We start from the raw sequence: 61,915 nt of genomic DNA, 5'->3' as shown, positions 1-61,915 counted from the left end.
GCTTTAATGCCATGCCATGGAACACTGTAGGAAAAACAATAATATAGAGAAGCAGGCTGCAGACTGGCTCAAGTTTCACACTGCACCTGTAACTATCACAGGGACTTTTGAGATCTTTAAAAAATCTGAAAACCTGCATTCTTACAAGAAGCTGGGTCACCTCTGCACAAACCTGACCTGTAACTAGGCCCAGCAACATTCTCAAAACATTCACGGCAAAGCAATAACATCTCCACTGAGGTAAATATGTTTATTTATATGGTTTCATTCATAAAATATAAAAAAAGACATAAACAGTGTCATAAAGTGAAACATACAAGAAATGAATGAAGAGAAGTGTCATTTTACGTTATCTATATACCCCGCTTTTCCATTAACACTAAGAGTTACTTTAAAACATTTCAATCACAAACACAAATCCACTGCAAACAGATATCTGCACTTTTATACTGATTTAATGAGCTGATTTTTAATTTATTTCCTAATTTTAAAATAGTTTTTTGTCTGTTCCTTTTAGACTTTGAATGTTTACAGGGAATACATTGCACTTTGAGGGTTATTAAAGGTTGTATGGAGATTTTTAGTTTTGTTTCAAATTGTCAATGAAAGTTCAAGATAGCATTATAGAGACGCAGCAGCCTTGTAATAATAATGACCAAAAAAAAAAAGAATGAAAATCCATCAGCTGTGGACATGATGGGGCCAAATAAACATCAGCCAATAGAGAAAGAGGCTACCTTGTTATCTATTGTTATCTGTTAGGTTGTCAATCAAGCTCTCTACGTTTCTAGCGTAACTGAGTCGCCAGTGCGCTGGGATGACGTGGTTTACATTCACTTCTCACACATTCCACACACACAAAACACCGTTTACTCGACCAACGCAGCGGTTCTTAGCGGGTTTTTCGAACTGTAGCTCCCTCGCACTTAGTACAAAGTTTGTCGCGGTGGCAGACAAGAGTCCACGACCAGTCCACCGTAAAAGAAAGTCAGTTTTTGAGGTTGCTGAAAGAAGAAGAGAAAGGGAAAAGGAGAGAAGCCAAACTGAGGTGATCCCTGGAGATTCCTTCCAGTGATGGCGTGACTGATGCAGACGAAGGCTCTAAAGACTGATGCGTCGGTCGATAAATGACTTCTGGACAGAAAACTTCAACGGCGATTCCGAACGTGCACCGGCTGTAAACAAACGTGATTTCTAGCGTAAGGAGGAGGCAGGAGGAGACGCTTCTATTTAGGGAGCTGCGGAGTCACTGTATTTCTCTTTCCTTGGAAGCGCCTCTATACAACCTTTAATAATGCAATATCATACATTTTCTGTACTCGAAGTTTGACAGAAAATAGATTAGATGTGATGGACCTCCCACCAGAAAAATGCCGTGGTGCTCCTTTATCTCGTACTTTGTTGACCTTCTGGAGAGTCTAGAGTCTGAGCCAGAGCCCTCAGGAGCTGGACCAATCTCCTGCATGTTACGGGTTAATTAAATCAGAAAGTGAATGGACCAGTCATTTTGTGGGTTTTGGGCGACATCTGGTGGTCAAATGGAGGATTGCAATAGACTTAAAAGTAGTTTAAGATGTTAATTTTTCAGATGGGGATTAAACAAAACACAACTCCAGGTATATTTTCATGAGTTAACATTGTAACAGGACTCATTTTCACATAACAGGACCTTTAAAAAACAATGAATTCAGCAAGAAATACTCCAAATGTAAATAAATGAAACTCCCAGAGACATAGTAGTTTTTAAGGGGTTTAATGTTTTGTACGGATTCATTAAAGGAAGTGATAAACACATAGAAAAATACCCTTTTGTTACAATTTAGAAACAAACGTCTAAATGACCATTTTTCTCTTTAAATGTTTTCGAACAGCAAAAACATGTGGTCAAAGATCTCATGTGGAAAAAAATATGAACCTACCTGCTATGAATGCTATTAAAAAAAGATCACATGGTACAAATATGCAAATATAAATAAAGAGATAAGAAAACCCCTTTGATGAATAATATGCCTTTTTTTCAAAAACTGCATCTGTACAAAGAAAGAAAAGAGTGTCACAAATTTTCAAATCATTTCAAATTTTGATGCACAATTTGTAAGGGATGGACAAGTATTGCATTCACATAAGCCAATTCGATTCTAGAGTTTCCCGTTCCCTACAGTACGTAACATCACAATTAACAAAGGTGCTTGGCGTAACTTTTCCGAAGGGATGTTTCACGGCTTCTTGTCACCGTGGAGATGGCCTTAAATGTCCCACAATACAATGAACTTATCTCCATGGAAACAAGAAGGTGACACCTCCAAGGAAAACATCAGATCTCTAGAGAAGTTAGGACATTCAGTTTTTAATAAGATATTTTTGAGGTCCAATTAAACACAATAGACAAGTTTAATGCCATACTGTGGAAGAACCCAGGCAACGCCACATCTCCATGGAGACATCAGAAAAGTTACAGTGTAGCTTTAAATAGTAAAGTCATATTACTATTTTAGCATCTAATAAATCCATCTTAAAATACTTCTCTATCCATTTAAATTGCACTAAAAATTCAGTCCTAATTGAAAAAACGTGACAAGAAACCTAAAGAAAAAAAAAAGAAAAAAAAAGTTGTCTCCGGACCCCCACCCATGGCCCCAAGAGGAGGAGATGCCCGAATGTGTTTAAGAACCTCCACGGGAGGCGCAGCGGTAACACCCAAACTACCGGGAATTTCAATCTTTCTCACGAAATCACAACCAACGCGATGCATGCACTCGAACACAGCCATTCGAAACCATTCCAAAATACTCCGATACACGTGCGTAACGACGAGGAACTGCACATTTTCACAAACGGATTCTGAAGCAGCCAAGACAAACGAACAAACGACGAACCAGGAGAAATGAGGTTAGGGTTAGGATGGGGGTTTGAAGAGAAGGTGTGAGAAAAGAATGGATTAAGGTGTTGAGAGAGCGTGAATTCAAGAAAAGAACTAGCAGCTAAGGCTCTGAGATTCTGAATTTAAGCTTTTTGGTTGGTGTTATACCCAAATGTCCAGTACAATTGTTAAATCGGGCGTCCAAACTTGTTCAAAAGCAAAAAAAAGACTTCAGTTCCTTTCTGTCGCGAGAGGATTTTCAATGTTGACAATCAAAAACATTAAGGCCACGAAAAGTTGAGTTTGAAAAGTCACTGATGCACATTCATGTATTTTTATTTAACTACTATTTTTGGTTTGTTTTAACTTGTTTTGAGATGCAATTTTGAAAACTCAACTCTTAAATTTCAGTCTCCAAAGAATGAACGACTGATACAAAATATGTTCTGACTGTAAACAAGATACGCGATAGTTTTGGTTATTAACTGTATTAAATGTGACTTTCTTGGACATTTTTGATAATAATAAGACTTTGAGATTGTTCTGCTCTTTGGACCAAGTTTGGACAAGCCTGTTTTTAAGATGTTTAAGTTAACAACAGCCTTTTATAGTTACATCCATTCATTTCTTTTAAGCTACTCACTGCAGTCCGATACCAACCTGAACGGTCTCTTCACGGTGGTCCACAAAATCCCTCCTTTAAACCTTAACATCCCAAAACTCAGATCAGGAGACAATTTTTTTCCAACAAGCGATAGAAGAAAAGATAATTACAATTTTTTAAACTTTTTTTTCTCGTTTTTAGATAAAACTACAATAGAGCGATCCAAAGACTTTTTAAACAGTGATTTTTAAGACAAAGTTATGTACATCAACATTTACTGTACAAAATCAAAAAAGAGCTGGGACTTCTTTTTTAAAACGTAAATGAACTAATCTTTTCCCCACTGCTTACAAACGCAATGGTTGAAGTAAAAAAAAAAAAAAAACTACGTGTGAAGATATTTGCAGAACTTTGAAAGAATTTGACAGTGAATTTCCATAATCAATCTGACTTTTTGAGCGGTAATGTCCGGTTGCCAGTCAAATCTTGTGTGAGTGTGTTTTAAAGTCTGTATGTTTGTACTGTGTTTTAGGCTATGTGGATTCGAGCCTTCTCTGTCTCCTTTAGTCGTTTGGCCTGCTCCTCCAGCGACGGGGAGTGGGGTCTTTTGGAGGAGGAGCCGTTCAAAGGGTCCGCGCCTCGGCTCACCAGCGTGGGGATGGAGCTGCCGACGGGGGGCGCTCCCAGCTTAGACACGTGTTCTGTGGGAGATAAAACAGTGTTAGGTTTGCACAAGTAATAAAAATCGTACTTTCAATAGACGCAAATAGTAAAAGCTGCAATTTTTGAAGTACCTACACTAATTTCCATCACAAAATATTATTTATTTATATGGAAAGCCCCTTGAGATGTAACATCTCTTTTGTGAGGAGGTCCTAAATACATTAACAAAAATAACATTTACAGAAAAAAAAAAAGAACAAATCAAAACAAAACAAAACAAAAGACAAACACACAGACAACATTCACACTACACAATACAGGAGGCTAATATACAGTACATACCGTATTTTTCCTTTAATTTTCTCAAAAATTGACAGTGCACCTTATGTATTAATTCTGGTTGTGTTTACTGACCGCAAACAGATTTTATGTGATTCACAGTGCTCAAAAATCTGTCAAAATGTTTTTGCACGACTTTGGAAAGTTACAAAGCCACACCGCTTGATGGATTGTCAGAGCATTATGTCTGCTGTAGTCAGGAGCCTCGTAGAGTAATCCACATTCACCAAGACAAGAGGCAACGTCGGGCGAGTTACGCCACGATCCGCCAATGGATCGTGGACGCCTGGGCTAATGATCAGTCTCAAGTGTCGTCTGAGCTTTCACCAAGGTCCGAATCATCACTGAACAGCAAAGTAACAGCGACGAGACTGACTCAGATAATGAAGAGAGGGATCCGGGCTCGATGCCGAAATCATTGAACTGTTAAACTCAGACACTGAACAATTTGATGGATTTGATGGAAGAGGAATGAACTAAAAAGTGAGTTTATTGTTTTGTATTTTATGTGTTACAACTGAACAATGTTGAACGTTATTGTGAATGAGTTGAATGAGTTTGACTTATCTGTTTTGTTTTGGTTAATGTTAAAAAATAGTTGTTCAGTGTGACGTAAATTATGCGCTGATCTAAATGGAATCAGAAACTCTTTTGTAAGGTGGGAACTTTGAGTAATAACCTTTAAACACAAACTGTAAAAAATGCAGCTGTGTTCTGGATGTAAGACAGAGCCAGTTGAGCGATGAAAACATTTGACAGTGGTGTGTTCTATAGGGACATCTTAATATAAACCTACATATACTGTTATAAATGACATCTAACAATCAAAGATCAGATGCTGAGGTGTTCTGATAAATTATGTCTGCGTAGTCAAATATTGGTAGAAGTCATTGTGAGGCAGGTAAAGGTAAAGCAGTTAATGTTTGAGTACAGGATCCTCAACTGGTTAGAAACTTTTATAACTGAGTCTTCTTATCCTCTACTAATCCCCCGTCTTTCACAGCCCATTTTATACTAATGAAAGAACTTCCAAACTCTAGCTCAGTGCTGAGGTAAAATCTGATTTTCTGAATGAATGCACAGGTCGTACTTGAGCCGATGACAGGAATGGACATGCCCTTCTCCTCTGTAACCGTGGCGACGGGAGCGGGAGGGGGAGGAGCTTCTACAGGCGGAGGTGCGTCGATCACAGGAGGCTTTGGAGGTGTGATGCTGAGGGAGACAAATTGACAAATGTGGAATTCATTTGGAAACATTTATACCAATATTAAGCAGTACAATTTTTGCACTTCTCAAACTGTAGTCCATGTACAAGTGGTGGTAGACAAACCAGTTCAAATACATGAATTTATTTACAGTTCATTTTAAGGCCGTGCAATTAATTGATTGAATTTTTATTGAAATTCCGAGTTGTGTGTCAAATTGAGTTGAAATGATATAACTTAACAAAGTTTAATTTGGAATATTCTTTTATGTAAATAAGTGTGTGTGTATATATATATATATTTTTAATACAGAGATTATAGATGAGCTGGATATATAGTTTATTTTGGATACATTTATGTTTTTCTATGTCTTATTTCATTCTCAAAGTATATTTTATTCATTTTATGTTTTATACATCACAAAATTGTTCCAAGGTTCATATTTGTAGCCTATATATTCAATCTGAAAGTAAATTATCGATACGTTTTTGTTTTTGTTTTTATGGAAAGAGAGAAATACTGAATAAATGCATTATGTAAATAAAAAAAAATATCTTTTGAATAATCGTGATTTCAATATTGACCAAAATTATTTTAATAATGATTTTTTTCCATAATCAAACAGCCCTAGTTAATTTATTGGCTGAATTTAGTGTATTTTAATTCATTTTTTTCCTTTATTGAGCTAGACATTATTTAGAAGAACTGGTTTTACCCAAATTTATCCTCATCAGGCCTGGTTTAGATCTGGTGATACTTGGAAGACCAAATTTAACTACTGCTCTAAAATAAACAACAAACATCATCCTTGTTTGAACTTCATTTAAATATTCATTATCTAAATCTCTTCAGTTTTTGTTGTTGTTTTAAGTATGTTTCTAGAATTGCTCGTTTACCCAATGCTCTAAAGCGACAATTTCAAAACTACTGATATTGTGTAACTCTAGAGAGTGTGTATGAAAGACTGACTTGTGGCGGTTGAGAGCAAGTTTGATGGAGTTCTTGACAACTCTGCAGCTGTTACTGGCCGGAAGAGGAGACGAGGCATCGGGCAGCTCCATGCTCGGAAGTCTCTGTGGAAAAAACGTAGTATAGTAAGAATGCTTTACTTGATTTATTTTTATGAAACCGAAAAAAACAAGCCCTAACAGTTTGATTGAGGCTGTGTTGTTTCATTTTGTATATTACAGAGATATAGAATTGTTTCCATTTCAGAAGTTTTATGTCCCTGATTAAATGATAAATTACCTGTGTTCTTGAGGTATCGAGGGTTGGAATGGGTTTTGCCTTTGATGCAGTACTCTGAAAATGAGAAAAATATTGAATATTTTTAAGCATTTCAAATCAAACTTCAGGCCAAACTCAATTATATGCTGTATATTTGTACTCACAACATTCGTTCCTTCTGCGCTGACGTCTGCAGGAGGGTAAGGCTCTTTGAAAGTAGCATCATCATTGGACACAGGCTGAAAGAAAAACAAATCTGTTAAACCAAAAACTTCACCACATAAATATACACTTGTAAATTTGAATGATGATAATAATAATAATACATGTGGGCTGTATTCTTGATCTAAATCGTAAATTGTTTAAAAAATATAAAATAACTGATTGCCAAACCTTGAGACCAACACTATGAATAGACTTTATTTTTTACAGATTAGGGCTGTAGGCCTTTAGTCGTTTAGTTGATTAATCAGTGATGGAGACTAAAGCCTTATTTGCACGAGATAAGTACAACCTGGAGATGTCTGGTAATTTGCAAATTACCGCCTCATCTCTGTGTTACTTGCAGTGCATTCACACAGGATAAGAAGTCCGTAAATGACTATTTTACTGACATTGATTGAGACTGAACAAGAAAAGGAAGAGATAGTGTTTGTTGTTGTAATTGCGCTTTTTCTGAGATGCAGATTCACATGGGACTAGTATTATCACCGGACGTCTGTTTGGTGAAATATGGTAGGTAATTTACAGTGGAATTCTTACTTTACAAATTACAGACATGACGCATTTGCACGGGATTAAGATCTCAGGCATCCTCCACAATTATTACAAGTCAACAAAGGTAAAACTTATCCCATGCAAATAGGGCTTTAGTCCACCAAAATGTATAATAGTCACTATAGTCATTATTTGTAAATAATAAGAATTTCTATGGGACAACAGCAAAAAGGAGAAGTGAGTGAGGTGAACATTTTATAATGTTGTCTCTATGTTTAAAAAAAAAAAAAAAAAAAAGAAAGATTAAACTCATGATTAACAAGTTTACTAGGAAACAATGTATTTATATAAATTACTTTTTTTTGGCATAAATAGTCGTTTTTCTGTTGTGAGCGCAGTTTGGGTGAGATACACAGAGACAGAAGAGTGTTGAGAGCTTCTGACATTCTCCTGTTTTAGTCAACTAATCGATCAGCAGCGCATGTCTTTAGTATTTAGACTGCCCCATCACAGAGAAATAAACTGCTTTTCCCTCTGTTTATTCTATATCTTATGTTGTACCTCGTCCTTGTGCCTCTTGCTGACCTCCTCTTGAGTCGGGGAGTGAGGTCGTTTTGCACCTGCTCCGTTCACAGAATCGTCTGCAGCGCCGTTCGACTCCTCTTTGGGGCTACTCGCTGCGTTTGGCGTCACCGCGGCGGCCGGAGGAGGGGAGGGCGGCTTGGAGGGTTTCACTGAGGGCTCTGAACAAACAGGGAAAAACGTTTATTCAAAGCAAATATGTGAACAGTTACAGCATCATTTAGAAGATGACCATAGTTTTATTTCACAAGAACGTTTAACTCATGATAGACTGACGCAAAGTGAATGATGTACAATATTTGAAGTTAATTTAGGACCCAATTGTGAATGTATTTTTCCACTTATGTGACTGGATGATGAATTTTAAGGGGGCAGTATCTTAATTTATTTAAGGAGATACTTTGTACTAATAAAAATGAATGAAGAGTGAGAGTGTGCGGAAGTCTGCTTAAAAACTTTTGGCTACACATCTGTATACTGGAAATATGCACTGTTAGTAGTACAAATATGCAATAGAAAAAAAGTGTTGATAAAATGCGTGTTGTGAACTCACTTGACCCGGGGACAGCTGGAGGAGCTTCGGACGCAGAGACAGGAGAGCTCTCCACAAACAGCTGTTTAGGAGGACTGACTCTGTAAACACAATGCCGTTTCAAATTTAGTAATTCACATTTAGCAGAAAAACAATTATAATGCATAAAAATCACAGTTGTATCCTTCTGTTGCTACTGTCTTTTAAATATTGTTGAGTCTTTGATGCCCCCAAGTGTTGTTAGTCAGGCATTGCACCATTTACAAACTAAACTCAATGGATAAGTAGAAATACATGTTGAAAAAAGTCCTATATTTTGTTGATTTTGGTTATGTGTTTTTGTGTTTACTTTAAATTTCATGTACAAAAGAATATAAAGCTAAGTTGTTGAAATTGAAACCCCAAAAATATAACACTTTGCCAAAAAAAAAAAAAACAACAAAAGTTTAGTGCTCTGACATTACGGGTTGGGGTCTTTTTGTACTTTCATAATTTGATAAATGTATTTTAACATAACCTTTTCTTCTTGGCTAAACAATAGATCCTAGTGTACTGTAATGTTTTGGTTCTAAAGGTAACCCAGATCTTATGTCTCCTCTCACCCGTCGTCTGTGTCGGAGGTGGGCTTGGGGGGCTTGGAGGCCGGGGAGCAGACGGGGGTCCCTGAGTCTGTGTTTGTGGAACTGTCCAAATGACTGCTGTCCAGAGAAATGCGCTTCGAGCTGCCGCCGTTTGAGCTGCGGTTCAGCTCTGCTATACTCTGCAGAGAGACACGGAGGGAAATTAGTGTTTATAAAGAAAAGAAATGATTACAGGATTCATTTTGCATTTCAAGCACTGGTCCTTACCCTCTTCTTTTTCTGTATAAGCTCTGGAGGCAAATACTGATGGAGCTGCTTCTTTTTGACGTGTGTGGCTTCGATCTTCATCCCGTCCTTTAACATGTTGATGTTGTTCGCCTGTCTGTAAACTACAGGGGAAGTAAACAAACTGTTGGTTAAAGTGGAATCAAATACAAGAGCCACTGGGACCCTGCTCAAAGCACAACATTATTTCTTCTGTCCAGATTTTGTTACCGATTAAAATCATACCCATTTATTTGCAGCACAGACTCAAATTTTGAAAGATATTTAGTCTCAAATAACATTTATTGGGGCAGTCTTTTCGAAATCTCTCAAAATTCTACACTGTCATTATTCATTCATTGCACACTCATAAGCTGCTACTGTAGCCACAACAGCCCTGGAGAAGACTGGCAGAAGCAAAGTTGCTCATCTGCACCATTCACCTCTCCCACCACCAGCACTCACTCTCACACACACAACTTTGTATAGAATAGGAAAAGCATATAGTCTTGGTAAGGCTACCTGAAATCTAATAGTATTTTAACACAACATGTGACACATCTCACCTGTGTCTGTAAAGGACTGGATGTCATAGGTCAAATCGATGTTGACACTTTCTGCATTTTCTACTTTCTTGAAGAGGATCCCAATGAACCACATGGACATGTAATCATTTCTGTAAAAGGGAAAAGGCATCTTAAAATCTGATTGTACAGATTACAGATGTGTATGTAAACATGTGACTGAAATAAAGTCATGTTCTATGTTCCTAGAAATGCCCTGCTGTACTCACTCGCGGTTCTCCTTGGACCCGGGGAAGGACTGTGGATTCACATGAGCCAGGTTAATGTACTCGTTTCTCTCCAGGTTTCCCACTAAAACTCGGATCTTTGACTCCACCAAACCGATCCTGAGGAGGAGGATTTTAACGTTACACTAAATGTTTCTGTCCCAGTTAAATCAAAGTCAAACACCACTTTGCTCTCACCATTCTAAGTGATTATCTTCTGTTGATGCACTGGCACTGAGAACTATGTAATGTCTGAAAAAGAAGATTTAAATACAGTTAGAATTTTGGGCCAGCCACTCTCAGATGGCTTGGAGCTTGCCTGCACAACGCAAAATAACACTAAGAGCATGGAACAAAATAAAAGCTTATGTAAAATACTTTGTACTATGTATGTAAAGTATGTAATTTATGTAGGAGAATCTGACACCTGGGTCAAGATACAAATCAGACCTATGCAGAGGTGACCTGCTCACATAACAAAATGAGAACAAGTGCTGGGTACATAAGTTTAAGGCCATAATGTGGAAGATTCCAGACAATTGACTGACACAAGCAGGTAGCAAACTATCAAATTTTTTTTCTTAATCTACTTTCACTTTTCTTAATTTGACTATTCTTAAAAGTGTAACAGCATATACAGCAGTCTTTCTATAAAATCTAAATAAGAATACACTACTAGTAAATTATAGATTTTTATGGACCAAATCAAGTAATGTAATGAAAAAACGCCTGAAGTAGAACTCACTTGTAGGGTTAAACACCAAGACGACGAAAACACATCACCAATTCTATAAAGATCAATTTCAACAACTAACTTGTGTAAATTTATTTAATTAAACTGCACTTACTTGTATTTTTGAAAAAAGTTTGGAGGTTCAAACAGTTTGGGCCATTCTGCTTTCCCTTGAAGAATCTCATCTGTGACGCTCAAACCTGCTCACAGCATAAACACAACACATTAGGCACAACATCACATTGTAAACACACTTAAGCTGCATTTGGACATGATTTCAAGATTACCGTATTTAAACTCTTCACTCATAATGGTCCGCGTGGATGTGGAGACGTTGTAGGTGGAGTTTTGTTGCGGGTAAGCGGGGGTAATGATGGGCATCAGGTGGTATCGGTCCGATGGATTAACCTAAAACACGACACAGCCACCACAAGGGAGTTTTCACAGTTTAATAAAGCCAACTAAATCACCTTAAAGCACCACTATGGAACTTATCTGGAGGAGGACCTGCCACCTGCTTGTCTCCTTAGAGATGTTACTGCTTTGCTTTACATGTTCAATAGAATGACTTTAAACTTCTCCATCTCCATGAATACAAGCAGGCAGCCTTCCCAGACCAAGTTAGAGTTACAGGTCAGATCTGTGGAGACGTGAACTCGCTCACAGTAAGAATGCATGCTTAAGCAAAAAAACAAACAAACAAAAAAAAACCCAGCTGCGATTGAATAAATGCAATATAGATAAGTTAATTGCCATACTGTGGAACATTCTAGGCAAAGCTTTAACATAAATATTGCAGACAACCACGCACCCTGTACCAGAAAAATTACACAATGGGGAAAAAATTCAATTTGTGAAGAGTTGCGATGTGTAAAAATACTTGCATGAGGACTTTAGGTGGACAAAAATATTAAAAAGTAGTAATAAAACAGTTCTATCCAAGTTCAAATGTAACAAACCTATTGGCAAAATCCACATTTCTTAATATAAGTAAGGGAAAACAGTGGACTAGTCTGATTAACAGCTGAGTGACTTCTGGTAAATACATTTATCAGAACACAACCTTCATCTCTTCACTAAAATGTACATGTTGTCCATAATTATAATATACAGACATTACCTACTGTACAAGGAATTGCAACTGAAAGATAATATAAGAACATAGGACTTCAAGAAAAGAAAAGGTTTTAAATATACACTATAAATACACTTAAACATACACCAGCTTTCCTGGTGGTGGTCTGCCACCTGCTTGTCTCCATGGAGATGTTATTGCTTTACCTGGAATGTTCCACAATACAGGATTAAACATATCTTGCATGAAATGTTCAGTGTACACCTTGAAGATGTGTTTTTTATTGAGAGTGGGCTTGCCTCTCTCTGCAGATACTACTTGGTCTGGTGACCTTGGCCACTTAGTCTCCGTGTAGACAGACAAGGTTAAAGCTATACTGTGGGACATTCCAAGCAAAGCATGAATATCTTCATACAGACAAGATGATAGCAGGCCCTCTCATAAATGCTACAAATGGTGCAACAGACCAAAAACACTTACTGCAAATTGTGAATAAGGACTGTCAAATGTTTAAACAATGAGTCTTTATTGAAGCCACAAATGTACTTTTTACTATATATTTTTACAGAAAAAGCTGTATCGAGTTTAACTTAAAAGCGTGACTGGAATAAAATTGTATTAAATTGATCTACTGACAATCCTGCAATCAAATCCAATGGACAAAAGTACAAGAGATCATATTTTTAATGCAAAAATAAAACGAGGGACATTTATTTCAATGTCTTTAATTTTTCACATGGACAACACTACAGTTTGAATATATTTTCAAATCTTTGGAAACTTTGCTTTAAATGGAAATGACCACAAGAGAGGACTTAAGTGTTTATTTCGTAGTGACACCAAGAATACAGCGGATGAAAAGGTTTGAAACAATACAGAAGGTTTATATAAAAATAATAAGTGGCTTGGTACATAAAAGTTAGCGATTATTAAAATACTCACTCGAGGGTCCCACACCGGTAAGTTCAGATTACTGTCCTCAGGCTGTTTCAAAAGCACAGGGTTTGGCCACTCCCTATAGAAAGCAGAGACAAAACACAAGATTAGAACATACTGAACAATGGAAAAGTTTAGGAAACTTCAGATGCACTTGTGTGTCTCTATGAACTGTTTTGAATGCTCCACAGTATGGCATTAAACATGTAACCGTGCACAGCAAGATGGATTGTAGTGATATTCATTCACAAACTCACAAGAATTCTTGACATACTCCCGCTGTAAGGTTCAAATTCAGACCAATCATGTCGCAGCACTGAGGTTTGTGAGGAAGGCAAAGGCAAAGTGCCCAAACACATCAAAACAAACACACCAACACCAACTGACGCACATCTGTCAATTTTAGCTAAAATATGTCTGTGCTTTTCTTTCAGCTGGATGTAACTAAGGTTTGAGTTTGACGTTCCACATTTTCCGAGAGCCATCACAGAGTGATAAATGTGTGGCGCTCACTTTAGAGAAATGCACATACAGTATCAAGCTGCTGTGAGCCAGGTTATTAAACATGACCATCACAGGTGACCTTGTTACAGATCATATCTTGGGAGAGGTGAGTCCACTCAACATAAGAATGTTTTTCAGTCACTTTTGGGCAATCAAAACACCTGAAATAAAATAAAGTATAATGCCATACAGTGGAACATTCAAGGCAAACACAGTAACATCTCCAGGGAGGCATGCAAGTGGCAGATCCCAACCACAAATGTTATAGTGCAGTTTTAATGTTCAAATGAAACTCTCACCATTTAGAGAAAACAAGGAAGAATTTATGCACGAGCGTGGCAGCCACAGCGTTGGGGTAAAGCTGACAGGTCCTGGCCACAAGCATCGCCCAAACTCCACCGAGGAAACCCAACATGTTCGAGTAGATCCCCCGGCCTTAGGGAGAGACATCATCAGTGATTTTGGTAATAAAGACAAAATCTGTTTTTACTGCAGGGCTAAATGTTAAGTGACGCTGCAAACAGAGGGATCCTCACTGGTCATGAATTTCACTTGGCTCTAGCCAATGCACTGTGTCTTACAGCTAATACCAACTTTTATTAAAACTTTCAAATGTAAAATAAACAGCCTATTAAAATGTAAATGGTACTTGATTGTTTTTCTGTGTAGATGACTTTAGTTTGCTTCATTGTTTTAAGATACAAAATGTTCCCTTTCTACACACAGAAGTGTGCTTCTGTGAAGTTCATGTCATTTGTTCAGTAATATGTCTGTGACATTTCCCTGTTCACTGTCTGATCTTTAAGGACCGATCAATTTTAGAGCATAAACCTCACAGAGATAAAATTGGACAGGAAGTAGCGATTCGAACAGTGAGATTATCTTGAAATGATGATGAATCCTGTGTTATTCTGCATTTGAGGCATCAGTCCTCAGAAAATGTGTAACTCACGTTTTGCCCAGAGTTTAATGGCTCTCAGTGTGAGCCTGAAGTTTTCTTTGTTTGGCACCAAATACAAGATTTCATCTGTGACTCTGCAGCCTGCAATGAAACAAAACAAGACAGGGTTAGATCTAGGACAACAACATGTTTAAATCTATGGAACAGCCACACAAAATATGAACACCCTCTACTGGACAATGAGGGAATTACTTAGACAGCCTGTGGCATAAAAAAGACTGAGACAGAAAAACAGTTATAATTGCCAACTGTGAACCGCAAAAGAATTGCAGAATTAGAACAGGAATATTGAGCAATTACAGCTGTGTCAAACTTTCTTTTTGTTTGTTTTCTAAGCATGTGAGATTGGATAGGACAGTATCATTCACATTGTGATAATCGCAAACACAGACATCCAGAACATTTTTTAAAAGTCACCTAATTATTGATATATTATGTCATTTTTTACCATTGAGACTGCGGATACATCTGATGTCGAGGTTTCTGAGGATGGAGTCTCCTCTGAGGTCCAGGTTATCAGGGATCGACTGAAGAGCCAGACGTGCAAACAACAGGTCAATCTGAACACATCAGACAAACACACACATTATTAATAAAGCATTATTAAATCATTCTTAAATATATAAAAGGTGTGTGAAGCAGAGGAGGTGAATGTCTCACCTCTATTCCATCAAATTTAAACTTTATCACAGGCACAAAAGCATCTTCAACAGCCTGAAAAACAAGAAATCAGTTATGAACACACTAGCAACAAAACTAATGCTTATTTTATATTTAAAGAAAACTTTCAAAATAAAATATAGAAATAGATTAAAGGTTGTATGGAGGATTTTTTTTTGTTTCAAGTTGTCAATGATAGCATTATAGAGGTGCAGTAGCCTTGTAATTATGATGACCAAAAAAAAGAGAATAAAAATTCATCAACTCTGGACGTGGTGGGGCTAAACATTTGCCAATAGATAACGACACTGCCTCATTATCTGTTAGCTGACAGGCTGTCAATCAATCTCCCTACGTTTCTAGCATAACTGACTTGCCTGCGCGCCGCCGGTACGTGGTTTACGTACGCCTGTCACGCAGTCCACAGACGCACAGACGCTGTTTACTCCACCAACGCAACAGTTCTTAGTGGCTTTTTTTTACCTATATCTTCCTCGCAGTTTGCACAAAGTTTGTTGCAATGGCAGACAAGAATCTAGGAGCAGTTAGCCGCAAAAGAAAGTCCGTTTTTGAGGTCGCTGAAAGAAGAAGACAAGGGGAAAAGCAGCGAAGCCAAACTAAGGTGATTCTTATAGATTCATTCCAGCGATGGCGCGACTGAAGCAGACGCAGGGTCTAAAGACTGACGCATTGGTCCACAAATTACTCCTGGACAGGTCACTTCTGCTTATTATGAAAACGTCCTTTATTTCCAAGAGCTAGTCAAACGTTTTTCAGGACACGAAAGCGATATCCTATGTCTGAAAACGTAATTTTCAAGGCAAAGAAAGAGTCCGCTTGCTGCTGCGTGTTGTAGCTAGTTCATTCGCACGGAATCTCCGCGCAACCTTCTCTGCACCCCTTTCCTGCTCCTGTCCCCGCTGCCCGATCCGCTCTTCCCCCTGCTCCTCACTTCTCCGGGCACGGAATCTCCGCGCACCGCTCCCCTCTCTCCTCTCCTCTCTCCCTCTCCTCTCCTCTCTCCCTGCTCCGCTCTTCCCCCTGCTCCTCACTTCTCCGGGCACGGAATCTCCACGCACCGCTCCCCTCTCCTCTCTCCTCTCCCTGCTCCACTCTTCTCCCTGCTCCTCACTTCTCCATCTTGCCTAACCAACACTGTAGTTAGTTGTTTACAAGTCATGTGCAGCGCACTGGCTGTAAACAAACCTGTTTCTGGCGTAAAGAGGAGGCGGGAGGAGGCGTTTCTACGTAGGGAGCTGTAGGGGAGGGAGGGTGGTTTCACGCATGCGCAACATTTGAAAAAGGACAAACAGTCGCTGGATTTCTCGTTCCTTGGAAAATCCTCTATACAACCTTTAAATGGTGTGATTTCCTGAACCAAAACTCTAATGTATATAATAGATGATCCCCAAAACAGAAAACACAGCTGAATAAAAGCTCAGATTTTTGCAGAATCAAAAAGCAAAGCACTAACTTTCTATGTATCTGATTTAAAAGTTCAACATTTGTTCTGAATGATACAAGGATTTGAGAGACGTTTTATGCATTTGAGACATGTGATACTAATAAGCAGCTGTGCTTATCGTTCTGTTTATGAAAGATGGAGATCAATATTTATCGTGGGTACGTTCTCTGTATAAGACAGGAATACTTTGTTATTTTCTTTTTCTACTAGATTAAAAGGTATAGAGGGATGAATAAATTACTTCTATTACTCAGTATGTTGATGCAAACCAACTACAAAAGGGTTTCATTCTGCCATTCATTTATTGCAGGTTAATGTTGCATTGTGTTGGAGACATTATTTGGTTTTAATATTACTGTCTCTTGTTTATATTTTCATACCAGAAATATATCACACTTCAGAATGTGTTATGGTGACAGACCTAAGCAGTGGTTGGACCGTCCTGGGTGTGAACAGAATGTAGGAGGGACCAGTGTGTCGGGCAACAAATATATTATGTCGTTCATTGACAAATCCCATTGGCCGTCCTCCGTGACTCACCCTCAGGTCTTTGATTTCCTCGAGCTGCTTCAGTTTCTCAAAGAACGACTGGAAAAAGTCTGTCCTCTCGACATGACGTGGAGCCACACACAGGGCGTCAATATCAGCCCCTGAAAAACAACACACATTATATTATTAGTACACACTCAAACACACGGTAAAAGAGACAAGATAATTATTAATACAGCACATTGACGGTAAAGCTGCAGTTTTAGTATTGACACAACCAAAGCTCCATTTCAGCAATAGGAGGCTTAAAGCCATACTGATTTTGATGCCACAAAGAAAATTGTTTCTGAACAAAAGTCAATGTCAGCACAAATTAAAACTACTTTCTCTCATATTACATATATCTATGTACTGTTCAAAAGCTAAACATAATATCACATATTTAACAATCACTAAACAGATTTTTCCAAATTTGTTCCAACTGTAAAAGACAAACACAAGAAAACCAAAAGTGCAACTTATGGGCCACCAGAAATATATTGGTCCTGAACAAATGTTGCTGTCACAATAGAGAAATGGCAATTCCTGCGCTGTGGAAAATGAAATTCTAGAATTTGACCATATTTCTTTAGGTTTCAAATTGACAAAGATGAAACAGAATTGTGCTATACTCTTGTTTGTTTTTTATCCCAGAGCAAATTAGTCTGTGTTTGTTTTGTTTTTGTATTTCACTGAAACATTTTTCAAACCTAAAAAGGTAACTCATAGGACAACAGCACAGTCAGCCTATCAGCGACCAGTAGGAAACTCATTTCTGGAAACTATGTGTCCTTGAAAACCTTTTGCTCCTTCACCCGAATACCAATGGCAAAAATACACACAGCAGCATTGAGCTAAATTTAACCAATCATATACATACATACATTTTCACTTTTGCTTTCATTAAAAGCTTTCACACTCAGTCCACCTGCTGTTTATGAATGTCACTTTCAAAAACAGTCCCTGACTGGCCTCACGCTTCAGTCCTGACAAACACTCACAAAACAATGACACTGTGCCACAGCTGAGAGCAACCACATGTTTACAACCTCTCAGCAGTCCACAGAGTTAGTTTAAGTAAGAATCGAATAGTGAGTATTGCATGACTGAAACAAAGGCTGTAATCCCCTATTTGTTTGGTATATTAATCTGACATTGAAGCTTAACGTAACATACATTTTAAAGACTTATTTAATTGTTATTATAAAGCATTTTTATACAAAGAACAACAGATAAGTTTTGAAACTTTTTGTTACTGTCATGTCCTCATTTGATAATTATTCCATGTCCAGGGCAAGCCTTTAGTTGACCAAGAACTTATTTTATCAATTACAACCTGAATACACACAGACCAGCAAAATTTACAAATGTTTCTCCAATCAAACACACAAATAGAATTAGAGCGGCAAATTAAGAATATCCGGCTTCCCAAAATAGCAAGAATTTTTCTCATAAAACCAGATTGGTTGAAATGTGCAAAGCATAAAATGTTAAAATTCACATACCTTTTGTGTGGACTCCAAGGCGATATGAACCAAATGTGAAAATCTTGCCCCCAACACAACTTATCGCTGACGGAGGAAGGTTCTGCAAAGAAAACAAGAATGGAATTACTAAAATACATCAAATAAAGTTCACCAAAGTCGTCCAAAACGTACCTTTGCTTCACTGATCTCAGCGATCCATTCTTTAACTAAATTATTCAATTTCCCAAGGACTGCAAGTCTGAAAACAAAAGACAACAATTGGCACATTAAGATAAGATTAGATTAGATAGTGGATGTGAAAGGAGAGGGTCAGACAGAGCAGAGAAGGTCAGATGGTGCAGAGGGGGTCAGACAGAGCAGAGAAAAGTCAGGTGAAGGGTTAAATGTTTAGCCAAAAGATAAAGAAGAGTAGCCCCTCCATCCCCCCTCCAATAAATGAAGTTTTCCCTGTTGTTACCTGTGGTTGAGCTCCTCTTCGTCCTCAAACACCCCGAAGGGCTTCATGGCGTCACACAGCTTGTCAGTGTATTGATGGTCGATGTCCCGAGGAGGAGCCAGGCTGATGGCAGACGTGATGCCATAGTGTTTGGGAGGCTGCTGCCCACTAGGCACAGAACTGAGGCAGATACAAAAATAACAGCATTAGGAAAAGATAGACATCAAATCAATAATATAAGAGGCATTTTTGGAGAAACACTGAAGTGCATTAAGTAAAATATATAAATAGGAGTTGTGATTGGATTAGTGTTGTCATGACACTAAAATTTCTCAATCTTGATTTTGATACTAAGAAATAGACTACATAATCACTACTGATTAATAAAAGTACTGTTTTAATATGTGTGCAATCCCTCAGTGGTCCATGGGCGTTTATTACTATATGTGCTCTTATACTTGTTCTGACAGAGCTCAACATCATTCTAAAGACATTATTTACTCTTGGTTATCGTAATACATTGTGATGTGTGAGCTATTGTGTCCAAGTAATTTCCCTTGTGGATCAATAAAGTCTGTCCAAGTCTGAGTCTATTCAGGAAAGGTTAATGTCGGCCCTGTGAATGAGACTTTTTTACAATTGATATCTTCTCAAGTGAGTATCCAGTTTGACTACAAGTACTTTTCGTGTTGATTAGTATCTGATAGATGATCTTTGATAGTTTTGACAAGCCTAGATTGGATTTCAGTTTTAAGTTTGAAAGAAAACAGTAAGAGAACACGCTGAACTGCAAAACTAACACAAGGTGTGTAGAGGCCTAAACCAAGGATATTAGATTGTTATACGTTATATTGCTTGAAAAAAATGCTTCTTTATGATTTGCCAATTGTGACCAAGCCAATGTAAAAAAAACAAAAATTGAGTTTAATTAAACTGCGAAATATCTGCTGAGGGGAAAAAGTTGATAGGTTAAAACCAAAGTCTACAAAACAATAAATTAATTAACAATAATAATTACAAGGCAATTGCATCAATAGTTCTGACAAAGCACAAGACAATAACACTGATTCAGGCAGTTTTCTGGCTGTCATTTTACTTTAATCATGAAGAAGTTTGAAGTTGGTAAACTGTTATCCTTACTTAATACAATCTAATATTACTGAGATTGTTCATGTTGAAATATGATAAACTGTGCCCATAACAAAACAAGGTCAGATGTTGGAAGGTCTTATTTACAATTGACTTTATCAACAATTTCTGATAAAAAATTATAACTTATTTCTATGAATTTTTAAAATTTACCTTCTAAATATGGACACATTTGCATTTATTACTAAGAGACTGGATCATTTAATTGATTTTCGTTTAAATGCCCTACATTTCACAAAATTTACCCTCATCATGTCATATCATTGTTGCACTGTCTTCCTATGACCTCTCTTATAAAGATGAGATTTTATATTTAATTACTTATTTTTCCATTTTATTTTGACTTGTAGATTTACATTGTTATATTTATGCCCTATTGGACACCTGTCTCTTGCTCTCTTTTTGCTACTTATTTAGAATTTATTATTAACATTTATATTTTTTACTCTTTGTTATTAAATTATATTGTGTTTGATGTGTGAGCTACTGTGTCCAAATAATTTCCCTTGTGGATCAATAAAGTTTGTCTAAGTGCGCTTTAAGACAGTTAGAATGTTGTTACCTCCTGAAAAAACCCACCTGGAGTTGTGTCTTGTTTCATTCGTACATGTTTGAGTAACACCTTATTATTATTACTGTCTACATCTCCAAAGCTCAAAATGCTCTGTTCCACCGTGTGATGTCACGTAGTGGCAGTTTTCAAACTAACAGCTCCTTTCACCTCGAGTTTAGTAGAGGCCGTCAATTATAGGTTTGATCTTATCCAAACGATTCTAGTGAAGGTGTATGGATTTTAGAAACACAGCAGAGTACTTCCTGTATTGCCACATTATTATTATCATCTTAACAAGGAACAGAGTGTTTTCAGTCTGAGATAAGAACTCAGCCTAAATCTGCAGGGTTTGTGTTAATTAAACATGTATGAATGAAACAAAACACAACTCCAGGACTGTTTGAGATGAAGAAATTAGATCAGAAAATAGTGTAATAAAAATAATGAATATCCTAGTCTAAAATTACTAATTGTCATTCTTTTTAATGTAGGTTGACCAGATTTTCAAAATAAAAAACTGAGACATCCCTGGTTTGTGATGGTTGGTAATAATAAAACTGAAACATGTGAGTAAGGAAAACTGTTATGCACTCAGCACTAATGTAAGTCAGTATAGTCACATTTTCTTTGTGTTTTGGTCATTTTTAAGCAGGTTTTCTGTATTTTACCTAAACAAATGACAACATATGCCTCTCTTTACTATTACCAGGTACCAGATCGGTCAAAAATAGGGACACCTGGGACATTTCTTGTATAAAACTGGCACAAACCACTGGTTTTGGACAGGGGACACAGGGCTCAAAACTGGGACTGTCCCGGGTAAATAGGGATGTCTGGACACACTATTTTAACGACTCACAGTGTTTACAGCGAAACAATGCCAAGAATGCAGCTTCTCCAACCTGATGCTTTACAAATTAGAGCGCCAATTTAAATACTACAACTGATCGGAAGTGACAGCGAGTCGTTTTTAATAGATCACCTCATATTTATCACACTACAACCAAAATGCATGTCATAAAACGTTAAATATGTAAATAAAGAGAGGTAAAGGTTTTGTAAAGCGCTCGCTCCAAGCGTGCAGCGGTAACTCATGGAGGCTAATTGAGTAAAACCCGTCGCTATTCCCGGCTTTTTTCGATTTAACGCTAAACTATCAATTAAAATCACTTATTTCGAGCGTGCATTTGAGTCATTAAAGCTTGCAAGCTCCAATGAACACTATTAAAAGATTAAAAATTGTGAAAATCCAATGCAAAAAGCGTTTACGGGCCTTGTTTGGATGTTGTGACAGTTAGCGCACGTTAGCCTTTAGCCTATTCTTTGTGATTCTTTTAAATAACAGACAAAATGGCGAGTAAATGACACGGATCTGAAATGCAAGACTTACCTGGACATTTCTTTCATGACACAATTACGGATCTGCGTCGTTTCAGTCGCTGTACACGGGTAGAAAAGAAAAAGAAAGTCGGCCAAGTGAGGGGGGGAATGCTACGCTAACAATCTCGACCCTGCTCAACAATGGTCACTTTGAACCGGAATTACTTCTTATAACGCGAAATCTCGGCTTGTACCCACGAATGAACACGCATATCGGAGTCTTTCTGCACGGGCGGCGAGTTGCGGTAGGTGGTAGCGGCGGATGAAGCGGTCCAGGAGGTGTTTTGGTCAAAAATGAGAGGGTTTTTTTTTTTTTTTTTTAGCACGCGTTAGCAGCAGCCGCACGCAACAGCAGCGACCATTTGCAAAAAAGCTGCGAGGCCACAGATCACGTGACTACAGTGAGCGGAGTTACCTCATTCAAACTGAAGCACAATGACAACAAAAGGAAAAACTACTGTGGATCGGGGCGAAAAAAGAAGAATGTGGCGTGTTGTGAGTGTCAAGGTACAAGGATAGCAACGTTAGAGTGACCAGACGTGCCCATTTACCGATCGGATATATACAAAACTAGTGATTTGTTCCAGTTTTGTACAAGAAATGTCCCAGGTGTCTCGATTTTTGACCGATTTGATTTAAACCAGGGCTAAACTAAGACTAAACCAGGACTAAACCAGGACTACATAAGGTATAAATCAAGACTAAACTAAGACTAAATCAGAACTACATCGTGTCTTAACCAGGACTGCATCAGGTCTAAACCAGGACTAAACTAAGACTAAACCAGGACTACATCAGGTCTTAACCAGGACTACATCAGGGCTAAACCAGGACTAAACTAAGACTAAACCAGGACTACATCAGGGCTAAACCAGGAGTAAACTAAGACTAAACCAGGACTACATTAGGTCTAAACTAGGACTAAACTAAGACTATACTAAGACTAAACCAGGACTACATCAGGTCTAAACTAGGACTAAACTAAGGACTAAACGAAGACTAAACCAGGACTACATCAGGTCTAAACCAGGACTACATTAGGTCTAAACCAGGACTAAATTAAGACTAAACCAGGACTACATCAGGTCTAAACCAGGACTTAACTAAGACTAAACCAGGACTACATCAGGTCTAAGCCAGGACTACATCAGGTCTAAACCAGGACCAAACTGAGACTAAACCAGGACTACATCAAGTCTAAACCAGGACTATCACAATTTTTGGCTAATCTGATCCCTGCAAACAGTAACGAGGAGCATAAATTATCATTAGTTTTGCCAAAACACAGAAAATGGGAATGACCGTGAAGCAAAAAAAATAAAATAAAAAATGCAGCAACAAAAGTCCCTCCCATTATGACTGACACGAGAACGTACAATCTTACATGCTCTTTTTACAGTTTTATTTATAGCAACCATCCAAACCCCAGTGTGTCCCCAGTTTAGAATTTTAAAAATCTGGTCACCCTAAGCAACATATAAGTATAAATCATGTTTTTAGTAATACTGAACCTGTGTTTTCAATAATAAAGGAGTCTATGGTGGCCCCCCAAAGTCAAATTTTGCCCCCCAAATTTAAAAACAATAAAAAACTTAAAACAAGTAACGCATTTGTTTCACAGTTTTTTATTATTACCAACCTCTCCAAACTGGGGGTGTCCCAGTTTTTAAGTTTGAAAAACTGGTCACCCTAATATTGTACTGAATGAAATGGATTCAAATATGGATCACTTGTGCCACCATAGTCTCATATATATTATCATGTGGGAAACACTGATTGAACTTTCAATACAAACAGTTGGCTTCTCATATAAAGAAGTGGACTAAGGGAGTGTGATATTGTAATGTCACCCACAGGATGCGGCTCCAGTGAGATGAAGCTCACAGAGGCTGGCAGTTATAGGGGTGAATTTGGAGTCGTGTTCAGAATCATGTAGAGCAGGTTAATACGAACATTTTAAGACCAAAATGAGGAGCCTGACAGCAGCAGTTACAGAGACCGGGGACAGTTTTTCAGTACAAAGTGAACTGGACCTGGAAGTGTGCCTGTACTCGCTTCCTATTTTGCTATCATCTTATAGATGTAACAATTCGTGCATTTTCAAAGTTGATCAAGCTTTAAAAATGTTTTTAAAAGTCATGGAATAACAAAAAGAATGCACATTTTTAGGTTTGGCATTTGCAAATATGAAATGTTCATATTCTAATCATTAGACCTATACATTTATTGATTAGGTTGTTTTTATATTGTGATCCATGAATGACTTAACTGCATTAACTTAATAGGATCAGCATTTTGGTTAATGAACTCTGTGGACGATGGTGTGAGATCTGACCTCTGAGGACGGCTGGAATGCAGCACTTTATTGTTGTGTCAAGGTCAAAACCTTGTTACACAGTTTTGTTTCAGTTTATGGTTTTGTTGTAGCGGGAAGATTAGAGCCTCATTAGAGTTATGGTTAAGATTATTGCCTCGTTTTGAGATAACTTTCATAGAAATGCGACAACATTGGTTTAGATCTGGTGGTTGTTTAACAGCAAGATTTTTTTTTTTTATTGTTGTTAAGGCGCTTCGTGCTTGATGTCAGAAAAAATTCTGAGAACCAGGGAATACATGCAGGCTTTACTTTACACAGAAACACTTTTGCAATATTGTGCCACCATGTAGTCTGTTGTACATTATGGGTTCAGACTGATGATAGATTCGAACTGTTACCATAGTGATTAGCAATTTAACACAAACTATTACATTTATTTTGAGTGGGAAAAAGTGTTGCAGTTGATACTTTGCAGTGACATCTTGCTGGGGGTGTTCTACATGTATCTCTAATGGTGGAATGTTTCAAAGTTACCATGGTAACACAATGCCCACATTAGAAAAAATGCAAAATGGATTTAAAGAGCACATTTTCAGGAGCCTGTGATCAATACAAACATTCATTGTCCTGTTTAGGTGTTTGAGTTTCAACAAAAAGGTGAAAATGATGAACTGAAAAACTGTTGTCTTGTGATTACCCGTTGTTCCAGTTAAGTCAGTTCTTTATGCTCTGATTATGTTACAACAAAACTCAGATTAAAGTTCAGTTTAGTTCAGTTAGCATCATACCCTCGGGAATATTAATGACATCACCTGCAGAGTATCAATAAGAGGAACCTGAAAACCAAGAATTATTCAAGTGTAAATCCCACGTGAAAGCTGCATCTGCCGTGTTTACTTTCCGTTCATTGACTCCTGATAGGGTCACAGTCCAGTCCACAGTAACAGTTAAGTACGCCTCCCACCTCTGCACACGCCCCTTTGTGCATTTTGGACTTTTGCAGCTCACCTCGCTAACCAAAGCTCCATCCAGCAAATCTTTAATCTCTAATCTTTTTTGCCTATATGGGGCAATTTTTTACTTACTTTTTTCTTTTACTTACTTTTTCTCTCACCATGACTGACGACTCTCTTCTTGTCAATGTAGAGGAATGGATCGAGGCCAACAAGCATTCGTTTAACCCACCGGTTTGCAACAAGCTCATGTGAGTAACCGCTGTTGCATAAATTAGAAACTAAAAGAAGCTAAAAACATAAGTGTGTTTTTGCTTTGTTTCTGCAGGCACTTCCTTCAGCTCAATATTATGTTTGTGGGTGGACCCAATATCAGAAAAGATTATCACATAGAGGAAGGAGAAGAGGTAAGAAAACACCTTTATTTTCACTATGTAACATTTCCAGTGTATGCTTATTTCCATGGAGATATTATTGGTTTTCTTGGAAAGTTCAACAGTGTATTTTACATGATCTGTCTTTGGAGTGGACCAAACAGAAAGGCAAATACAAGGTATAAAAATAAGTTTAAATTTAATGAAGTAAAAAAAAAAAAAGATGTAATTTAACAAAGGCTCAAATTAAGTAAATCATTAATAAAAAGCCAGGGCCAACTTAAATCAAACTGAACAGAACAAAACTAACCCAACCAGACAAAGAACAAGGGTGTTTAAATACAAACTAAAACTGAACTCAAGATGGGAGAATTACACTAAATAATTAACTAAAACTACTAACTTAATCAAAGTAACAAAAAGGCAAATAAGTATAATACAGAAAATAATAAGTGATAATAAAATGACCTTAAACAAACTAGACAAACCGAACTTTGTAAAAGTAAATAAATAGTTTATTAAATTGGTCGACAAGGATGGTCTCTGCCAAAGCTCCTCCGTCTGGCCACTCAAACAAAACATAAAAAAAAAACTGTGTAAGTAAATAATTTAGACTTATATTAACTAAAATGTGTGCACACAAATTAGAATATAAGTCTAAATAAAGGAATTAAATTAAACTATATGTGCTGTAATTAACTTAATGTAAATGAAATGAAATAATACTAACACTGTGGAGTGGTGTCAGAGGTATTACCACAGTCTTGCGCCAATTTAATCGCAGGTCTTTTTATTACTTAATTTTAAAACACATGAAAAACATGCCTTCTTACGGTGAGTGACTTTACCTTGGCCTTGCCACAGATCTGAGCTGGTAACATCACCTGATCTGTAGAGATAAATGAATTTAACGCCTTACGCAAAGCAATAACATAATGTGAATGTAGGTTAAGGTAATGTAATGTGAAAAAATTGCACTGTCCCTGTCTCATTAAATAAATAAATAAATAAACATCACCATGGAAACAAGCAGGTGGCCATAAAAGGTGCATAGTGCAGTTTTTACAAAAATACATACTTAGTTATAATCAGTTCTAAGTTATTACTCAAACAGCGAAAAATATTGTATTTAAATGACACATTTATTATTATTATTTTAAAAAGGAACATTTGCTATTAAACAGCAAATATTACCTATTAATAGCATTATCTATTAATAGCATTATCTAGATAAGTTTTTCTTTTTATGGGATTGCATTAGTCATTTTGCAGTACTGAAACCAGTCAGGGATATCTGAAGGTCAAATCAAGCAAGATAGAAAATACACATTGTCTTTTATTCAAAACACCTGAAATAGACAATTGAAATCATTCCAGCGAATTGAGATCTTCACATTTACACGGCTGAGTTTGGAACAGCACATATTTAGTTGTGCACGTGTTTATCTATTAAGTGTTTCATGTTTCGTCTCATTAAACATGTGCTTTACTTCAGACCCCTCCTCCTCCTCCTCCTCCTCCTCCTCCTCTTCACACAGGGTCAAAGTTCAGCCTGGGTTTGTTTGGCTGGTGACAGTATTTTGGCTGTTTTAATGTGAAAGTGTCCTTCCAGCCCAAATGACTTGCACATTTTCGTTATTATGCAAGTGTTCTATGTTCAAAGGTTTATTTAGTGATAGAAGTATGGGTCTAGTGATCATTTAGCTAGACTACCCAATTATTTTTAAATATAGATGACTTCAGTTTGTGGAGTTGTTTTAATATTCATAATACCTCAAAATTAACGTTAGTGGGTCTAAACTCTGTGTCCAATGCCTTGTCTTTAAATATGTATTAGTTTTAGCACAACTCAGCAACAAACATAAAAACATAGATGCATAAATGGACACAAAGTGGTGACGCTCTTGTGCACAGAGTCTATTACAATGAAGCTGCCACTATGTTGTGCCTGTAGTAAATGTGTGTTCTTGTCTCCTGAAGCTGTTCTACCAGGTGAAGGGTGACATGTGCCTGAAGGTGGTGGAGAACGGGCGACACAAAGACGTCCACATTAAGGAGGGAGAGGTACGATTCAAGTCAAACACAATCATCTTTAATATAAATGATGCAAAATGGACTTTTTTGAGCTTTCTTCCATGTTAGAATATTGTTCCCTCATCAAAAACATGCCTAAAGAGGTTCTAGATGTCATTCATGCATGTTTGAGTAATTTAGCAATCTCTTTTGGGCCATCTCTCTTGTGACCTAGTGCAGAGAGTAAAGAGAGACAAAAGTTTAATTTATTAAACATATTAATAGATTGTGTTCAGCAATATAGCATTTTCAAAACAATAAAAGATGGGGATCTAAATATATTATGTGTTAACAATTAATACCCCGTACAAGTGTCATAGTCCCTATAGATTTCAGTAATCTTCTGTAAAAAGTCCTTTGCATCTGAACCTCAGAAAATATGTTAGAATTTTCTGAGGATTGTTGCATCACAGGTATAATCCCTGTGCAGTTTTGAAATTCACAAATCACCCCCAGACTTGTTTCTAAGCATTTGTCAAAAATACTTATTTTTTATAATCACCCAGTTGATTAATCGATTAATACCTGCAGCCCTATTATTGATACTTTACCGGGACATCATGTTAGAGGCGTTCTGCATGTTTGCCTATGGTGGAATATTCAGCAGGTTCCATGGTGACATAATCACACGTTGGCAAACACAGACAAAAAGTTTTAAGTTTCTGGACAGATTATGTTGAAATACAGGCCAGGTTAAAGTCCAATTTGAGTAGCAGAGTTTCAGACAGGGAACGGCCTGAACTGACCCACAGGTTGGATGGTGTGATTCCATCTCCCACTGTTGAATGTCCTTGGGCAAGACACTAAAACTTACCTCACTCCCAGTGTCTGCATACACTGGTGTATGAATGTGTGTGTGAATAGGTGAGTGTTCCTTGTTGTAAAGCGCTTTGAGCCTTGAAGTTGGCAAAGCGCTGTATAACAATGTGAACATTTACCAAAAATATGACCAAGACATGAGCTGCTATGATTAGATTTTTTCCCATGGTAATGCCCTCTGCCACCAGTAGATGGAGTCTTTCGCCAGATTTCAGTATGGGGAGTGCCCGAGCTGGAACATAACACACACAGTTTGTGCAATGTGCTGTATATTTAAATAAGCTTTCTGTTTCTTTAGATGTTCCTGTTACCGGCCCGGATCCCTCACTCTCCGCAGAGGCAGGCAGACACTGTGGGGCTGGTGGTGGAGAGGAGGAGGCTGCTCAGTGAAACAGACTGTCTCAGGTAGAACTAAAACCGTGAGTGTAAAACATCATGAGTTTAAAGCATAGACTGCATGTATACATTTTGATAATTTGTCTGTAAATCCATTCCTATTCCTCATATGGAACTCAGCTGTAAATTTAGTCCTACAACTGCAGCCCCGGTGAGCTTCATTTGACTGGAGCCAAACGCTATGAGTGACGTCACACTCCCTTAGTCCACTTCTTTATACAGTCTATGGTCTAAAAATCTGTTACAGTTTTGTGCATTATTCATTCACTTCACATTCTGTTGTGGTAAGATAGACAGTGCAGGTTTAATTGTGGAGCATAATCCGTACACAAAGTCAATGTGTACAGACTGATGCATTGTACTGTGGTGCTGTGCATCAGAAACTCCATAATATTGGTGTCTAGAACTAAGGCTGGGCTTAAAAGTTTTTTTAAATTTTTTATTGGTATTCACTTACTGCTAAAATGTTGTCTGCAAAACTAGTAAAAACAGTTAAACCCTTCTCTCTGACGTGCGAGTTTCAATTCATTATTTAAGAAAAAGGTTTCAAAAGGAGCTCTTCCTGGACCTCCAGAGGATAATACACAGTAGATAGAACTCAGTGGTGCTCTTTGGGAAGATAAGTCAGTTAAAAAATGCAAAAAACCCAAGGCACTCACTGGTTAAAATAAATTGAGTTTTTTAATTTATGGCACGTCTTAATGAAAAACTTACAAAGTCTTGACGCATTTCAGCCTATGACTTTCGTCAGGGGACAAACAGAATTATGAGTAAACCATGTGCGTTAAATACAAGAAATCCACCAATAGGGCTTATCCACCTGGAAAAGGAGGAGTGGAGATTCACCTGTGGATACTACCTGAGACATGCCTCAAGATGGCAGTGTTAGAACTATGGGACATCATCAGGTATATAAAAAGTCAAAACTACAAAAATATATAAAATATATATAAAAAATACCACTCAGTTATAAATGGATTCTATTGTCCATTAAAGAAATGTTTAGGAGCACTGCTTAACGTTAGATGTTCAAGGAAAATGTTCAAAATCGGCCGTACAATTATCAAAGCTTATCGGCCATCATTTGTCACTCTTTATTCTAAGCAATCGGCATCAGCCATGAAAAAATAAAACACATCAGTCGATCTCTACTTAAGATCATCCAGTGAGGTCACAAAGTGGAACATGTGTGTGTTTTTTAGCTCCGGAGAGGGAGGCAGGCTGGATGTGTAGGATAATTTCAAAAACAATATTATAGGAGCTTTAAGCAATACAGGGTTTTCTATATCTGCAAAATTTTAACACTGTTTGAATTGATCAACCATATTAGCCTTATGTATGAATGAGCAGGGGTAACAGTTTTGAGCCTTGGTTAGATTATATAAAAAAAAAAAAACAACCAAACAAACAAACCAAACAAAAAAAACTACTAATTGAATTTTACAGGTTTAGCCACTAGGAGGCAGAACAGTAACAGTTTTCTCTCAGTTTTCAGGGAGTTGTAACGTCGTGAGTTCTATAAAAATATGAGAAAAGAAGACTAAATGCAGAAGAAAAATATGTCTGCATTTTATACCTATTCACTTTTGTGTTCTGTATCAGGCTATGGTATATTTTTCAAACATTCCTTTAATGAATTGTTTCCATGCATCTTTTCTCTTGGCTCAAATATCTGTGTATTACTGAAAGACCTGGTTCAGTTCATGAATCAGTGTGTTTCATGAATCCTTCTCATGTACTCTGTGTTTGTAGTAAAGTGCTGTGTGTGTGTTCCAGGTATTATGTGGCGAACACCACTAATCTTCTGTTCGAGAGGTGGTTTTACTGCGAGAACCTGGGGACTCAGCTGGTGCCCATCATCCAAGAGTAAGACAAAAGAAAGATGATTTTATTTTAATTTTAAAGTCTTTATTTCCACTCACTAAACACATCTCTATTACACAGGTTTATGGCATCAAAACAGGCCAAAACAGGCCGACCAGATCCTAGTAAGTATTTACTCCAAGAGTACAAAACAGAAAATCTTCATGCACTATTTGTTTCCATCGTAGCACCTTGTTGATAGATTAGCCGCTGCCAAAAAATTCACTCCCACTGTTTCCAGCAAAGGATAACACATTTTCCTTAACATATAGGCCTACATTATTTGAAGATTTAACAAAAAAAATAAATATGTTTAAAGCAACACTGCATAACTTTCTGGATGTGGCATGTCACCTGCCTGATTCCATGGAAACTGAAATTTAAAATCAAGTTAAAACATTCTCTAGGGAGATAGATGATTTGTGCCATATTGTGGAAGATTATAGCCAAAGTGACACAATTTTCACAGAAACAAGCAGTAAAAGACCCTCCTCCAGGCCTAATAAGAGTTAGGTTTGTGGAGATGCAAGCTCGCTTACACTAAGAACACATTTATGTTTTTCAGCACAATAAAAAACATAAAAAGAAAACACACACAAAAACGTTTGACCTTATTTTTGACTAAAAAAATACACTGTGGAGCTTTAAAACTCACCTACAACCATTCATTGCAGTGTGGAGACTGAAATCTTCACTCTACGTAATCACTTCATGTAACACATTACTTAGTAGGTCACCATGAGGTAAATCCTTCAATATTCAAAGAAAAAAGTTAAGATGTGGGTTAATTTAGGTTAAAGGTCCTATATTATGCAAACTTAACTCTTGTGAGCTTTAAGCCATGTTATAAAGTTGTTAACTTATGATAAACAGTCCTAGACTTGTGTTTTTGTTTCATTCACATATGTTTGAGTAATCATTTATTATTAGTATGTCTACATCTCTAAAGCTCAAAATGTTCTGTTCCACCTTGTGATGTCATGAAGTGGTAGTTTTCAAGTGAACAGCTCCTTTTACCTTTTTAGATTGGCAATTCCGGATCTGAAATTACCCAAATGATTCTAGTCAAGGTGTGTGGAGTTTATAAAGGTGGAACAGAGTGTTAAACAAGTGTGAATGAAACAAAACACACCTCGGGTCTGTTTGTGATGAGGGATCAACATTAGAACAGACATCAAAAATAGCGTCATGTGGGCCCTTTAAAGTTTGGGTTTAGGCTGGACTAATAGTAAAAGAAACTTACAGTGTGTGTGTGTGTGTGTGTGTGTGTGTGTGTGTGTGTGTGTGTGTATATCTGCAGCTGAGACATTCAGGGACCCTCCGTTTCACATGAACACGATGAACGTCATGTCTCCGTTCAGTTTTAAATCCTGGTTAAACAAACACCGCGCGGCTCTGAGAGGAGGAGGACCCCTCGACCTGTTCGGAGCGCAGTTTGAGACAGAGGTGAGACTAAAGCTCATATTTACATTTCCTTAATACATAAATAATGTCCAAAAGAATTGGTGACTTAGAAGATTTCTGCTTGTAATTCAAATATTAACAATGTAAGCCTATTTAAAAAAGGACACATTATATAAAGTATCTATAACTTTTGATAACCCAGTCAGTAGTAGTAGTAGTAGTAGTAGTAGCAGTAGTAATAGTAGTAGTATGGACGTCCCCATCAATTTTTTTGGGTCCTGATCCAATATCGATTTTTTAACATTTACCAATCCTGATACCAATCTCATCCTGATACCAATCTTCTCATTTTAAATGATTTTATTTACACAATTTAGAGTGTGCCTTTATAAACAATAAAGTATTCCATGGTGAATGGTGAAGTTGAATAAAATTAATACCAGATGTAAAAATTCCCACATCAAAAATATCTATTGGCATGTTGTTAACTGGGTAAGTTTTTTCAAAATCAAAGTTGAGTCACGAAAGTGAAATAGCAGATCTGTGTGCGTCACTTCTGTCCTGAATTTGAACTAATTTGACCTTTGTTTTGTATGTGTAGTAGTAAGTAAGTAGTAACTAGTAGTAAATAGTAAATAGTAACAAACAACAACATGTCTCATAGATGAGTCCATAGCCAGTCCATACATATCAGCACTCCCCATTATTTACCAAAGACATTTCATTTTATATGTTATATTATAGTCTATCAGTATTGGTACTATAACTGATCAACAACAGATTTAGGCAAGGTGCGTGAAGTGTCTTGCTCAAGGAAAAAACTTTGATTTAATGTTTAATCAAAGCAAACCTAGTGTGCAGTGTATCCTCAGACTGTATTGTATTTGTGTGTTCAGGCGATGGTGTTTGGCCCCGGGCGGACGGAGAACACGACTCGACAAAGTGACGCGTGGATCTGGCAGCTTGTACGTGAATAAATACACACTTTTGAAATATTTCCCAAAGGTCGTTCAACTTTGCGATATAAATGACGTTTGTGTTTCAGGAGGGAGAGTCGACTGTTACTATGAGTGAGAGCCAGTACAGGCTGAAGACTGGGGACAGTTTGTTGATCCCTGAACATAACTCGTGAGTATGCATTTAAAGCTGCACTGGGTAACTTTTCAAAAGGAGCATCTGCCACCTGCTTGTCTCCATGTTAGTGGTTTGCAAGGAATGTCCCACAATATGGCATTAAAAGTTTGCATTATGCCTTTATTCAATTACAGATGTTTGTGGTGCTAAAAAAATTCCTTGAAAACTTGCCTTTGTTATTGTGAGTGAACTCGCCCTTCGCCAGACCTGATGTGTAACATACTGTGACATACTGTGTTTGAGTCTGCTATATATCGTATTTTTTGGACTATAAGTCGCTCTGGAGTATAAGTCGTACCAGCTAACAAATGCATAACGAAGAAAAAATAACATATATCAGTCGCACTTTTTGGGGGAAATGTATTTTATAAAATCAGAGATCAGGAACCGACATTTCCTCTTGAAAGTCAAGTTCTAGTAATAATAATAGAAGAGAGAACAACAGACTGTTAATGTCACATATGAACAGTTCTTCAGATAAACTATAACATAAACAACAGAACAGAACAAATTTACCAAACTCTCCATCTCACTCCAAATCACTAAATCCATTCAATTCTTCATCCTCGGTGTCACTTCTGAACAACTCGGCCTCGACCTCCGGAGGTAAACAGAGCGTCACTTCCTCTTCTGTGTCGCTGTCGTCAGACTCAGCATCAGTTCCAGTTAGAATTATTCTGGTCTTTCTGAATCCCGACAGGATGGTTTCGGTGTCACTGAAGTCCAGACTTTGTTCATCCATCCAGTGACTTCAGGAAAGTTTCATGGTGCATCCTCCTGGTGTCACAAATTTCTCTCTCACTCCAAACATTTTTTTTCTGCTGCTCGATTATTGTTTTCAGCTGCAGATTTCACGACTTGCAGTTTGTAATCTGCAAAATATGATTTTGTTTTTGGGGGCATTTGCGTTCAGTCTTCTCAGTCATCTTTCTAAAAGTGTTTGTTTAAATGTTAAATTGTTCAGTGTTGCAGAAGTAATGGTGCGATCGACTGACATGATACAGACAACAGAGGCTCTTTCTGCAGGAGACATGTGCAGTAGAGTAAAGTGACAGTGGTACAGGAGGAAAAGGAGCAGCAGATACTCACACACAAGACTAGAGCCTCTCGATGCTTCAGTGTGAACATTTTAATATATAAGTCGCACCAGAGTTTAAGTCGCAGGAAACATCCAAACCATGAAAAAAGTGCGACTTATAGTCAGAAAAATACAGTCAAATTTTGATATTTTAAATTACAGCATTCATCTAAAATGACTTCATAAATGAAAGTAGAGCAAAATAAGTACAGGGCAGTGGGTGTGTATGGGGGGTAGGTGAAAACAGGCATTTTCAAAGTAGGTTTTGCACAATATGTCCCAGTTTGAAGTCAGTGACACTATCCTGTCTGTGTGTTTGCAGATACCAGTGGCAGCGAGACGAAGGGACTGTGGCTCTGTTTGTGGCTCAAAACCCCGAACGCAAAAGACCATGAACTCTGCCAAATATTTCAAACCTCGAAAAACATTTAAGAGAAAGGTCTAAACATATCACAACTCAACCCACAAATAAATAAAACATTTATAACGCTGTAATGTTTTGTGTTTAAAGTGCGTATGCCAGGTCCTCATGTTTTTCTAATTCTGGCTTGGTTTGGTGGGATAGTAAGTTTTCCATCAGTTAAGCGTCAGTTTGTGGAAAAAAGTGGATGAGAAAAGTACAAAAATATCCTACAGGATGTCGATTTGACCCATGTCATCCCTCGAAAATGCAGAGACAATTTACGCACAAGGAAGTATAAACCTTCAGTTAACAAAATTGGTTATTATAGTTATTGTGCAGTTTAAACAGATTTTGGCACTTGTTAAAACCCTTTGGTGCTTTTTGGTCGTTAGGCAACAGTTTTCAAAAGTTTTCATAAGAGACAGAGCACGTTTACATTTCAGTAAAACACTTTCTTAACAATAAAATACATTTTTATTACAACTCGTCCTTTTTTTTATTTGTATGTCCTTCAGGCTGATGCCAAAAATAATCCTGACCCAAGTTAACCTGTCCTGTTGGAGTAGAATTTTTTGATAAGAGCCACTCCCAGAGGTCCTCCCAGAATGCCTCTGTATACATGCTTCGATAAAAATTGTAAAAATACTTTGTACTTTCCCATGAAATATCCAAAAGGTGAACTCACAAATGTTAAACCCAGCATTTTCAATACACTTACATCACAATCTAGATGTTTTTGTCTTCTTTCATTTTTCCTTTTATAAATTGCCTATTAATTTGTGTGTATTATAATTTGTCTAATTTAATAAAAGAAAAAAAAAGATGTTGTTGCAGTGTTATGTTCAGCAGGTCAACAGTTACAACCAGCTGCCTGTATTTTGAGAAATTAATCTTTCCCTCCCTCCATTTCCAAAATAACATTGTGCACATAGTTTACAAGTTTTTGTTTACAACCCGCATAAATACTCCCATCGAGCGCCGTCATAACTATGCCAAGCCTCTGGGTGCTGCTTGGATTAGATTCAAACCTGCAGCATTTATTTCATTACAGTTGTAAGTATTACTCACAAATACTGTGAAAAACAACGTGCAGTACTGAGCGCGCTCGCTTCTCCACAGATCTGTTAAAGAAGTGGTAAAATTGGTGACCTCCGAGCCTCATTGGTTTCTGGTCATGGATATGATTCATCAGCTGTGTGTGCAAATGTAAACACATGAAAAGTGAAGAAAGAAGAAATGCCACTGCAGCTCTGAATGCTCCATCATCATCATCAGAGCAAAAGGGAAAACACTGGTCGCACTTTTGGCACGTCAACTCCTTAAACTCCATCTATCTTATTTTACACACAAACGTCTAACAAGTTTTCCAGAATCTCCACTCTAGCTGGAGTTTTTAGATAGATTCGTTTTCAGAGGTGAATTCGCTGTTTGCATGTAAAAGATGGGCACAAACAAAGGCAAATCTGTCTCAATTTTTTTTTTAATTACCGGTGTAAGTGTAAACGGGGCCTAAGTGACATCAAAGCTGCCGTTAGAGTCACATCCCCCATGGAAAACTTTGGCAGGTTGTGAAGATGCTGCTGCAGAATCCATGGTTTTATCACATGCCCAGTGTCAGGAACTACACCGGAAGTCCTCCTCTGCATGTTTCCAACGTCTTCCAGTAAGTGTGAATGGAGCCTATGCATAGAAAGCCGTGATGTCATCTGAAGCCCAGCAATGTCAGATTTACAAAAACTACATTTGTTTTGTTCAACATTAAATCTCTCTCTAAAAGCAGTTCACCAGATGGATGTATCATTCAGGATCTTGAAATGTCTCTTTTTTTGTTTTTGGACTAATAGGGAAGTTTAAATATGCTGTTCTAATAGAACATTTTTGAAAGATTGAATTTCTATAGTTAGTTATTTATTTCAAACCTGCACATATAGTACAGACTTGCATGGTTTGAAAAGGAGATGGATGAAGCAAAGTTGTGTTTTAGGTTTTGTTTTTCCTTGAGCGATGCACAAAAGAGGGAGCAACTGTCCGTGTGACTGTTCATGTATATGTTAGTACTTTCCATTCCTCTCCCACACTTCATAAATCAACACTTTCATTAGAAAGTGACATGACAAGACAAGACAGACAAAAAAAACAAACATTCACACACTCATCCAGATACAACACTGGCCCAACACTCTCGTACCACACACCGCCCGCCCTCTGACATACCAGAGTCTCATCCAGGTATTTCTCTTTTAAATAACATTTTAAACTGGACCAAGCTCCTGCACACTTTTAGTTCTTCTAATAATCCATTCCACAGATTAACTCTACACTGAGATGCACATGGATTTTAAAGTACCAGTGTTTGTAAATTTCAGCTGATAACAGTTTTTTTGTGTGTAAAATCCCTCAGTCATCTAGGAGGAATCCATGGCAAAGGAGAAACTCAAATTTGTCAACTGGACAAAAGTTTATTTTGATTGAATAACTTTTTGTTCTATAAGGGTGAGTTGTTGCACAGTTGTAGGGAGTATTATCTGTTCCATAAGGGTGAGTTGTACAGTTGTAGGGAGTATTATCTGTTCCATAAGTAAGTAAGTAAGTCTTACTTATATAACGCTTTTCACAGACATATGTCACAAAGACCTTTACAGAGCATTATTCAGCATTATTCATTCAATCCACACCCGGTGATGGTAAACTACTATTTTAGCCACAGCTGCCCTGAGGCAGACTGAGAGAAGTGCGGCTGCCATGCCATTTGGCGCCATTGGTCCCTCAGACCACCACCATCACTCACACACACACCACTTTCATACTCACCATGACGGTGAGTTGCACAGTTGTAGGGAGTATTATTTGTTCCATAAGGGTGAGTTGTTGCACAGTTGTAGGGAGTATTATAGTATGAATGTAGTCCTTTATCAATAGAAAAAACACCCCATCGTCACATCACATCGTCACGAATGAATAACAATTAACATTGTGCACAGTTACACAAAACATCTTCACATTCTTCCTTCATTACCCAAAATGCATCACTGTACAAGTTTCAACATGACTTTCTAGAGCCCTTCAACCAAAGCCGATTTGTCATGGAAAGATGATATTCCAAGTTTTTGTGATTCATTCATCTCCTCCAGCAGCATAAACAAACACAAAAATAAAACAAAAAATGTACGAAAATACTAAAGCGTCATTGTTTAAGTGCTTTTCTTTTTAAAGTAAAATAAATAAATAAATAAATGATCTGCAGGTTTTACAAAAATATAAAAAGAACTTGTGTTTGTCATTGGAAAGCAAAGCATAACATCAGATTAAATCAAGATGCAATAAAATTTGATAAGATATTGAAAACCAAAAAATAAGATGCTTCAGAGCTTCAAAATGCAAACAACTTCAGGTTTTGGAGACACGATTAAAAGATGTCTCAAAAAGTCCTTCTGATAAAAATTGCTTTGTCTTTTGCATATCTTATTGACATTTAGACTATTTTTCTTTACAATAAAATTTATTATAATGTAAACTATGCTTTTGACCTTTAGATAAATAATGCCCCAAAATCTCGAGACTGCAATATTTATTATACCATTGTTTCCCAAACACTGGGTCGCCTTGTGCATGTAGCTCTGGGATATACAGTTCTACAGACTATTTTGTTCCAGTATTGCAAGTTCAATACACGCATCAAGAATCTCGGACTTCCGGTCATTGCGCAATTGAGAAGGATTTTCTGAAAAAGTGAACATCAATCCGCCATGTTTTTTTTCCCAGTGGGATGTGTCTATTGACAAAGTCGATCTTTTCTAGTCTTTTGAACCATATCACTTTTATTTCTGGTTCTGATATTGTCATATTTTAGTTTTGGGATTCGGACATCGTTAATTGTTGTGGTTGTTGGATCCTAACAGCGGAAAACAGCTCTAGAAATGTGTTTGTGAACTCCATAAATGCAAAAGGGAATCAGATGTGTGTGACTGCAAACCTCTGTTCAAACTGTTTCTCTTCCCAACGGAATTGAAAAATAGTGAAAGGTGAAGGTGATGGGCAGGATTGATCCACGGGAAAGACGAAAAAGGAAACCTTTGACTGTCTAAATCATCCCGAGTTTGCAGCGAACATTTTGTATGTGGAGCCATCAAAGTAGGATCCCGTTTGTTAAGCGAGAGGTGCAGAAGACAAACAGACTGAGCTGCACTTTCTTGTTCTTGTGGTTTTACAACAACATCACGTCTTGGTCTCTTTGCAGTGGAAGGTGTTTCTTGGTGAACAGCTGGTGCCTTTTGCTTTGGCGTTGACTTTTTAAATTCATAACTGAGGCTGATTGAGGGATTGGGATTTTGCTTTGATGGTTCCACATACAAAATGTTCACTGCAAACTCGGGATGATCTAGGCAGTCAAAGGTTTCCTTTTTCGTTCTTCCCGTGGATCAATCCTGCCCATCACCTTCACCTTTCACTATTTTTCAATTCCGCTGGGAAGAAAAACAGTTTGAACAGAGGTTTGAGTCACACACATCTGATTCCCTTTTGCATTTATGGAGTTCACAAACACATTTCTCGAGCTGTTTTCCGCTGTTAGGATCCAACAACCACAATTACGATGTCCGAATCCCAAAACTAAAATATGACAATATCAGAATCAGAAATAAAAGTGATATGGTTCAAAAGACTAGAAAAGATCGACTTTGTCAATAGACACATCCCACTGTAAAATCAAACATGGAGGTTTGATGCTCACTTTTTCAGAAAATCCTTCCCAGTATGAATTGCGCAATGACCGGAAGTCTGAGATTCTTGATGCGTGTATTGAATGTTGAAAAGAAAAAAGAAATCTTCTACTTTTAATGTCCAAATGGGTGACTTCTTTCCTTCCTTTTATCCTTTTATTGCTGCTTCAATGACTGTTTTTCATTGTTTCAAACTTGAGTACTATTAAATGTTCAGAGACATGATCACTCAGTCAACAATAAAATATCGTCATTAATGTTCAATAATGCTCAAATCCAACTTTATTTTATGATTTACGAATAATGTTTATTGACGGGCTGTGAAGGTTTGTGACTTTTAAAATATAGGTCCCCACAAAAAAAGTTTGGGAAACACTGTATTACACAATCCATGACAAGGAAATATTTTCTCTGGAAAGTCTCGGAGCCATTTGAATGGTCTTCACGGATACATACAAAACAAACATTTCATTTCACACAATCCAACAGTCCGTTTCTTGTGTTCTTTGGACTGCACACCCATATGGAAAAAAACTGGAGTAAATCTTTATATAAGGTTAATATGTGTCATGTGTGGTTTACTCCTGAAAGTTTCCCCTTTTGCATTTTTCTCATACAACTATATTATGAAAAACTAGTAAAGATAAAGTGAACATTTTGCATGACATTTACAGGTAATGTGCATGATCAACTACATTTTCTTTGTATGTTCCATGTAATGTTTGTATTCTTTAATTGTATGTTGCAGAAAAAACAATCAGAGTCTGAAGGGGGATTTGAACCAGATCTACCATGTGGAAGTCCAGTGATTTACTAATTGAACAAACCAGCTACTGAATCCAGAAGGAACAACAGCAGATATTGAGGACAATTACAAGTATCTTGGAATTTGTAGCTGATATGTCGTCTTGTCAGTTGAGGCATGTGAAAAAAACATAAGTGCAGAGCTGCTTTTTGGAATATTACAAGTCAATATACCTTTGTACTAATTAGGATTTTGCAGAGTAAAAATATTTTTACAGCCTGATGTTTGTTCACTGTGAGATCAGTGGAAGATGTTTTTTAAGGTTGTAATGCAAGATTTACGTTACTGTGTTTACCCCCCATACTGCCCAACACACACACACACACACAAACACAAACACAAACACACACACCCATGCACACGCACACCCCCACACGCCCCCCACACACACAGACACACACGCAGACACACACACACACACACACACACACACACACACACACACACACACACACACACACACACACACACACACACACACACACACACACACACACACACACACAGACCCACACTGTGATCATTTTCTTTCTCACTCTCACACACACACAATACAGCAATCAAGTTTAAAAAAACAATCATCATTTCACTTGTTTTTCTATGAAATAAATGACATTTGTCCAACACTTGTAGGAGATTGTGTGTGGGATTAGTGTCATATTCAGGCCTTGTAGGTTAGTTTTATATGTTTCATGCTGCACATATTTACCAAAGATCTTGTAAGTGTTTTCACTGCCATATACAAATCTTTTAAGATTCATATGAAACATGTTAAAATGGTGTATGATTTGTCTATATCTTTTCCATATGGGCATGCTGCACTTCGTTTGGCTAAAATCCCCTGATATGATGATTAAAAAAAAAAAAGAACATTTTCATAAAGTGTTCAGTGTGTGAGCCAGAGAGATGCTGCCTGAGGCTCTGCTACTCAAGTTACACTTAATCTGAAATTTATTTTAACACAATCTGACCAGAAAGAGCTGACTTGGTTGGAACAGGAAAGGTGAGCTGATTATTGCTGTTAAACAAGTTTCCTCTCACTCTCATCTTTTTGCTGAGAATCAAACTCCTAAACAGAACCATGAAGGCTCATATTCATCACAAACTTCTGAAAATGTGCTATTTAAATCCATTTTGAGTTTTCAGATGATCTTTTTGTCTTTGGACTTTTTTGTCACTGTTTGCTCATGTGTGCAGTGTGTCACCATGGTAATTAATAAACATTCCGTCAATAGAGATACATGTGGAACACCCCTAGCGTGATGCCACTGCAACGTATCAACACAACAAAGGTGTGATCAATAAGACTGGCCTTGAACTCTGCTCTTGATTTGAGATCAGATAATCAAGACAATCTGTTATTGGCCTTATTACGATGAAACCATGACTTCAAAACCTTTGTCAACTCTGTACACAGTTCATCAACCCATATTTCAAGGCCCTGTATTAAGCTTTAAGTCACGTGATAATGTTTCATCATCCAAAACAGACCTGGAGTTGTGTTTTGTTTCATTCACACATGTTTAAATAATCCTTTATTATTAGTCTGTCTACATTTCCAAAGCTCAAAATGCTCTGTTTCTTCTTGTGATGTCATGAAGTGGTAGTTTTTAACTAACTTTTACCTTTAGAGATCGGCAATTCCAGAGGTAAAATGATCCAAATGATTCTAGTGAAGGTGTATGGAGTGTAAAAATGCCCTGAGACAGAATGTTTTCTGTTTGAGAGAAGAAATCAACCTAAATCTGCAGCGTTTGTGTGTTAAATGTGTGAATGAAACAAAACACAACTCCAGGTCTGTTTGTGATGAAGAAACTACTATTATAACCACAGACTGTCTAAAGAAGTGGACATAGCATCCATTACATAGACCAGGAGTCTTTTTGAAGCTGAGAGCTACTTCATGGATGCTGAGTCATATGAAGGACTACAGTTTGATACACTCTTCTGAAATAACACATGTGCTCAGTTTGTCTTTAGTTTTACATTATTAATAATGATTATAGATAATCAACTATGTGAAGACACTGATCACGTTCATGATTTCTCACAATAATTATCAATATTCAGCACTTTAACTTTATTCATCTCAGTAATTGTTAAAGGTTTAAGTACAGTGTTACAGTTATCATCATTGCTTCTGTGAGTGTGCTTACGTCAGTGTCCCACTTATAAATGCACTATCCTGGTTTCTTCACATAATCCTACAAATCCAAGTGCAAAAATTCTATATTTAATAAACCAAGAAAAATATAAAGAGCCATGAGCTCCTTTGGCAGAGGAAACTCAGGAGGTTCTGACCAGCTGTAAGGAGCTATGAAGTATCCCACAATGCACTGCACAGATCCATCCATCCAGTTTCCAAACACTGTTGTACAAGTTCAACAGTGCAGCAGATTATTCATTAAAATCTTCTGCATAAATAAACTTAACTTTACAAAATATAAACCATAGACACTATAGAGCCACATCAGCCTGTTTGAGATTATAACGTTTTTAATTCAGCTTTGACACTTTTGTTTGCATTTTACAGAAGCAAAACTTAAAACTGCATGGCTCATTTGCATAAACTGTAAGAGCTAAAAAAACCCAACAACAGCTCGCTCATCTAAATGGTTTATCTAAACTTCATGTATAATGAACATATTTTAAAAATATTGTCATTTTTAAATCTATATAAATGCAACAGTGATAAAAGAAATAATAGCAACAGAATAAAATAAAATTTTAGATGCAGCTCACTAATGAGTTGTGCTACTGTATTTTTCGAACGGGCCTGCGAGTGACTCATGTCAACTCATTTCATCAACACGGACCTCTGGCATAGACTAGTTGATGTACCAAACTTGAGTCTAGTATTTTGATATTTTGGTTGGCCTGCAGGATTTTGTGGGAAAAAATTGAACTGCAATCTAATTTGGTTGTTTAAAATGTGGAGATCAGTTCAGAGGCGTGTGAAACTATGAACTGATAAACTAACACAAGTATCCCATGTGTTTCAGAACATGTTTGTAAAGGTCTAAACTACAGGTCATAGCAAATGTGTCAGATGACCTTCCAGAAGAAACACTTTGAGAAACACCAGAGCGGAGTAAGAGCGAGACCTTTCCTGTTGTGTTCAGCTGGCGCCCCCTGGAGGCTGCTGTGACGCTGCAGGACACAGAGGAGGGACACTCTTCCTCTCCTCAAACTGCCCTGACACAAATCTGCTCACCCTCCCTGAACTGTGAACCTCATGTTCAACTGACCTGAGACCTTTGACTGACACACAAAGAAGAAACACACAGCGGAAATGTTGCTGCAGCAAAACTGGAACTTTCCTCAGGATCAATAAAAAAATCTCTTTTACACAAAATAAGACCCCATGGAGACACGGGGAGGGCATCTGACACACAGGGACATTTTAGAACATGTTTTTACAAATCTAAATTATAGAGAAAACAGGTTTATCTGTGCTATAAAAAAGAGTATTTTGTTTTGCAGGTAACATTCTTGCAGCCTGTGATGTGATGATAGGGAGTTTGATTAAATGTCAACAGATTGTACAGACTCTATTTTGAAACACACATAGTTCTTTAGATTTATTTTGAACAACAGTACAACAGGGTTCACAGACTGTAGGTCAGGACACCATTAAAAGTATATCGTTATATTTTTTAAACATTTATGCAAATTCAAAAACATAAAAAAGTAGTAATAATTCAGAAATGTGATATTGTCCTAAAATTATTGTCTAATCTAGTCACTTTTTGCATTTGAATGATGCATTATTCTGCTTATACGGTGATAAATATAGAATCTTCTTAGTATTTTTATACAATTAATCTAAATAAAAATACAAAAATAAATAAATACATTGCATAATCCTTGTGCAAATATTTAAAGGGCCCATATTACGTTATTTTCTGATCTAAATTTTAATGTTGTTTCCTCAAAAACAGACCTGGACACACAAACCCTGCACATTTAGACTTCTCTGAAACACAAAACACTCTGCTCCACCTTGTGATGTCATGTGGTGATACAGGAAGTTCTCCATTGTGTTTTCAAACTCCACACACCTTCACTAGAATCATTTGGACAACATCAGCCCTCGAATCGCTGATCTCGACTGGACTAAAGGTAAAAGGAGCTGTTCACTTGTAAACTACCACTTCATGACATCACAAGGTGGAACAGAGCATTTTAAGCTCTGTACAGACTAATAAAAAAGGATCGCTTAAATGTGTGTGAATAAAACAAAACACAACTCCAGGTCTGTTTCTGATGAGGAAACATAATCTGACTAAAAGAGTTAATTTTGTGTAATATAGGACTTTAAATAAAAAAATAAAAAAAACATAAATAATTACAGTGCATAATCCATGTGCCAGTGTTTAATGCGACCATGGTAACCTGGCACGCATATTTGGAAGAACTAGTCAGCAAGTTTGTCTAGTGCCAGGAAAAAAAAAAAAAAAAAAATAGTTGTAAACCTAACCCAGATTTAAATAAATGGAACAATATGACACATTTAAATAAATATCACATTAAGTTTGTCATAATATGATATAGAAAAGTTAAAAATGAGTTCCAGAGTGCTGACAATTTATTTCTTCAGATTTAGAATTTTAAATGCCACTGAATTTCTCACTTTGAATTTTTTTTTTATTCTGAATTTTAGTTAATGAAATTATATGTGTATTATATGTGTAAGTGTTTAAAATTCAATATATTAAAAAAATGAACCTTTGGAATCATCAATACAAATATTTTCAAGCCCTCAAATTCAACAGTCAAAATTCAGAGTGTAAAATTCACAGTGAAAAAAATTTGCAGAAAAGATCCAAGATGCCAAGGCAGAAGCAATCGATTCAAAGTGATTCGATCTAACTTAGTGACAAGCAGGAAATGGTGCAGTGAAGCGATCTGATTGGTTAGAATTAGCCTCATCCAAACCTCATCTCTTTGATTTGTTAAGTGTAAACTCCGCCCACAAATGAGAACGACCAATAGGAAACAGCCTCTGTCCACCTCGCTCACACATGATTGATTCCTTCTGCCTTGGCATCTTAGATATTCATTTGTATGTTGTCTTCATTTTACCGCTGATCACATTTACTTCTGTGGATTCAGTCGGTCCGTGAGCCCAGTGTCGGGAATTACACTGGAAGTTATAATTGCATGTTTCCAAACGTCTTTCTGGTTTGTGAGGTAAGTGTGTATAGAACCTATTCAACAGTCAAAATTCAGAGTGTAGAATTCGCAGTGAAAAAAACTGTCAGGAAAGATCCAAGATACCAAGGCAGAAGCAATCGACCCAAAGTCTAACATACCCTGTGTTCAATTATCTTCCAACTCCCACTTGGACATCGGATTTGACGCCACGCCAAGCTTGAAGTGTATTATTGCATGCATGTGGGACTACGTGGATTATGATTATGACTATTCCCTCATCTTATGAAAACGCTGCCACTTTAATTCATTTAATTTTTGAAATTTGCACTTCATTTTATGTTATCATTTCTCTTCTGTTACAACCTGAAGGACATTAATGCTTGTTAAATCAAGTATTTGTTCAATATTGGCCTCACCACAACACCGACTACTGAACCCACAGGACGTGGTAAAGTACTGCAGTGATACAGACGTGGTAAAGTACTGCAGTGATACAGACGTGGTAAAGTACTGCAGTGATACAGACGTGGTAAAGTACTGCAGTGATACAGACGTGGTAAAGTACTGCAGTGATACAGACGTGGTAAAGTACTGCAGTGATACAGACATGGTACAATATTGCAGTGACACGAGTGACATTTAAACCTCCAAAGTGTCCAAACACAATGAAAACACTTCATATTTGCACGTCACAGTGGACGGAGTCATCTTGAATCCTTGCTCGGTTGACTTTTTCCTCCACCGAGGTCCAAGTCCCAGAAAAACAGGTGTGTCATGTGTGTTGCAAGGCAACTTACTCAGAAAACCGATTCGAAAGGATAATTAAACACAGTGTAACTACCAAGCAGGAAATGGTGCAGTGAAGCAATGTGATTGGTCGGAATGAGCCTCATCCAAACCTCATCTCTTTGACTTGTTAAGTGTAAACCCCGCCCACAGATGAGAACAGTCAATAGGAAACAGCCTCTGTCCTCCTCACTCACACGGGATCGATTGCTTCTGCCGTGGCATCTTAGAATTTTACACTCTGAATACTGAATTTATTTTGAATTTGAAACTGATTGAAAAAGTGTAATTACATTTTCAGCAACTAAAATTCAGAATAAACATAATTCAAACATCTTTTTTCAGAGTTCAGAAATCCAAAATGAGAAATTCAACTGGATTTAAAATTCCAAATCTAATGGAACAAATAATCTTCATACAAATTTTCAGTCTGTCATTGCAGCTGAATTCTTAATGTATTCTTGATAACAAACTTCTCTGCTATAAAAGCCCCCATGGCCCAAAACGGTGCATACTCCAGTGTGATCAGTCCTTGAAAATTATACTTAAAACTTGAATAATCCCACGGACACGCCCCCAGCAGTGAAAGCCCCGCCCCCCAGACAAACTCCCATGTGTAAATAAGGAGAGTGTACACGACCAGTCGGAGCGGGAGGGGCAGGTTTCTGTTCAGAAGCGTCCGTTGCAGAGTCTCGATGGCGTACAGAGCGGTGGAGTACATGGGGAGGGCCCAGAGGCTGCTGTGCCCCTGAAAACGGACGTCCCCAGTGAAGAAGAAGAAGTCCCAGACGGAGGTGAAGAGGAGCTCGCAGAGGACGCCGTGAAGGGAGTAGAGGTAGAGACGAGTGAGGGCGGAGAGAGGGAGAGAGGGAGGAGAGACAGGAGGCGGTGGAGGAGGGGAGTCCAGACCATTGGGCTGAGGTTGAACTGGACTCTCGATGGAGGTCGCTGTAAAAGACAAAAATAAATAAGTTAACATGGCAGTAAACACCTAAACTCTGCCCACGACCACATTTGAAATCCAGCTGTTAAACTGGATGGAACCTGGTTAAAATTTCAGGGTAAAATATTTCAGAGTTATTTTTAACACAAAAAGTGTTATTTTATCTGTTTGAAAGTTAAATGGAGGTTCAAGTTGGGGTTATAGTTTTGGGTGTAACGATATCGAAGTCTCATGATACGATATCATCACAGTATGAACCTCATGGTACAATATTTATTGTGATATTGTGGGAAAGTTCATGATATGATGGAGAGGCTCATGATTAGGGATGTAACAATATCCAAATCTCTCAGTATATTTTCATGATATACATCTCACGGTATGATATGTATTGCGATATTTTTTGGAGGTGAACAAAACTGAATACGCTACTTTTTCCTCTTAAAATGCCTTGACAAGACTAATTCCAAAGAACTAAGACTTAAACATGCTGTGATTTTGTCTTGTAATCTGCACTAAAATGGAGCAAAGGTCTTTTTTTAGCTATTGCTGCACCATAACTCTTCATTTAAACAAAGAGACTTGTAATTCGATGATGGTCCATGATATTATTGTGAGAACTTTGACGATATGATATCACGATATTTCGGTTATTGTTACATTCTTAGTTATAGTTGATGTGATTGAAGTTCATTCAACTTCCCTTAGTGTTAATTTGTCTCCTCCCGCCCACCACTTCAAACTCCCATAAGAGAAGTTTGATCCAGTTTTGTCCATAATTTCATTTTAAATGAACTAAAATAAAGTGTAAAAAAACCCCCAAAAAAACACCTCTGTGTGTTGTTTAGCTAAATCAGAATAACCCTACAAAGTGTTATCTGTTTACTCTCAACACGTGAATACAACTCTTGATTTCGAGGTTAAACAGGAACTTTGGTCCAGTGTTACTTAATTAACATTTCCAAAAAACGCTAGATTAACTCTAGAACAGATTGGACTCATATATAAACCCTGAAAAAATGTTGATTCTGTAAGAGTCAATTTTAACACTCCACTTTTTGATGTGTGGACGACTAAAGGGTAGAGTGCGAGGTAGGAGGGGGGTGGGGGTCTGGAGGTATAAGGAAGAATGTGATTGGTCAAACAGGTATCCACACTTCAACTTTGTAATTAGAAACACTTGGTTATAATCAGGGCAATTCTGTGTGATGTCACGTAGTACTTAAAATTGCAGGGGGCACTAAAAGCAGCACACACACAGTTTTTGAACACGAAGATGCAAATTTACCTACTGCACTAAAATGACCAAAAAAGAACAATACAGGATGTCCCAAAAAAATTTTACATCATTTCACAGGCCAATGATTTAAACAATTCTTGTTGAAATAACCTCAAATTTTCACAGAATGTATAGAAAGAGATCAAGATTTTATATGGAATGTTTTATTTTTGTTGTGTTTTCAGGTTGAGCCATCTTGGAATCTGCTCACACACATATGTAATCCTTTAGTCTTGCATAAACAGCCTTGCTCTTTACATTTTTGGTACCAAGTCCAAATTGGTTTGCCAGCTGGTGAAGTTTTTTCCAAATTTTGCATTGAAGGCTGCACAGTCTTATGTGACTGTGTGTGAGCAGATTCAAAGACGCAAAATGACTGAACGGCTCAACCTGAAAACAGAACAAGAATAAACCATTAAATATAAAATCTTGATGTGTTTCTATACATTCTGTGAAAATCTGAGGTAATTTCAACAAAAATTGACAAAAAAATTACTGGTCTGCGAAATGATGTCAACATTTTTTGGACCCCCCTGTACAATTAAAACACCATATACACCAGGAGTCTCCAAACTGTAGCTCTCCAAACCCTTCCTAATAGCTCGCCAAGGGATTTCTGAATTACACATATTGTGCTGAATAAGTAAAACCTGATTAATTTGACCATTGTCCATGTGTCATTTTGATGCCTGACTTTGTACACTAATACATGGATAAAGGTTTATGTTTTATAGGCATTTCAGATAGGGTGCCCAAATTTTAAAAATCAAAAAACTTGGACACCCCTGGTTTGAGGTTGGTAATAATAAAATTGTGAAACAAGTGGGTAATTGATGAAAACTTTTCTGTACTCGGCCCATTCATGACTAGTCACATTTTCTTTGTGTTTTGGTCATTTTGAAGCAGCTTTTCTGTATTTTACCTCAACAACTGACAATGTATGTTTCTCTTTACTAATGGCAGGGATCAGATTGGACAAAAATAAGGACATCTGGGATATTTCGTGTATAAAATTGGGACAAATCACTGGTTTTATATATCTGTTGAGACAGGGACACATGGCTCAAAACTGGGACTATCCTGGATAAATAGGGACGTGTGCTAACACTAATCTAACTGTACTTCATCTAAGGCTTGCTGTGACATATATATTATACACTACATTTCTTGTGACTGCCAAAACTAGTAGCTCTGATGTTTTTGTTCCACATTATGCTTTTTCAGGTATTTAGTATGAAACTACATAGCATACATATGTTAGGATATTTATGCTATTTATATAGTTGGGGTAGGACTCCATAAGTTTTGGGGTAGGACTCCATAAGTTTTTTAAACTTCGTCCTACTCCTTTTGAGCACCAGGTCCCAAATATGTTCATGTCCATATCTTTAGTTTTGTTATTGTTTTTGAATTTTGTTGTACCTGGCTCAAACAAACAAATAAATGAATGAATAAATAAAATGAAAGGATAAATAACTAGGCTTAGGTGGTGTTTAACTACTGCTACGATGTAACTGATGTACTGCTATATTTTATTATTGTACTATTAGAATTCACTATACAATGACCCACAAAACAGGGACTAGATTACAGCTGAGGGATGCAGAGATAGTTTCAGTTCATGTACAAGATATTCTATTTCTATCTATATGTCTAATCAATGAACTAAATAGGGCAAGAACTTATTGATAGGGATATGTTGACTCATGACTCATCACCCTGATCACACCAGCAAGATACTCCCGTAAGAGGAGTGAGATGAATCCTTGTCACAATCTGATAAGATTGTGCAACTGGCTGCACCAACAAAGAGGCACCAAGTCTAAACCACGGTCGCCTCTCACTATAGTTTGCTTATAAAAAGCATTTTGTAGGCGTGAATATTCAGTCTCTGCATGGGAATGTCAGCACAGACTCCTTGTACAAGTATAACTTATCTAATATTGGAATAAGTAAATTATCTGGACTTTATTTCTGTTTCAAGTGTCATTTTTTGTCTAAGCAGAAACTAACAAACACGTGAGGAAAAGGGTGATTTTCCTCAACACATAGATCAATATTTTTTAATACTGATCTCAAAAGGCTTAATAATAGAAACTGGTCAGATGACTTCCTGTTAAAAAGAACAGAACTGATCTCTCATATCGTGGCATTTCAATGCAGCAGATTCTCATTTCCATGTTCTTACTGCTGCAGAATACCTATGCCTAAAATGGAGTCTTTAGCCTATTTTGCATGGTTTATGTTTATTGTAGGTACAGAACAAACAACATTCCTACAATTTAAAATGCAAACGACACCATATCCGTATGTCATTTCGCTCATTTGCGTACAGGATCCCCACAATAAAAAACAAAACATACATTACAACACAAACATACAGCAGCACAGAGGAATAAAGACGTGACATTCTGTGCTCCACAAAGACCCCAGACAAAGTCCACGAACTGCACCCAGGACCGAGGAGTTTGCTGATTACTCTGCCGCATGTGAATGGGCGGCGCTGGACGGGTTAGTCGTCCTTGAGGGGCCACTGTTTTCAGTCTTAAGGTGGATTTAAGGTGGATTAGTTGGTTAACGACAGATTAGCAGGTTAAAGGCTCAGAGTTCGGCAGCTTCTGAACTCACTCCGCTCTCACTGTGTACTACTCTTATGTTTGATTAAGAGCACTGTAACGGCAGACACTGTAGTACTCCAAAGTATAAGCCAAGTGTGAGTACTGTTATTGTAGTACTTGTTGTAACAGTATGATTTTCACTCTAGTAAAGGTACTTGCAGAATTAGCAGTACATTTGTAACTACTTTTTGAGATCCAGTCAAGAAATGTGCCCTTTTTCTTTGAGGATTTGTTCATTGATAACTTTTTAAATGAACCAAATGTAAAAAAGAGTGAATGAATAATATATGCTGAATGTAATGCTCTGTAAAGTGTCTTTGTGACAAAAATGTCTGTGAAAAGCGCTATATAAATGGGGACTTACTTACTTATAATATCAATCTATATATGCTATACTTTAATACTAAATTCCTGAAAAAGCATAAATTAAAAAGTTATCAGTGAACAAACTGCTTTCTCAGTTGGTAAGACACTAGTACCCTCGGAAAAAAAAGGACCAATTTCTCCACTGCATCTGAAAAGTAGTCACAAATGTACTGCTAATACTACAACTATATACTATATATACTATAGTGAAACTCACACAGTACTACAAGCAGAGGTAGGAACTTGTAAGTCGTGACTTAGATTCAAGTCAGAATTGAGTCACTATTTTTAGGACTTGAGACTTGACTTGATAAAATAGACCAAGACTTGGGACTCGACTTGGACTTGAAGCTCAATGACTTGGGACTTGACTTGACCCTGTGACTTGAGAAGACGTGTGTTCTAACCATAATGATTCACACTAAGATCTTGTCAAGACATTTAAAAAGAAAAAAAAAATACTACAACTCTTATACAAATACTCATATATATCTATATCTATATCTATATCTATCTATCTATCTATCTATATCTATATATATATATATATATATATATATATATATATATATATATATAATATACCATAAATACAATTTATCTTAAAATTTATATACATAGCATAAAACTAAGCTATATTTCATACTTTGGTTTAAAGACTTGAAATTACTTGAAGCAGACAAGTTGGACTCGACTTGGACTTGCCAGTATTTGATTTGGGACTAGACTTGGACTTGAGGTCAAAGACTTGCAAAATGACTTGGTCACACCTCTGATACTAGTAAGTTTTTATGAGAATAAAACAACTACTTATATTATCTATATCCAAACAAATCTGAAAAATATAAAAATAGAATACAAATCCTTCTGTGTTAATATTTATATTTGTCTGTGAGTACTGTTATTGCATTGTTATTATATTGTATTCATCTTTTTCATTGTATTCATCTTGTACTAGTTTGATTTTCAATAGAGTAAAGTAGTTGTAGTATTAGCAGTACATTTGTGAATACTTTTTGAGATGCAGTGGAGAAATTGGTTCTTTTTGTTTCGAGGATGCTAGTGTCTTATCAATTGCGAAAGTAGTTTGTTCAACTTTTTCAGTGAACAAAATGTAAATATTGATGTACGTATTTTTCAGACTATAAGTATACTATATAATATACCATCATTTTCTCAAAAATGGACAGTGCACCTTATAATCCGGTGCACCTTATGTATTAATTCTGGTTGTGCTTACTGACCTGGAACTGATTTTATGTGGTACACGGCGCTCAAAAATCTGTCAAAATGTTTTAGTACGACTTTGGTAAGTTACGAAGCCACACCGCTTGATGGATTGTCGGAGCGTTACGTCTGCCGTAGTCAAGAGCCTCGCGGAGTAAAACACATTCACCAAGACAGGGAGGCAACGCCGAGCGAGTTACGCCATGATCTGCGGATGGATCGTGGACGCCTGGGCTAAAATATCAGTCTCAAGTGTCGCCCGAGCTTTCACAAAGGCCCGAATCATCACTGAACAGCGAAGTAACAGCGACGAGACTGACTCAGATAATGACGAGAGGGATCCGGGCTCGATGCCGAAATCGCCCAACTGTTAAACTGTTAAACTCAGACACTGAAGAAGAGTTTGATGGATTTATGGAAGAGGAATGAACTGAAGAATTGAGTGTATTGTTTTGTATTTTATGTGTTACAGCTGAACAATGTTGAGCGTTATTGTGAACGATTTGAATAAAGTTTGACTGTTTTGTTTCACTTAATGCACCTTATAATCCTGTACACCTTTTGTATGAAAATAGACGAGAGCATCATTCATATTGTACTTTATAATCTGGTGCGGCTTATAGTCCTAAAAATACAGTATGAATGCTATAGTTTAATACTAAATACCTGAAAAAGCATAATTTAAAAATTTATCAATGAACAAACAACTTCTCAATTGATAAGACACTAGCAGCCTCAAAAAGAAAGGACAAATTTCTCCACTACAGCTCAAAAAGTATTCACAAATGTACTGCTGATACTACAACTACCTTTACTATACTGAAAATCAAACTAGTAATAAAACAACTACTTATATTATCTATATCCAAACAAATCTGAAAAATACAAAAATAGAAGACAAATACAAATACAAATTTAGTACTACCTCTACTTTTACTATGATAAAAACACTATTATACACAGAGAGAAATAAGGAAAAAGTCCAAATTAAACCTACAAAAAGTTATAATAATAAAACCTCAGCTACTACTCGACCACGCAACTGCTACAGTAAGTATCATAAATATTCTGGGGTAAAAACGCAGACCATGTGATGTGAGAAAAGTTCACTGACAGCCCCCGTGTCTCTCACCTGGTTTGTCTCTGTGGATCTTCCTCCCTCTCAGCTCCATCCTGCTCTGGTCCTGCTCTAATCCTGCTCCAGGCTTTAGCTCCTCGGGCTAAACATTAAGCCACTGATAGCACACTTAGCACACGGAAGTAACTCTTCTGCTAAAACTACCACACACTGTACGGCACGCTGTATTGATTTATGGAGCTTTAAAATGAATGCTCTTTTGTGAATGAGGAGAGAGTCAATAGAAGATGGGTTTGGGTTTAACTTTAGGGTTATCGGGGAGCGGACAGTGAGGGAGTGTCATGTTATTGGGTTTGAAACTGGACCAAAAGAAATCAAAAACACCTCAGGTCTCATTTGTTAAATGTCATGTTGGGTCGTTACAAAAAACATATTTGCACAGACTTCCTCAAACCTGCTCCCCTCGTGTCTCTAAGCACTAGGGCTGGGTACCATTAAGAAGTTGCCGATACAATACATACCTCGATACGTAGGCCACGATACGATACATACCTCGATACAGTGCACTTTCGATTCAATACGATATATTTCAAATCGATTTGATACAGTTCAATAAAAATAAAGGCTAAATCATATCTGTGATACTAAAAGTCTTTGTTAAACCACTTTTTGTGCAAAGTTCATATGAAACACAAACATTTGAATCATCAAAACAGTGAAAATGTCAAATGTGTCGCATAAAAAAAATTTCTTCCTCTAAACAAGCACCAAAACTGTAGCTGTAACAAAATAATTTAGTAAAATATACCAAAAAATACTCTTGGTGATATATTGATACAGCAGCCCACGATATCCATACTGTATCATCACATTAAGCGATACGATATATCGATAAGCACAGACCTTCTGACTCTGAACACCTTGACACCCAAAGTTCAGGGTTTGTGGACCCATTTTGGACCTCTTTTCATGTAAATTTGTCTTTTTGTAAACCTGTAAAGTCATGTATGTAACATTTTTGTACGTCTTGGTGCAATGAGCTTCTTCCTCTTCACAGCGCTTCACACCAAGAAGGTTCTAGGTTCGATTCCTGGGTCCCCCGGGTCTGTATGTGTGAAGTTTCATGCTCTCCTTTTGTCTCTGAGCACTATTGTTTCGCTTATCAACCCAAAACATAAAAAAAAAAAAAAAGTTTGTCAATGTTTTGGGTTGATAGAAGAAAACCCACCCAGACACAGGGAGAACATGCAAACTCCACACAGAAAGACCCAACATGCACAAACATGCACAATTAGGTCAAATCCTCCAGCTAAGATGGTTCTGACCAAGACCAGGTCAAGATCTGGAGATGGTTCTGTGGACTGTGCTGTGTTGTGGTCGCCTGATTCATCAGACGTTTTCACTTCGTGGAAACCGTCTGACCTCACAGCATTAGAATTTGTTCGCTCAACAGTAGCCGGATACTTTTTTCATTTAACCAATCGCTGCTATTAAGTCATGACGTATGTAATGCGCCGCTAATGGGCCTAACTGGTATATTAAGCTTTTCCCAAATCCCATAGGAAGAAGGACAATAACGTTTTTCCCTTGATAAAATTCACCAAACATTGTCTTCGTTCCTTCTTTAAATCCTCGATCTTGGGAACTGTCTGCAACACAGAATATTTGGCTCTTCACTGATTGGTGCCCAGACTCGTACTTCCAAGGTTCTTACAAACCGTCTAGTGAATTTTGATTCCAGAACTAGTCGCTGGAGAGATATTAAATTGAGCGGCAGCACTAGGTGGCACAAGCCTGTCTAGTATTGTGCTGCTCACAGGGTCAACGAAGGATGGGTCAAATGCAGAAGATTCACTATGGGGACAGAAAAGTGGACCATAATCTTATAAATGAGACTCCTGAAGATTGAGACGCTTTATACACTGTAAAATCTAATAAGTTAATCTTACTTTAAAAAAAAACTAGGAAACTGATTGTATTGACATTTTTGACTAGTGCAGTGAAGTGTGAATCTAAAACTGAGCTTACAAGTAATTCCTCAGTGTAGTGATCAGTAAATTCCCCTTTAATATAACTAGGCACTAGCCTGATTCATCTGACCTCGCAGCATTAGGATTTGTTCGCTCAACAGTAAGTGGGTACTTTTTTCATTTAACCAATTGCTGCTATTTGGTCGTGAGTCATGACCAAATAGGGGCTGACAGACCCGGCTCCGGCAGCGAGTGGGTTCTGGCTGCGACAGGCTCCGGCGGCGCATGGGTCCTGGGTCCCAGCGGTGGGTCTCTCCTTGTGCTTTTCTGTGGATGGGGCCGGGGCTGTCGCTCGCTACTCTATCCGTCTCTGCCCGCTTGTTTCTCGGTGTAAACGTGTCACTGCGCGTAGTGCACAGAGGGCATAAGTCCACCTGGTGCCCTAGTGCTAATATGGAGTGGTGTAACTTTGACATTTAAGTGGGAAGTGAGATTAAGACAATTTTACAATCAGCTCATGCACTCGGCTCCCCGGACGTTGCGTCACGGACCTGACTGGACCAGGATTTGGACCAGTTTGATCTCTTCGTAGTGGACAATACACTTTTGGAGACAGAACCAATAGGACAGTGGATAGAGGAAACACTTTGTTTCAGTCTCTGGAGAAGGTAAGAGGCTTGTTTTCATTAGTTTGGGGCAAATCTGAAGATGGAGCCTCACAGGTAAATAGTGTTATAGTGTTATAGTTAAATAGTGCGTAAATGAGCTGGGGGGTGTGATGGAGCTGCTCCGTTTGTTACACTGTGCGCTGTAGGAGCTGTGCTCATGCCATGAGTTCATGTTGTGACCATACCTCTTATTGTAGTTTTGCTGACGTCATTGGGGATAGGTGTGAGTGTTGTGTTACCTTGTGTTGTGTTACGTTGTGTTGTTGGGGCTGGTTGTGAGCGGTGGATCAGGTTGTGCTGCTGTGTAAACTTGGGTAAACTTGCGTAAAACTGCACTTGGGTGTGCTTTGTGCTCTGATAGTTCAGCCAATAATGACCAAAATGAAAATATCTTTTTCTGTACTATATAGCCCATATATAATACATATATTTATAATATATATTTATAATTTTGGCCTTGGCACCCCCCCAAAAAAATTATACCACCAGCCACCAATGATCGTGCCATATGTAATGCGTTGCTAAAGGGGCTAACTGGTATAACAAGACTTTCCCAGATCCCTTAGGAAGAAGGGCAATAACGTCAACACAGAATGTCTGGCTCTTAACTGATTGGCTGGTGCCCAAACTTGCACTTCCGGGGTTTTTGTGAACCGTCTAGTGTATTCTGATTCCTGACCTAGTTGCTGGAGAGAAATGAAATTGAGCGGAGGAACTTGGTGGCACCAACCTGGCTAACGAGGCACAGCAAGTGAAGTGAACTTTAGTTTTCATTCATAGAATCATGTTGTGAACCTGAGCCCACCAATCAGTTAGATCCTCAAATCTGATCTGAATATGTAGTGACCTTTACATTAAAAGTTCATCTTACTTGATAAAACCATGGAAAATGATTGCCTTGAATTGGATAAATGTTATTTATATACACAAGTTAGAGTAAAAACAGGTTCTATTCTACAATAATGCGGGTACACAAGGATTTGAAAAACACACGGTAACATGTGAAACACTAAAATAATAGAGCCTGATCATTCCATGTCAACTCAACCAAGACCCCCGCACTTAGGACTGAAAAAATACTAGAAGAAACAAAACAGGTGAACTGGTGTAACCAAGTAAAGACTGGATGAACAGAGGCAGGATGTAGAGACGCTCTGGGAGGATCTGTGAATGACTGGCGGCTGTAGGAATAACAGGGAGGTAGTAAAAGGAGGACTCGTCTCATTCAAGTCGACTTTACTCTAATTGACAAGTTATGAGCTTTTGTCGCCCTGAAAGTAACTGTTACTTTACCAGAATCATTAAGATCCACAAACTCGTAGTTGTGAGTAAACGAGCTGAATGTAAGTGAACTCTAGTGTTAGATTTTACAGTGTAGCGAGGCCACAGGGGTAAAGCAGAGCAGTGTTGGTTTCTGAAAGACAAAGGCCACGTCTACATGACAACACTCCACACCTGTATGTGATATGATATACAGTGTTGGGAAGGTTACTTTTAAAATGTATTCCCCTACAGATTACAGATTACATACCCCAAAATGTAGTTTGTAATGTAATCCATTAGATTATTTAAAATGAGTAATGTAATCTGAATACTTTGGATTACTTGATTTGCTGTAGAGAAACAAAGACGAGGATATCGTAACATAAGAAGTTTTGTCTGCTAAAAGAAAATAAAAAGCCCAGACTTTACTTAACCAAATTAAAAATATTATTGATAGAAGAGGTTGAGACATGGTCCAAGCAGTATGATTTAGACCTGTTAAAACCTGTTAAATCTTGTTAAATCCTGGTTTAGTCCTGGTTTTAGACCTGGTTTTAGACCTGTAGACCTGGTTTAGATTTAGTTTAGATCGAGTTTAGACCTGGTTTTAGTCCCGGTTTAGTCCTGGATTAGCCCTAGTTTATCTCTAGTTTGGACCTGGTTTAGTTTCTGGCAATGAGTGGAATTACCGAAAAAATAATAATAATAAAAAAGGGGGATATAGTCCAAAATGTGAAAACAGGAAAATACTGCCATGTAATCTATTTATTTCAACAAAGTAACTGTAATCCAATTACCACTCACTGAAACAGTAACTGTAACTGAATACAGTTACTCATAATTTGTACTCTGATTATGTAACTCCGGTACATGTAATCTGTTACTCCTCAACACTGATGATATATGATAATAATATTTAATAATGCATATCATCATCATCATCATCATCATCACCACTTTTTAATCTTTAAGGTAATTTATCTGATTTTAGATGTATCCCAGAAATATAGCCATTTTCTTTTGCAAAAGTTAAACAAAAGTTGTTGTTTTTAGCCATAACATTTGGATAAGAATTATTAGAATAACTTGGTCTGGACTACTGCAATAGCCTCCTGTACGCTCTCCCCTCCACCCACCTCCAAAAACTGCAATACATTCAAAACTCTGAGACCACATCACTCCTGTCCTTAGGCAACTCCACTGGCTCCTCGTACAATACTGCACCCAATACAAGGTCTTCCTCATCACCTACAAGTCCATCCATAACCTTTCCCTCCCCCCATCTCACTGACCTCCTCCTCCAGACCTTTGGGGACCGAGCCTTCGCCGCCGCTGCCCCCTCCCTCTGGAACTCACTCCCACAACCCATCAGGAACTCGGATTCACTGCAGCGCTTCAAATCTCTTCTAAAAACTCACCTTTTCAAACTGGAATTCCCCCCATGATTCCCCGTTTTCTACAGTGTTACTTTTATTTATTTGTAAAGCATCTTTGAGTGTCCAAAAAAGCCCTATATAAGTCTGATGTATTATTATTATTATTATTAAAATCCAACAGTTTAATTACCTATGCGAAATCTTACAATTAACGTTAGCAGTGTATATTGGTTGCTGGGCGACGGGAGCGGCTCCGTAGGCTACACCTGTCACATTTTGGCAACGTTCTTGCGGTCTGCGGAGGCCAGTTCAAGGGCTGCGACGTCATCGTTTTTTGTTCACAAGACAACGCAACACTGGCGTTCTCAGATTCTCCACTCTGGAACCCGTTCTCAAAAAATACCGTTACCGTTACGGCCAAAACCAATACAAACTTTTGACCAGAAAATGTTATCGTGTGGACAGGCCCAAAGTCTCAAATGATTCTAAACCAACACCGGCTTGTCTCCACAAAGAGGTTATCGCTCAGCCTGGAATGTTACACAGTATGTTATTAACCTAAGACAGGGGTGGGCAAACTTTTTGGCTGGGGGGCCACATAAGGTTCTAAAATTTGACTGAAGGGCTGGACAGGAGACAGGAAATGACATGTTAAGAGCCTGGCTCCATTGCACTCATATTTATGGTATTTATGCTCATGTAGGACGTATTCTGCACTACACGCTGCAACTTTAGAACGTGTAAATTTCAGAATACATGAAAAGTAAATGAGATCTGCTCCACTGCACCCCACAGGCGAGTGTGAGTCCTGAGTGCTTAGATCTCATTGAGAAACAGAGCCCATCCCACGAGGTTACACGCATAAACACTGACACATGCAGTAAAGTAAGACCCTTAAGACATTCCATGCGTTAAGATATATAACTCAGCCTTATGTCTTGAACACTTCTACCTCACTCATGGTCCGAATACGCCGCCCGAAAATGACTCCTGTCACTAGCTAGTCCGAAAGAATATTTTCCCATAAAGGATTGCGGCCAACATAATGCACCTCAATGTATATGTAGTGCGCCATCTACTGGGAAACGCCGGAAATGCAGGAAAAATAAAACATCAACAAAGTTTATTATTGTAATTTATTCAAGTTCAGCGAGCCGGATTAAAAGGTTTGGTAACACTTTATAATAACTACACCTTATTTAGCCTTAATAAAGCATGAACAAAGACTTAATTAATAATGATTCACACTTAGTAACTACTTAATTACTACCTGAATTAGCACTTAACTTGCACTTAATTCGCCTGTGCTGTAAATAGTAACTCAATACTTCTTAATTACTCATGAACTAACCATTTGCATGTTTACAAATGCATATTTAAGTACATTTGAGCATTTATTAATGATTAGTAAACTATGAGAGAATGATTTACTAATAATTCAATGCAATGATCATTCAGGCAGCTGTTATCTGTTAGTTAAGTCTTTCTGAGAGCTTTTCTAAAGTGAAGACTAATTATGTTCATTAAGCATTTGTTAAGGTTGATCAAATTCCAGAGAAACAATAATGCATTATTAGTAAATCATTCTCTCATGGCTTATTAATCATTAATAAATGCTCAAATTTGTACTTAAATATACATTTACAAATGCACACACAAATGGTTAGTTCATGAGTAATTAAGTAAGAAATACTTATGATTTACTATTTTCAGCACAGACGAATTAAGTTCAAGTTAAGTGTTAATTCAGGTAGTAATTAAGTAGTTAGTAAGTATGAATCATTATTAATTAAGTCTTTGTTCATGCTTTATTAAGACTAAATAAGGTGTAGTTATTATAAAGTGTTACCAAAGGTTTAAAGGGCCGCATAAGGCCCGCGGACCGTAGTTTGCCCACCCCTGACCTAAGCTATTTGTTTTCCATTTACTATTGTTTTATTGCAAATGAAAAACCTCCACCCTTTTACTCTCCACAGATCTGACATAAACCTTGCCTTGCCTGGCCTGTTGACATCACCTGCTTGTCGCCATGGAGAATCAGATTTATGCCAGACTGTGGAACATTCCAGGCAAAGCACAGAGACAAACAGGTAGCACACCCACCCAGGAAATATGATCCAGACGTCATTTTGTGCTCATTTCTCTTTCACTCTAAACTGATTCTGATGAAACAGGACTATACCAGGACTAAAACAGAACTAGACCAGTACTAATTAGGACTCAAACCGTTGGCCAAACCAGGACAAGCGAACACGCCCACGGTCGTCTGCCAAATCTGTTATGCAATGATTTTATTTCCCTTTTGATAGTGTGCTTTTACGAGCCTAATATTTACGATCACTATCACCGATTCCCTGTGCGGCGCAGATAAGGCCCCTGTTCTCCACACTGCGGCCATAAAACACACGGGACTGTTAATGTGGAAGAGGACAGTCTTATCAAGGAGTTTATTCTGCTCTGAGAGAGAAAGAAAGAGAGGGAGGAGAGAGAGGGGGGGAGAAAGGGGAAGAGAGGGATGGAGAAAGAGAAAGTGTTACAGTTAAAGGTTGTATGGAGGATTTTTTTTGTTTCAAATTGTCAATGATAGATTATAGAGGTGCAGTAGCCTTGTAATTA

General features: G+C 37.6%; 2 protein-coding genes across 4 annotated transcripts; one reads left to right on the top strand and one right to left on the bottom strand.

Moving 5' to 3' along the window:
- Nucleotides 1-1,737: 1,737 nt before the first annotated feature.
- On the bottom strand, nt 1,738-22,380 carry papolg (poly(A) polymerase gamma). Of its 3 annotated transcripts, XM_055162572.1 has the most exons (24): nt 22,242-22,380; nt 19,171-19,329; nt 18,885-18,951; nt 18,732-18,813; nt 17,239-17,348; nt 15,234-15,287; nt 15,022-15,133; nt 14,565-14,654; nt 13,912-14,047; nt 13,115-13,187; nt 11,385-11,505; nt 11,213-11,297; nt 10,563-10,616; nt 10,368-10,484; nt 10,141-10,250; nt 9,578-9,699; nt 9,332-9,489; nt 8,751-8,830; nt 8,177-8,358; nt 7,063-7,137; nt 6,920-6,973; nt 6,641-6,744; nt 5,557-5,678; nt 1,738-4,165 (listed from the first exon to the last, which is right to left on the bottom strand). In XM_055162572.1, exons 1-24 carry the CDS (start codon nt 22,256-22,258, stop codon nt 3,993-3,995), a joined length of 2,457 nt encoding a protein of 818 aa, XP_055018547.1. In that variant the 5' UTR covers nt 22,259-22,380; the 3' UTR covers nt 1,738-3,992. The 3 variants fall into 3 exon arrangements, with proteins under 3 accessions (XP_055018547.1, XP_055018548.1, XP_055018549.1); XM_055162573.1 differs by lacking the exons at nt 1,738-4,165; nt 5,557-5,678; nt 6,641-6,744; ... (7 more) ...; nt 10,368-10,484; nt 10,563-10,616 and having other exon boundaries at nt 11,209-11,297; XM_055162574.1 differs by lacking the exons at nt 1,738-4,165; nt 5,557-5,678; nt 6,641-6,744; ... (10 more) ...; nt 11,385-11,505; nt 13,115-13,187 and having other exon boundaries at nt 13,908-14,047.
- haao (3-hydroxyanthranilate 3,4-dioxygenase) lies at nt 22,374-35,528 on the top strand. Its single transcript, XM_020918506.2, has 12 exons — nt 22,374-22,476; nt 22,555-22,738; nt 25,695-25,752; nt 25,830-25,908; nt 27,856-27,939; nt 29,066-29,172; nt 30,940-31,029; nt 31,108-31,151; nt 32,327-32,472; nt 33,327-33,395; nt 33,476-33,558; nt 34,965-35,528. The coding sequence occupies exons 1-12, from the start codon at nt 22,432-22,434 to the stop codon at nt 35,035-35,037; spliced, it is 1,062 nt and encodes a 353-aa protein (XP_020774165.2). The 5' UTR covers nt 22,374-22,431; the 3' UTR covers nt 35,038-35,528.
- Nucleotides 35,529-61,915: the final 26,387 nt, after the last annotated feature.

The sequence above is a fragment of the Boleophthalmus pectinirostris genome, unplaced genomic scaffold (genome assembly GCF_026225935.1).
Source record: "Boleophthalmus pectinirostris isolate CB_2022bp ecotype Guang Dong unplaced genomic scaffold, ASM2622593v1 HiC_scaffold_5, whole genome shotgun sequence".
NCBI lineage: Eukaryota > Metazoa > Chordata > Actinopteri > Gobiiformes > Gobiidae > Boleophthalmus > Boleophthalmus pectinirostris.
The sequence above is the reverse complement of the archived record's forward strand: the minus strand, read 5'-3'. Positions and strand labels throughout refer to the sequence as shown.

Bases quoted from the DNA above. Each gene is read 5' to 3' on its own strand.
- papolg (XM_055162572.1), bottom strand. The intron at 18,814-18,884 runs GTACGTTTTGGA...TTTTCTTTGCAG, and splicing joins CTGAGATCAGTGAAGCAAAG to AACCTTCCTCCGTCAGCGAT. The intron at 10,485-10,562 runs GTGAGAGCAAAG...CCTCCTCCTCAG, and splicing joins GAAGATAATCACTTAGAATG to GATCGGTTTGGTGGAGTCAA.
- haao (XM_020918506.2), top strand. From the start codon at position 22,432: ATGAACACGCATATCGGAGTCTTTCTGCACGGGCGGCGAGTTGCG. The intron at 22,477-22,554 runs GTAGGTGGTAGC...TTTTTTTTTTAG, and splicing joins TGCACGGGCGGCGAGTTGCG to CACGCGTTAGCAGCAGCCGC. The intron at 25,909-27,855 runs GTAAGAAAACAC...TGTCTCCTGAAG, and splicing joins ACATAGAGGAAGGAGAAGAG to CTGTTCTACCAGGTGAAGGG.